General features: G+C 41.8%; 1 protein-coding gene across 3 annotated transcripts; it reads right to left on the minus strand.

Moving 5' to 3' along the window:
* Positions 1 to 982: 982 nt before the first annotated feature.
* Styk1 (serine/threonine/tyrosine kinase 1) lies at positions 983 to 57,180 on the minus strand. 3 transcript variants are annotated; one of them, XM_052175091.1, is made up of 12 exons: positions 56,876 to 57,180; positions 23,783 to 23,825; positions 17,917 to 18,246; positions 14,420 to 14,575; positions 13,953 to 14,087; positions 12,391 to 12,657; positions 11,303 to 11,484; positions 9,555 to 9,638; positions 6,892 to 7,106; positions 4,310 to 4,350; positions 3,618 to 3,714; positions 983 to 2,626 (listed from the first exon to the last, which is right to left on the minus strand). In XM_052175091.1, exons 4-12 carry the CDS (start codon positions 14,481 to 14,483, stop codon positions 2,422 to 2,424), a joined length of 1,290 nt encoding a protein of 429 aa, XP_052031051.1. In that variant the 5' UTR covers positions 14,484 to 14,575; positions 17,917 to 18,246; positions 23,783 to 23,825; positions 56,876 to 57,180; the 3' UTR covers positions 983 to 2,421. The 3 variants fall into 3 exon arrangements, with proteins under 3 accessions (XP_052031051.1, XP_052031049.1, XP_052031050.1); XM_052175089.1 differs by having other exon boundaries at positions 23,783 to 23,945; XM_052175090.1 differs by lacking the exon at positions 17,917 to 18,246 and having other exon boundaries at positions 23,783 to 23,945.
* Positions 57,181 to 62,237: the final 5,057 nt, after the last annotated feature.

The following is a 62,237-nucleotide window of genomic DNA, read 5'->3' on the forward strand; positions in this document are numbered from 1 at the left end:
CTTCCCTGTTCTGGAATTCCCCTATACTCTTGCACTGAGTCTTTCCAGAACCAGGGGCCACTCCTCCATTCTTTTTGGACATCATTTGTTTCTTTGTCTGACACATACTGCACTGTCTGGCACAGCAAGCTTTGACACTCAAGGTTTTTAAAATAATCAAATAAGCCGGACGGTGGTGGTGCATGCCTTTAATCCCAGCACTTGGGAGGCAGAGGCAGGTGGATTTCTGAGTTCGGGGCCAGCCTGGTCTACAGAGTGAGTTCCAGGACAGCCAGGGCTACACAGAGAAACCCTGTCTTGAAAAAAACCAAAATAAAATAAAATAAAATAAAATAAAATAAAAAATAAAATAAATAAAATAAAATAAAATATTCAAATAAGAAAATACTTTGTAAAAGTGGCTCAAATGAACAGCTTGGAGACAACAACAGGATCCCATCCTTCTTCCTTCTCAAGCTCACTTAAATTCTGACTACTCACTGTGGTATCAGCAACCAGAAACATTCCTCCTTTAGCTGACTCATGATGACTACATCAAGATTTCAGTTGATGCTCGAGTATCATTTTCCAGCTGCCAATCATCCTTACCACAATAGCTCTCCTTGTCCTTTCCCGAGGTACCAGGGTGTTCTTGCAAAGTCACAGATGAGTTTGTTAAATAGAATTGCCCTCACTGTGATACTGACAGTATTTTGAAATTATAGGAGACTATTGTCATCAACTCAAGCCCCACACAGACATCTTAGCTCAAGGCCAGTGTAGAGCATTTCCCTGTGTGTGTAACGTCCTCTGTTCAGTTCTCAGTGCTGGAAATAAACAAACTATGGTGACAGTTTAATTACGTGGTACTCATACCATACCAACAACTCTTAGGCATGGTTTGCCCTGTGCTGTCACAGGCTAGGGCTCTCTTTTTACCTACAGTATATGTTATGCTTTAAAAAAAGAAAAAAATGGAGAAAGAAATGTTGAGGTATAAATGGGAAAAAAGAAAAAACTAATATTTATTGAGAACATATTATATTCCATATATTACACAAATACATAGTCTCATTGACCCTCACACCAACGCTGTGAGGTAGATAGTCGGCTCATTTTAGACATAAAGAGTCTATTTTTAGAAAATGTAGGTTCTTTAGTTTTCCTAGTAAATTTACTTCCACTTATTTTCTTTTAGTCTCCCAATTGTAGAGATGTTGGCAGCTATACACCTGAAAAGTCTACTTCTGGTCAATAAATACTATTTAATGAGTTGCTTCACAGTATTTCAATGGATGGTTAAAAATCAGAAGCTACCATCCATTCCTATCTATAAGATTACTTCTCTGTACCTCTTAATGGCAACCTGGGTTACTAAGTTTTATTGCTTGGTTTCCATGCTTCCTGTTTCTCTCTCTCTCTCTCTCTCTCTCTCTCTCTCTCTCTCTCTCTCTCTCACACACACACACACACACACACACACACACACACACACACACACATACACACACACACATACACACACACACACAAACATACACATACACACACACACAAACACACACATACACACACACACACACACACACACATACACATACACACACACATTTCATTTCATTTCATTCCTGGTTCTAACTTTGGTTCTTTAAGCTGATTCTCCTTAGTCTTACAAGAACTATCGAGCAAATGTGATGACCAATGTTCTTAATCATGAAATGACCCCTCTTGTTTCTAATTAAACTTGGTATCATACATGGTCCACCTGTCTTAGAGTTCAATAAAAGGAGACTCTTCTATCTATAATCAAAGAAAAGCTCAGTATTACTTCTTATAGTTCTTCTTCAGTTCTTCATGAAGGGACTAGGACTTTTACATCCCCTCAGCAAAGGAGAGACAAAACCTTTTCCTGAAGGACATATTCCACCTTATACTACTCAACAAAAAGAACCTAGAATTTTCATTCTCATGAATTCCTATATCCAATTCATGGTTAAAAATTAGAAGTTATTCATTCATGGCCTTCGGGTTTTGTGGTTTGTTTTTTGTTTGTTTGTTTACTCTGTAATAGTTTAGATTTAAAAAATAATTTCAGTAGTAAACCAGCCTACAGTGAGTGGGACCATCCAGCCCCATTGCCCCATTCCCTAGCAATCACTGCCGATTTTAAAAGCCTCCTTTGGAATGACACTATCCACCACTTATACTTCAGCCCTTGACACTGGAAAGCAAACTGTGATTAGTGATGATTCTTAGCTCAAGAGGACATGGTGTGTAGAGGTAGAGCTTCATCTAGCAGCATTTCATATTTCTAGGAAAATGTTTAGGGAAAGATATAGGATCCATGTCCTTTGTTCCCTTTGGGGCCCATAGAAAGTTCGTTCCCTCTGTTCTTGAAGGAACTCATCCCACGCACATATAGTCACTTGTCTGGGACCATCTTCAAAGGACACTGTAGCTATAAGAAAGGCTGTCTGTACTGATACCAGCCACATCTGCATACAGTTCAGGGACCACCAGCTCTGGTACTTGCAACACAGCCTTGTCATTAGCAGTTCTAGAGGCAGCTTCTAGGCGCAGGCGCAGCTCCCCAGGTAAGGGACGGCTGTCCTCACTCCAGCGCCAACAACACTTCATGATGTTGTACCTGTGAAAGCAAAGGAGCATAGCTGCACTTCAACAACAATATCAAACCCTTAATTCTTTGATTTTTCTCTCTGGCTCCCACTACATTTCCAGAAAATGGTACTGTACCATTCACTTTGCACCAATTCTCAACATCTTATCAATGTGATTTCTTTTTATAATAGAATGCTGTTGGATGAGGCTCTACCTCTATACACAAGGTACTCTTAAGATAAAAATCATCATTTTCAAACTACAAAATGTCAGTAGAGCCCTGCCTTTTCCACCATGCAGTACAATCTAGTAACAAGGTTAGGAGTGAATTGTCTGTTCCATTCTATGGAATGAGGGGTAGGGCTTTTACTCATCCAATGTTTGACTATCTTCTCATCAAAATGTTTGGTTCTTTAAGGTCTGGAACTTTACCCAAAGGCTCTTCTGAAAGCAAAACATAGGTTCCTAATTGAGTCCTCAGTGATAGCCTCAATAGAGGCTAGACAGATTGTATGTGTTGATGTGTGTATACCTATGTATGCATATATGGCAATTAAACATATATTACATATTTAGCCTGAACTGACCCCCCACAGGCCCATGTTTTAAGTGCTTGTTGAACTAGGGGAAAGGTTTTGAAAGTTATAGCCACCCTAGTTCCAGCCTTTGTTTGATACCTTCTGGTCCACAAGCATGTAAACAATCTGTCTATATGCTCCTATAGCCACAGCTGAGCACCTCTGCTCTGACTTCCCCACCATAATGGAACTGTAAGGCAAAGTCAACCTATCTTCCCTGAAGCAGATTCTGTTGGGTAGTTTGTCACAGCAATTAGAAAAGTGGCTGATGCAGTTGTTGAGCAGAAGTGTTTTTGTTTTACCTCATGCTTCATTTATGTCTGGGCATTAGCACATAAGGATGACTAAAGATACTCTGAGGCACATTTAGAAGGGTGTGGTCAGCAGGGAGCAAGCTATGATTGGGAATTACAGAAACTTAAGCCTTTAAGAACCTCTTACATGGCATGTGTGCAGCTGCTGGGTCTCGTTATGATTTTCTTCCTCTGAAGATATTGTAGGATGCTGGTGGGAGGGACTTCAGGGTATGGTGGTGCCCCTGTCAATATGGAAAACACAAGAGCAGCAGAAGAGGTTCTAAATATGAAATGAAAATAAAACCAATCTCCAATGACCTGAGAAATAGCCTCTAAAACATAACCATGGGGAAACTATGTACAGTAGAGTTGTTCCTGCAGATTGTATGAACATGCAGAAGAGGTGTTTTGGAGAAGAGAGATAATGTTAGGGGATCCTGCATTTTAAGCAAAGTAATAAAATAAGGCAAATCAGGAAATAAGACCTGCCTTCAACTGTTCATAATACAAAGGGAGCTACAGTTGGAGAAAATATTTTTCACATTTATATGATATTGCTATGGGAATTGCCCTCTGGGTTTGAAAATACCCTGTAGAGTTGGTATGGTTTACAGGAAAGAGAGGAAGAAAAGGAGAGTTAAAGAAAGTTAAGGAAGTCTGGGACAGGGAGACAGAAGAAAGGGAATCATCATTTTAGTAGACTTCAGAGGAAGGAGGCTCAGCATGCATGTCAGCCCAGTGCAATTGTCCATCCTGTGCTCGGAACACTTTCTCAAGGGCTACAACACCCACCTTCCAAAAAGCAAACTTGCCAGTTCTCAGGGAGGTCATCCTTACCTAGAGTCACCATCTCATAAAGCAGGATCCCAAAGGACCAACTGTAAAAGAAACAGAGTCGCCCACTTAATTTCTACCTTTATCTTTTCTCAAGAGAGCTTATTTTAACACCAGAGAGGAGAATGAGTCGAAGAGAGCTACATTGCTTAACAGAGTTATGAGAGAATATTTCTGTCTACATCCTTCAAAATCTAATCTCTTCAAGGGCTGCATTTATGTCCCTTCTTCATAATATATGTTTGATCTTGTTATTAGCATATGTGACTGTGCACTCACTAAAACAGAATGCCCTCCTTTATCTTTCTCATCTGTTCCTTCCTTCTGTACACAAACTCTAGTGTTTAGTCAACATGAACCAAATAGATATTCTTAATTTAACCACAGCTTTCTGAGTTTACATGCTTATTCAAAGCTGGGGAAAATATTAATAAAATAAACTTCAGATATGTGGACAGGGAATTTGGCTAATCCCTATGACTTGAGAAGTACATACTTCACTACTAATAGCATCATTAAATAAGTGACATTTTGTAAGTAAAATTTCCAACAGTCTGTTTAAAAAAGTAGGTATCAGTGACATTTCAGTGGAAACATCTTAATTGACTCCTAATGTTGAGGTTTAAATCCCCGACGTCTCCTGTGATATGAATGCCAAGTGGGGTGTTCTTCATCAGTATGTGTGCTTCTTTAAACAACTATGTGCTTCTAACTGTCACTTTCACTTTTTTACAATCCTGGTTATACTAACTAACTGTATATGTGATTATAGTTATGTTATGTGATCACTAAATGCTCTAGATGCTACTTAAATGTTTGTATAGGATATATCTTTGAAAATACATTGAATATTTTAAAATGAATCTATAAGAGTATGTTGCTAAAAAGAAAGTGTGATGGAATCGTATTATACCCCTATAATATGAACACTTGAAAGGCTTCTGAAGAAGGGTCACCAATTTAAGTACAGTCTGGCTGCAAAGGGAGACTATGTCTTGAAAAGAAAAAGATTGAACTGAATGTGGTGGTGCATACTGTTAATTGCAGCACATGGGATGGATGCAGAGGCAGACAGATTCCTGTGAGCTCAGTCAGAGTGTTCTACATATTCCAGGATAGCCAGGGCTATATAGAAAGACCCTGTCTCAACTACCCCCATCCCAAATAAATAAAAATTCAAGCAAATAAAGTATTATAAAATTGTAATGGTGAGTCAACTGTAAAAAAAAAAGAAAAGAAAGAAAGAAAAATGAGGTGGGAATCAGGCAGTGATGGTGCACACTTTTAATTCTAGCATTCAGGAGGCAGAGGCAGGTGAATCTCTATGACTTCAAGGCTAGCCTGATTTACAGAGAAAGTTTTAGGACAGTCAAGGCTGCACAAAAATAATCCTGTCTTGAAAACCAAAAACAAGAGCTGAAGAGATGGCTCAGCAGTTAAGAGTACTGACAGCTCTTCTGAAGGTCCTAGGTTCAAACCCCAGCAACCACATGGTATCTTATAACCATCCATAATGAGATCTGATGGCCTCTTCTGGTGTGTCTAAAGACAGCTACAGTGTACTTACATATGGTAATAAATCTTTGGGTGGGAGAGGGCAGAGGTCCTGAATTCAAATCCCCAGCAACCACATGAAGGCTCACAAGCATCAGTACAGCTACAGTGTACTCATATACATAAAATAAATAAATCTTTTTTTTAAAGAAAAAAGGAAAAAAACAAAAACAAAAACAAAACAAAATGGCAAAATGTAGGGGAAAACAATAAAAGACTCGGATTTTTCACAAATATTTTCCGTTCTCTCATTGCACTAAGAACCATCTCAAAGGGGCATCTAGCCATTAGTCCTCACCATATCTGCTATTTGGAGAAGGAACAAAATTTCTCTTTGGGCATGGTGGCAAACACATGTAACTCCCGCATTTGGGAGGTGAAGGCAGAAGGATCGTAGCTTACATAAAATATAGATTTTTTTTTCACTTCAAATGTCTGATAAATAAACATTTATGCAAAAGTTTTCACTTATTGTGACCTGGAAGTGGAGAGATAGCTCAGTGGTCAAGTGCCCTTACTGTTCCTGTAAAGGTCCTGGGTTCAACTGACAGCACACAAATATTGACTCACAACCTCCTATAACTCTAGTCATGGGGATCTGACACTGTCTTCTGACCAACATGAGCTCTTATACGTATGTGTTCTTCATAAACTCATGCAAGCACATATGCATAATAAGTAAATATTTTTAAAAGAGGTGACTTAAAACATGTAAATATTTTATTTTAAATTCTTCATTTCTTGTCTCTTAAGCAGCCCCATGCCCTAAAGGTTAAAGCAAGGCTACTAAGTCCTCTGATGTGGACTTGAAAAATATATTCATGCTTTTCCTTCCTAATGAAAGCTGTTGATCTAATTCACAAGAACTACTTGGAAAAGCATTTTTTAAAAGGTTGAAGGCAGATGATAAACACTTTTGCTTAAGAGTATGTCTGACTCTTGTGCAGAAATAATTGATTACATGCCTATTCATATTCAGGGGGAAAGCCCAGGCCACAAAGAGAGGAAACGAAAGAGCAGAAATGACATACACATCTCCCCTGATGCTTGCAGGCCTGAGGAGAAGCCGTTCAGGAGCGAGCCACTTGAGAGGGATGGTGCTGGAGCGAGCAGAGGAGATGGCCCCCTGGGCATGAACTTCATAAGCAAGGCCCAGATGACAAAGTTTGGGAGTCAGGTCACTTTGGATCAGGATGTTCCTGGCAGCCACATCCCCATGAAACAGATGCTTCTCTTGCAGGAATTCCTATCAGCATGGGATCAAAAGTAATCAAAGGTCAAAGTTCACATATAAGACAGTCCTAGGTGGCCTTCAAAAGACAAAGGTCTTCTCTGCTCCCAGTATTCTCATTAATCATAGAGATAATTTCCAAAGCAGGGCAAGGAATTGGAGTTTTACACCTTATGTTTATGATAACCAAACAGAGTGAATAATCCAAATGGCACTAATGCAGGGATTTCACTCCAGTGCTAAGGATGGATCCTGGGGCTTCACATATGCCAGGTGAGCACTCTTCTCTATGTTTCACACTCAGGCCTAACACTGCACTCTGAAAGCAAAACCTCAAGTGCTGTGGTCAACCGAACGCCCTACCCTGCCCCTTGATTGTACTTTCCCTTACATGGTACTCAGGTAGATTCTGGAACAGAGAGCAGGATATACAGTAAAGCTGGATGCCATGTCATAAACATATACAAAGGTTCATACCATCTCATTCTGTCCTTACAGCTAGATGAGGTATCTTTAAGGCAAATTCAAAGGAACAAAGAAAGCCATACACTCATCAGTCGATTGTGCCCAGATCTGGTCTCTTAACTCAGGAAGTGGGACAGATCCTTCCCCTCCACTAATAATCCTTAAACCAGGCTACAGATCAAAATGCTCTAAAAACTTATAAAAATAGACTTTCTTATTTTTAGCACAGGTTTACTAAGCCACGATCTAGGGAGCGGGGGAGGGGGGGTTAGTGCTTTGCATTATAAAGGATCAAAGGATTCTGGTGTGGTTAGAAAAGCAGGTGGCTGGTGATATGTGCTCCATCGTCAAAACACAGAACAAGGAAATTTAGAAAGTTAAAGTGATAGTTTCCAATCACTGGTGAAGAAAGAGACCAGGACTAGCAGTTTTCTGTCTCTTGGAAATTTTTAGAACAAAGAAACTAAATATGGTGAGAAAAATTAAGGTATATGTAAAGAAATTATAATATAGTGAGAAGAACTGAAGAATGTACTAAACTTAAGGCCACTGAAGATAGCAACAAAAATCCTGGCTTGTGACAAGTGACAGTGCCTAATGGGGACATCTTATTGTTGAGAACACCCCTGCACTTATGATTCCAGAGGTAAGGTAGACTGGAGCTCACAGTTCAGCAATGCTATGACTACACCCCCAAGAGGCACAAATAACTGTGGTATAAGATGTGTTCTTTCCTCATCCCATGGGAGCTCCAGCCAGAACCATTATTTCCTTTTTACTCTGTCTTTTCCTATTTCCATTTAAATACCTGATAGGCCAGATATCCAACCATTGCCTAGCAAGAGGCCATGTATTCAATTCCCAGTACTATCACTACACACACTAAAAAAATCCCTTTACACCCTGATGCATTTCACATATTGTGGTAGCAAACTACAATAAAGCTTAACATCAAAGTTTCACAGAGCCTTGATCTTTCTGTTTAAAAAATAAATAATCCCTGAGAAATATGTCCAAATAATTTCACAGGCATAGTTATATAAACTTCCTGAATAATTCTGCTAATATTTTTTTCTGAAACCCTGAATTATTAAAACCTCTTTAAGTGGGTTTAAAACTAAAAGATCAGTTACCTCACTTAGTATGATGTTCTCTGGTGAATCATGGTATGCACTCACTAATAAGTGGATATTAACCTAGAAAACTAGAATACCCAAAACATAATCCACACATCAAATGAGGTACAAGAAGAACGGAGGAGTGGCCCCTTGTTCTGAAAAGACTCAGTGAAGCAGTATAGAGCAAAATCAGAACAGGGAAGTGGGAAGGGTTGGGTGGGAAAACAGGGGGAGGGAAGGGGACTGATGGGACTTTCGGGGAGTGGGGGTCCAAAAAAGGGGAAATCATTTGAAATGTAAATAAATATATCAATAAATTAAAAAAAAAACTAAAAGATCAGTTGGCGCTTTCCAGTTCTATTTCTCTTTCGCATGCTCCTTAGTTTTCAAAGTTTATTTAATACATATATTTTGTATCATATCTACTATCACAGCAAGTCTCCCACTCCACACAATCAGAGCTGGTTTGTCTTGTTCTTCGGGTATGAGTTATGCATCTCTGTCCTTCCACCTATTTCTTTCTTCCCTGTATGTCTCCTCCATCTTCTTTCCCTTGTTTCCTGCTTTACATCTACATGGGTTCAATTACCAAATTAGCTTTTAAAATTTAAGCTACTTAAACTTTCACAATCCTTCTAGCTCACTGTACCAATCCTAAATTAGAGGTTTTCTGCTTAGAATGCCTTACAGTGCACGGCATTGCCTAAAGAATTTTATAAATAAGAGGCTGAAAAGCAAACTGTTGATGAACAGTCTTCCTCTAGCTTTGTCTATCTCTAAAATAGAGCCTCCGCTTAGAATTGTCAGTGTCAGAAATGTAGCATAACTACTACACCAATTAGAAAATACCACCATCCATTTCCATTGATGCTGATCTTACCAGGGCCAGAAGGACCTGCTTTCCAATGTGATAAATTTGTTTTTCTGTGAGATCATAGAGCAGGCCATCCACGGTCATCACATCCTAAAGAGGAAAGAAAACTATGTAAAAATGACTTAATCCCAGGTTTTAAATTTTGGTAGAGAATCTCTGAAATGCAGATATCAAAGCTAATGACAACATAAAAATACAGGTGGCAGATGAGTAATCTCTCCAAAGGTTTGAATGGCCAGGGTCTGCGCTCCCTTATTCACAGCACAGGGCAAAGACTTCAGTCAACAGGCACCTTTCCACCCACCTCCAGCTGTGTGAAGATCAGCCTATCTTAGGGTCCAAAGAGCTGGCTCATAAGCAAGTGAGAAACCAGGAGTACTGGTTTCTTCAGATCTTCAGGGAGGAACATGTACACAACTAAGGATATTATTATCATCAGTATTTTGAAGTTTTAATAACTTTTTGTTTTTGAGATTATCATGTAATTACACCACTTGCCCCTTCCCTTCCCTCCCTCTAAACTTTCCAAGAGCTCTCACCTCTTTTCTCTAATTATTGTTGCATGTATGCTTGTGTACAAATATATAAGTCCAACCTTTTCAGTCTGTATCTTACTTAAATGTGTATGTTTTCAAGAGCTGACCATTTGGTATTGGATAACCAATTGATACATTTTTCCCTTATTAAATGTTTTTAAAAGGAAGTATAGAAACTTTTGTTTTATTTTTTAAGATTTTGACATGTAAAATTATATAGCTGACTTTTTCTCTTGTCACCTCTGCCACAGTAGAGTGCTCTTACAGAATGGAAAATACAATTAGTAAGAACAAAATAGCCATTATTACTGAGAATAATGTATAGTTATGTTACTATTATATTAACAGCTGCCATCTTGATTGCTTTTAAGTACCAATTGCTTTTATGTTTTACATATCTAGCATCTCTGACATTTTATTATGATTTATTTATAAAACTCAGGATCAGAATTCATTTTCCAGGCCAGTCATGATGGCACAAGCTTCTAATCCCAGCATTTGGGAGGCAGAGACAGTGAGATATCTGTGAGTTCAGTGCCAGTCTGGTCTACATAGCAACTTTCAGGACAGCTAAGGCTTCATAGAAGAACTCTGTCTCAAATAACAGCAAAAAAAACAAAAACAAAAACAAAAATGAAGCTTGCCAAAGTCACAAAGTTAGGTGGTAGAGGCAAGAAAGAATCTTTAAACATACACTGTCTAACAATATAGTGACCAGCCACAAATGTCTCTGATAACTCAGTGTATAAAATTGCACAAAACAAAATGTTCATCTTCTATGCTAGTCAGATATTTAATAGTCACATGTAACTTTATGCACATTGTAGCTAATAGTGCACAAAACAGATAATGGAATTTTTATTCTTTAGTCAGGGTCTCATGGAACTGAGGCTGGCATCAAAATGGATGTATAGTTGAGAATGACCTTGAACTCAGGATCCTGCTGGGATTGTAGGTATATGCCACCACTCACAGTGTTATCCCATGCTGGGGATCAGACACAGGCTTTGTGTTAGACAAGTATTCTACCAACTGAGCTGCATCCTCTGCCTCCAGCTCTGCGATAATTGTTTCACACTTACATTGCCATAGAATCATTTAAAGGTGATAATTGTTTCACCCTTATAATGGGTGCGGATTTTGACATTTGTGGTTCATTTGACATACGGAACACTAATCAAAGCTCTTCGTTACTAGTGTAGCTTCCCTATGACTCACCCTGCGACAGGTCCAAAGAAAGCTGAGCAGGTTCCCTGGGACCACATCCTCTAGCATCATGTAGAGGGGCAGCCTATCTGTACAGCAGCCTTCCAGCTCTACCAGGTTCTTATGTTTCCCCAGGTACTGATAGAATTGGATTCGCCCTATAAAATCCTGGACCTCCTGGAGTCCAACTGGGTCTGTGAAAAAAACAGAAGAGTGAGGCATCAGGGAAGGGTCAAGTACAACTGATAAGTGGGAGGCAAGGAGCAAAAGTCACATGCGGATGGTGACACTCAAACAGTGGAAGAAGTGTAGTCATAAAGGGGACAGAAGGGAGGACCACCTAGAAGAGAGTGATGCTCAGTCACCCATCCTTTATCAGAAATAAAGAGTCGGGGGTCTTAGAAATGGACAGGTTTTCACCTCCTTGAACAAACAGTGTTCTGTTTATTTTATAACATCACCAACTGGGAGTTTTGATAGATGTGTTTGATTATGTTTAGCCCTTCCTTGTTTTATGTTCTATGTATTCAATGCTAGTTGAGAGAGTGAGACAGAGATGGGGGGAGGAAAGGGAGGGAAACAGACACAATATCAAAAAAGGATATAAAAGCCAAAAATTGGTGAAAGCAGGTGACCAGTGAGTGACATGCAAGCCTGAGAGCTATTCAGTCACAACGGAGAGAACCAACACCTGAAAGCTCACCTCTGACCTCATACTTACACAGCACACACCTGTACTCACACATAAATGCCATACACATACCCAGAAATAACTAATTAAACAATTTTTAAAAGGTATTTTATTTAATAATAAATAATATTTATTTAAAAATTAATAATAAGAGAGTAAAAGAAAATGAAGAAACAATTTCATAATCCTAGGCCAAGTAGCACCTACTATGGAAATGTCTATTTTACAGATTTCAGTAGGCAAGGGTGGGCTACAGATCCAAAGACCCAGGAAGAACAATTCTGCATCATACTTCCCTTATACACAATTTTAAGCATATGTGTTAATGGGCATCTTAATGTTTCCAGTCTCAGATATGGGCTCACAGCAAAGAAGTAAAAGGGGAAGAGAATTTGATATCCTACTTCACCTTCTAAAGCCTTGAGGACAACACTTTTTGGCTTAGTGTGATCACTGGTGGTCATTGTTGCATGATAGAGGGTCCCACATCTACCATTGTGGATCTGCTCCAGAACCTCCAAGAGTTGTTCCCTGGGCGCCTGCAGCTTAGCCAGGGTGGGTGTGACTGCTCGTAGAAAGCCCTCCACTGAGGTCTCCTTAAGAGGCACGAGCACTTTTTCTCTGTGTCCTGCCGCCTCCTGGCTTCGGCCCCTAGATTCAGGTACAGAGGTGGTGCCTAGAAGAAAGAGATAATGTCCATCAACTGTACCCTACCCTGGAGACACCAGAAAATCAGGCTGGACAAACTGGCCAGGAAAATTTCTCTATAACTAATACAAGGACATCTTCTGTTGCTTCTCAATGAATGAATACCAACACTGAGCTGCTACAATGGTCATAATAATTTCATTCCTCGTAGAAAACTAAAGATGAAGCCCTTGAAAGTGGTCATGTTTCTTTTGTATAATCCTTGAGATTACCTTCAGTGTCCCCCATGAGTATAGCACCGAGACAGAGCAGTTCTAAAAAGAAATCCACACCACAAGTACCAAAACATGACAGTTACTACCAGCAGGGATAACATTTAAGTCAGTCATATGGTTTCCAAAATTAAAAGCATGATAGATAGATAGATAGATAGATAGATAGATAGCCATTAATTGCAGTTTTTCTTTCTTCAGGTTGCCCTCAAATGTGTAATCATTTTATATTTTCATGAATTATAGTCAAAAGATCTTCTAAGACTATATCCCCATCCATGGTTATCATTACAATTGGCTAAGAAAGTTTCCTGAGATTTCTAATAATTTGTTAATCAATCAGTCTGTTCAGTAAATACCACCACATATCATATGCATTGTCTGAGTTGAAAATAGAAGCAGTTCAGATCTTCCTAAGATTAGTTTTCAATCCTAGGGCATATAACATTAAGAATGAATGAGACAGTGTGTTAGGAGGGGAAATAGCAAAAGGTGATATGATTTTATCTATAGATGCCAAAAATAGGTCTTTCATATAGGTTAACATTTAATAAAGGACTAGAAGCAATTACAGAGCAAACCATGATGTCACTGTAGCACATGGAACAACATGCATGAGGCACACATGAGAAGGAGACACTTGGCATGTTTAAGGAGAAGCAAGGAAGGCAGTGCAGATGGAGCCATGTGGGATGACTGGACAGATGTGGGAGACAGGGCCGGAGAGGCCAGATCATACAGGGCCATGGAAGACCCTTACTATTTTCTCTTCTGTGGAACACAGCAAGCTAATGGAGGATTTTAAAATATCTGAGCTGAGAAACCATTTAAGACCTTCATGAATTGTTTTGGGTTGTCAAGGGAAAACCAGATAACTATAAAGTTGGGATGAGGTATTGATAAAATCATTGGGCATGAGAAATATTGAGTGACTTGGGTTTATAATTTGTAAAATCTGACTATGGATTGGGCCTATGGAAAACCTGGCTTATGGTTTTCTTAAACTCAATCTTCCCTGAGCCCATGTCTAGCCCTAGAATTTGAGCCTTACCTCGGGGTCCAGAGCTCTGCCTTTGGGATCTCTGTCCTCTAATAAAAAGCCACAGGATGATTGCAAGAAGGATGAGGAAGCCACCAACCAGGAGAGCTGGGAAAATGATTACTTCATACTGCCCCTCTCGGACAACTGTGTAGAACAGAAATAGGAACAGAAATGAGAAGCCTGCCACTGTTTCCCCTACCCAGCATGCTACGGTGCTCATGGTTTCCCTTCATTCCCTCGAATGGAATCCCCAGGAGGGCAACGTTAACCAGACACTAACCGTGTGGTTTAGACCATCAAGGATCACTTTTTGTTATCTCTGATTGGCATATATCCCTCACCCTGTGAAAATGATGCCTTCTACCCCCTTTTCATTTCCACTAGAAATGAAACCAGCCCTCCTCCTCTAGAACCATCCAGAACTCAGTCTCCATGGTTCTGGTGTCAGGTTACAAACACATGTTGTCTGCATTTACCACACTGCTTGTCACTGAGACTGCACTCCAACAGCACCCGGCTCAGGTGACCCTTCTCTCCCATGGCCACAGGGCCAGCCTCCTCTGCTAGGCCGACAGAAGATGCACGGAGCGCAGCTACCGCGGTGCAATATTTCCAGAGTCTTCACTGTTGTTCTAGAAAACAAATAGCAGATAGAGAAAATTTAAATTTACCAATTACTCTCTAGTTGCTAACCACACCGTGTCTTTTCGGAACCATCCACTTCTCTCTGCTCTTTTGTCTAAAATTCAGTCTGAAAAACATTCATTTTCTACCTGATGCATTTTACTTTCTCTCTTATGCAACTTTCCCAGCCTTGGTCCTTTTTTCATTGTTACTGAAAGTATTGGAACAGCATCCTAGACTTGTGTGGCCATGCTGAAGTAGGGACACACTGCACCATCCTGGCTGTTGATAAATATCTACCCCTGCTACAGTCTTGAAGCATGTTGAATTCCTTTCAGCTACATGTCACATTTTTGAACATATAACATTTTATCCCACCTTTATCCAAACCATTGTCTGAATAAATAAATATATATGGCAAATGCTGAGAGATGACTTACGCTTTTGCTTGCCTATACTGTTATACCTGTACCCTCTGAAGAATTGAGTAGACATCATTTATTAATGAAAGCTATTCGGTCCCTCAGCTCTGAAAGCTTATATGGACCTCCTCTATACCATCAGAGGTAGTTCAACAAATAAACATTCTAAATGTGTCTAACTATAGAGTGTCCAAACATTCTAACTAGGTCTAACTATAGAGAGTGTCACTATAAAAAGAGCTGTTGTGGATGGGCCTGGTGCTGTTCTTGTGAACCAATCTCCTAATGAATAAAGGAGCCAATCACTAGGTGAATAGGAGGAACTTTCAGGTTGGATGGATGGAGAGAGGAAGCATGAGGTAGTCCCTTTGGAACTGAGATAGCAGAGGGGTAAGATGTAGCTGCTAAAGTTTCCCCAGTATCATGGCGGATCCACAAAGATGCACCACCTGAGGAATCAGATTTTAATATGGCTTACAAGATTAGATTTTAGTTGTTGCACCCAGAGATTGAGTTACCATTGTTTCTGAACTAAATTTGTGTTGTATTTTCCTTCACCCAGCAGCTCATCTGAGTTCAGGAGAGAAAGGCATGTCTAGGTTTGTCTGAGGTGCTTCACAATGGCCATGGGGGATTTAAAGCACGGGGTTGGCGTGGTAACAACCCACCAGTGGGAACCTAGCAAGCTGGGTGGAGACATTTTGAGAGCTCCAGGTTAGTGAATCTCCATGAATCTTCAGTGCATGGATGGCCAGGGCACAAGGGCAGAGAGTTAGAGGCATAAGCGTGGGAACATGACAGTTCTACCTTTTTTTTTTAATTTTTTTTATTCAATATATTTTTTATTTACATTTCAAATGATTTCCCCTTTTCTAGCCCCCAACTCCCCGAAAGTCCCATAAGCCCCCTTCTCTCCCCCTATCCTCCCACCCACCCCTTCCCACTTTCCCGTTCTGGTTTTGCCCTATACTGCTTCACTGAGTCTTTCCAGAACAAGGGGCCACTCCTCCATTCATAATGTACCTCATTTGATGTGTGAATTATGTTTTGGGTATTCCAGTTTTCTAGGTTAATATCCACTTATTAGTGAGTGCATACCATGATTCATCTTTTGAGTCTGGGTTACCTCGCTTAGTATGATGTTCTCTAGCTCCATTCATTTGCCTAAGAATTTCATGAATTCATTGTTTCTAATGGCTGAATAGTACTCCATTGTATAGATATACCACATTTTTTGCATCCACTATTCTGTTGAGGGATCTACCTTTTTAAGATTTCCCATAACAAAGAGCCACCTTTTGTTTTTCTCCTTTAAATAAAAAGGAAGTATATCTATATGAAAATGTGTTTCAAATAAACCTAGGGTTGGGGAGATGATTCAATATGTAAATTGCTAGATGTGACTGCATGAGAACCTGAGTTTGGATTCCTGGAATTTGTGTATCCCAGCCCTCCTGGATGAGAGTCAGAAAAAAAAGAGCACCTCTAAAGCTTACAAGCCTGCTAGCCTGCTGTGTACTGCAGGAAAAACAACAAACAGCCTGGAACAAGAGGCCTGATACCAGATGATGTCCTCTATACTAGTGTGGTGGCATACAGGCACTCACACACGAAGTTAAAATTGTAATGTAAAATGTTATAGCATAAAAATGTTTCCTGCTCCAGTTACCAATTTTCCAAATAGAATATACAGTGACTAGTTTCTTGTTTACTGTTGGAGATTCTTTTTGTTATTAATATGCTTTGTTCTTTGGAAGTTTTATACAAGTATATAATGCATTCTGGTCCTTTGCCACAACACATGAAACACATGCACACACACACACATTTTCCTTCTGCCTCTTTCTTACAACAATTGTTCCTGTTATGTATTAGTTTGCTACTTCTTTGTTTTTTATTTTTTTCATACCGCACAGGATTTAGCTAGGGCCACCTGTGTGACCCTAAATCACCAGTGGGGTGCATAACTGTATGCTTTGCCTCCCACTCTGCTAAAAATTTGTTAGTTAACAATAGATTAGCAGTACATGGTAGGGCTCAGAAGCCCCTTCTCCCTCCACAGCAGACTTGGGAGGGCCCAACCATGTAGACCTAGTGATACTGCTCACAGCACAGCTGCTGTGACTGAGCAGGTTCCTTAACTACCTTCAACAACTCCATACAACCCACATATCTTTTAAATAACACCTCCAAACTTGCTTCTTTCTCAACAGAAGCAATAGTTCACACTCTTCCATGTGTTTAGCAACTTACCCTGTGCCCTCGCTGAGAGAAACAGACGCTCTGGAGTCAGTGCAGCCTACTGCTTTAATTATGACTAGTCTGAAACCAAATGTAGGGATTTTCTTAACCGTCAGTTAACTGTGCTAGATTACAGACCATCAGGGTTACACTTTGAGTTTCAGTATTGATGCTGAGGATCAAAGTGCTGAGTACTGAAGCACAACTCACTGACAAAAACAAAAAGCAAAAAAACAAACAAACAAACAACAATAAAACCATAAGCAAAGAAATCTGCCAGCTCCAGCCTCACACCTTTTCACTTTCCCCTGCTCATGAGCAGATACTGTGGGTCACAATTAAGCAAGGCAGAAGGGAGACAGTGTGTGTGGGCAGATGGTGAAAAATTGCACACAGGAAAGATAATCATCCGGGCAATCCCAGCACTCAGGAGGCAGAGGCAGGAGGACCTTTGTGAGTTTAAAGCCACCCCAGTCTACATAGTGAGTTCCAGGAAAGTCAGGACTACATAGATAGACCCTTTCTCAAGGAAAAAAAAGCAAAAAGAGTAATGGGTGTGGTGGGAGGAGAGAGAGAGAAAGAGAGAAGAGGGATGGAGATAGAGAGAGAGGGATAGAGAGAAAAGTTTTGTCTGTGAGTTTGCTCACAGCATACAATCTATAAAGACATTGAACAGAAAAGTCTACCTTGTTTAGGTGATGAACCAAAACAGCAGAGAGAAAAGCAATTCAGAAGACTTCCACCTCCGGAGACCATGGGGCAGAAGAAGTCCTGGTGACATCAGGAGAAACAGCACCCAGCAGATGGAGCCAAGGAGAAGGCCCTGAATTTATGTCTGAGCTCAGCTGGGTGCTCAGAGCCTGTTTGAAAATGTCTCAGGGCCCAGGCATTCTTGTTTTCATTTCCTCTTACTTCCTTTTGGGAACGTTATCAGATGTAAGTAATTATTTTTGTTCAGGGAGCAGCCAGTTGAACAAGTTTGGCCCTCTGGTGAGTAGGTGCTAGGAACACAATCTCTGTACACAGTACAAGTGAAAAAAAAAAGTCAGTCGGCAGCCTGCTCAGACTGTGAGCCCCACCCAGAAATCAAACTACACACCCACTAGCACATACTAAAGGGAGTAACCTGAGACTGTGTGCACAGACTCCACGCTGAACTGGCCATAGCCAAACACACCTTCCCTCAGTGACCCAAACCCACTCTCCTTTCCTCGTGCCTCTACCGAACATTCACGTAGGACAACATCAGGCCTTCATGTATTCTTCCTGAGCCAGGCTCTCAGCAGAGCTTCTTGCCCCTGGTAGTTTAAGGAAACTAGGATCATGAACACCCACTAATCAATGGACTTGGACCCTAGAGTGAGGTGGCAAACACACTCGGAAGCTGCATCTGAAATATTCATATGGGCTGGGAGATGAATTGAAGCTAAAGGTACTTCCTTTGCCAGCCTGACAACCTGAGGTCAATCCCCAGGACCCACAGGGTGGAAGTAAATCTCCTATAAGTTGTCCCTTGATTTCCACAGTCACCACTGTGTGTGTGTAGGGGGGAGGGCTGTGCATACACACATAGTAAATAAATGCAAAAAATAAATAAAAGAAAGAAAAGAAAGATAATCGTACTATAAGCCCTTTCCAATGGTTACAGTTTGCCAAAAGGTTTGTGGCATATAACCAAGGAGTTGAGGATTTTTAAAACAAACATGCCAGGCATACTTTCCAGGTATACCCACAGAGCCAAAAAGTATTCAGGAAACCTTGTCACTCAGACCCCTGACTCCCGCCAAGCTTATATATCAGAAGATGTTCACATTGGCTTGTAACAGCAAGAAAACTTCCTATGCCACTTTCCTCCTGAAATTCATAAGCCGTTAGTAAATGGCTTTGTTTATAGCTCTATAGCAAGCTGAGAAAAGGCATGCCTCAATGCTCAAATCTCTGGCATGGTTTTTCCCAAGAATTAAAATCTGGCTTCTCTAGAAGGATCCTATAGCACATATTCGTACTTATAAATATGATAAATATATTAAATTAATTCATAATACCAATAGATAGGTATAATATACCTAAATATTGGAATCCAGAGTCCAATAGCCCATAGGCACTAATAACTCCCTAGATCCTATGTGGCATCTGTACTAGCTGGTTTTGTGTGTCAACTTGACACAGGCTGGAGTTATCACTGAGCAAGGAGCTTCAGTTGGGGAAGTGGTTCCATGAGATCCAGCTGTGGGGCATTTTCTCAATTAGTGATCAAGTGGTGATGGCCCCTTGTGGGTGGTTCCACCTTTGGGCTGGTGCTCTTGGGTTCTATAAGAAAGCAGGCTAAGCAAGCCAGGGGAAGCAAGCCAGTAAGAAACATCCCTCCGTGGCCTCTGCATCAGCTCCTGCTTCCTAACCTGCTTGAGTTCCAGTCCTGACTTCCTTTGATGATGAACAGCTGTGTGGAAGTGTAAGCAGAATAAACCCTTTCCTCCCCAGCTTGCTTCTTGGCTATGATGTTTGTGCAGGAATAGAAACCCTGACTAAGACAGCATCTATCTACCGGTTACCTAAAAAAGAACATTATATGGATTAATAATATAATTGAAATTAAAAATATATTAAAGCCCTATTTATGACAACACTATATTAATTTAGACAATTTTCCTATCTTGTAAAAAAAATGTAGAATGGCTACAGCTCCTCTTACATGGAATGCAGAATAGTTAAGAATGTAAAACATTAACCCACAGTGCCACAGATAAGAAAACGATGCATTGGAATTACAGAGCTCTTGCACTTGGGAAGTTCTTTAGTCTGATCCTCATTTGACAGCTGCAAAATATGTTTGAATATAGCTTGCCTACAGTTTGCATGCATCTGTACCTGCTAAACCTCTCCAGGCAGGATTGCACCTGAAACAACTACACTGCCTCACCAGTGGCTTGTTATTCCATGATTTCTCTCCTCTTGGCTACTGCAGTGTCTTGATTTTCCTATAGAAGATTTACTTTCCCCATTTGAGTTTAGAATCAATCACACAATGACAAAGGAGACACAGTATAGAGAGAATGAGGAGAGTTAAGTCCAGGCCCTAGAGGTCATAATTAATTACAAGAGGACATTACAGAGATTGATAGAAGTTAGTGATAATTACAATCTAACTAAATATCAGTACTAACTCTCAAACTGATACATGCATTCACAACACAGTCACAAACCACAGGGTGGTTCTACACCTGTTTCAATGCATCAGAGGCAGGTCTATTGGCAACAGTAACACAACCATGGTGCCTGACTTTTCTATTCAGTTAACACAATGTTATTCCCCAGACACAACCACCAATCTACCCACAAGTTTCCAGAAGAAACTTTTCCCACCAAAGCACAGCCACATACAGGACTTTGAAATAGAACTTGACCTTAAAAAAGAAAAGCTCTGTGTGTGCTGTGCGTAGTTAGCTGGAACTATATCTGAACCTGTTCCACTGAGGAGTGGGTCTATCTGTTTGCAGCTCATTCCCAGTCCAAGCATGTGCATAACAGCCTTTGTGGATCTGCCAGCAAGGTGGTTTTCAGAGATCCAAGTGACGCAGCTCCCAGGTAATACAACGGGTCAAGGGAGTTATTAGTGGCAATGGATATGGAACAGAAACCTTGACTGCTTTAAATAAGAGGAAACCTTCTCTGGAGGAGGGACCTCAGACCCTGAGTGTCTACTTTCCTTCCAGAATCACTGACCACTACTATTCTCTCCTTTCTCCTCCCAAGCTACCTAACAAGAAAGCTGCCTTGCTACAGTGAACACAATGACTTAGCAGTAAAGGGGAGAACTGCTTAGATCCGGAAGAATCCAGTATAACTTATGTCCGACATCCAGAAAAACAAGCTACCCTTCCTGATTTTAGATCTTTGATACCAAACAAATGCAGCATGCCAATCATTGTGCAAGTCCTTTCCATGCCAAAGAGGAAAAGCAGATCGTGAGGCATTAGCTTATGAGTGATGGAGTCTTTAATTAGCCCCTTGAATAGATGGCAGAGCAAAGTTTCATATCCGGTCTCTTATTTATAAACCCAATATTTTTTAAACTAGTGCATGTATGTGTGCCTGTACACACACACACACACACACATACACACACACATATATATATATATATATATATATATATATATATATATATATATATATATATATAACGTTCCATTGAACAAAAATGCCAAGATGGATGGAAACCACAATGCTAAAATAAAATTTTGCTGATAAATGCACCATTTTTTTGAAAGGAATCTGTAAATGTCATGTTCATGTTCTTACAGGGACACAGATGATGTCTACATATTTGTCCTCTAAGACTCAGTGAAGCAGTATAGAACAAAATCAGAACAGGGAAGTGGGAAGGGTTGGGTGGGAAAACAGGGGGAGGGAAGGGGACTGATGGGACTTTCGGGGAGTGGGGGTCCAGAAAAGGGGAAATCATTTGAAATGTAAATAAATATATCAATAAATGTTAAAAAATCAGATTTTTCCAGTACTCATCAGATACACAACCTTTTTATTTCCTGGCTTTATTTTTCTGAACCCCCCCCTTTCTCTCTCTCTCTTTCTCTCTCTCTTCCTCCCTCCCTCTCTCTCTCTTACACACACACACACACACACACACATTCAATTCTGTTTCTCTCATCTGCTTTTTGAGTTTAAAGACTCACTTCTCAGGAATAGTAATTCTTTAATGTGCCTACTAGCCAAAAAGGGGTCATTATCCAAAAGGATAGAGCAGTAGCTGAGGATTTGAGATCCCAAGGCGTTTCTCTCAGTCCCAGGCTCAGTCTTTCTCTTGGAACAAACCTGTGAGAGACTAGACCAAAAGACAACAGTAGTGCAGACCTAGAAAGGCAGGCTCATGCAGATCCTAGAGTTAAGTATCTCCAACATCTGCTGGTGTGGGAGGTACTTAGGTACTGCTCATCTCTGGAATTGACATTAGGACTATTTGGACTTTCTCCCTATCCATCTTCCAAAGACAGACTTGAGGCAGGAAATGAACTTGGAACCCACAAAAAAAGCCTATTTGACATGAATCTTTTCATACAAAGCATGTTAATCAGCCTTTCAAATGTCTGAAGACCTGTGAAGTAAGGCTGCGGAGAGGAGGCCTAATTTGCAATCTGCTGTCTCAAAACAGCTGACCTTGGAAAGCTACAAAGTACTTTTTACAGCAGATAATCTGCAAAGCATCAAGGAAAGCTCAGACATGACCAACAGTGTCAGAGCTCACAAAGACAGAGTGACGATGATGTGTCATCTGATTTCCTGACAAAGCATTGATTCTTGTCAGATTTTCATTCTGTATTTATGTCCACAGTCTACCATCCACTACTTTGAGACCTTAAAAGCTCAGAAATAATGTATCTGAAATGTTTTCTTACTCATCACTCTTTCTGGGGTTTCTCCCTAACAGCTTCCCAAAGTCCTCAGTTTCCCTCATCTACAATAAGAGCCACCCCAAAGACAGAAAATAAAAGCACACAACTGTTGCCCACCCCAAGCAGCAACCTCAGGTCCATCTTTGTCTTCCTTTCCCCATTGGACCTGCAGTGCTGTTGACGCTTTCCTACAGATGCCTTCCTTGTTCAGCCTATTTTCCACTACCCTGAGACTTCAAGGCTTGGTTCTCATCTTTAATTCCTCCCATTGGGCTTTGCCTGTTAAGTAGGTGCTTCTAGGTCTTTAAAAATCTCCCCCAGCTGGTGGAGATGGCATACACTTTTGATCCCAGAAGGCAAAGGCAGAGGCACGGCCAGACGGGAGATGGATCTGTGTGAGTTTGAGTCCAGGCCAGCTTTATCTATACAATGAGTTCCAGAACATCCAGGGGATACATGCATAACCTCCTTACAGTTTCCTCCATAAACAAGGAGAACTTTTTATTTCTGGCCATTCTTATCATCTGTTCTATACTTCTGGTAGACAGACTCAAGCTAAGGTCAAGAAGACAGACTGGAGGTCCATGCTCACAGAGGGCATACACTACACTCCTATTCTTTCTTGCCCTCCTCCTCCTCCTCTTGCTCCCCCTTCCTTCTTCTTCTTTTTCCTCCTCTTCCTTCTCTTCTTCCTCCTCCTCCTTTTCCTCCTCTTCTGCTCCTTCTCCTATTTTTATTTTCCTCCCCACCTCCCCTCTCTTTCATTCTTTCTGTCCAGGCCCACAATCAGGAAGTCCACTCAGCTGTCTTTACCTCAGTACAGAGTCATGAAGGGTGTGGTCCACTAAGGACTTTGTATACAGAACACAATCCCATGTAAACAACAGCTATCTGGCCAGACTAGAAGTGTATCCCCAGGAGCACGTTACTACCTCCTCCTGAGGAGTTGGGAGCCAAGGCAGAGTGTATTCCCTCCTGAGGCTGGGTCAATCAATGGTGGCTGTGAGCTGTCTACAGTTTGGGAGAGGTGGAGCCATCACTGGCTTGGCTCTGGGATAGCAGAGGTTTGCAGTTTGAGCTCAGGTTTGGTGGGTGATTCCTGAAGCACCTAGAGGCACAACAGCATCTGACCTTGACCGACCTTTTCTTTCTCCTCCAGGAATTAGGAAAACCACTTCTCTCTCCTGTGGGCAGTGGAGCAAAACAGAGCAGCAGGAAATGAGTCAGGGTTAGAAGGGTCAGACTCAGGTGAAAGCAGGTTCTCCTCCTTGCCTCTTCCCTGTAATCATGTGATTCTTTCCAACCTAAAAGGAAAAAAATTAACATTACTAACCACTAAATAGTAAGTCAGAGGTGACCATGAGGAACCAGTTGTTTCCAAATGGGATCAAGGATTACAATTCTAACAGCAAAAATAAAGACAGGAGATGTTAGAGAGACTGAACCTGCAGTACACAGAATCTGTATAAAGGATAAAGGAGAAGGAAAATATAAGTCAAGAATAATGCATAATAATAGTAGTCATATTTGACATTTGGATTTGAGGTGTCCAGTAGACATCTGGGCTGAAGATGAATCAGCAGGTGTTAGTTTTTATTTTGTTGTGTTGGGTTTGTTTTTCTTTGCTTTTGGTTTTATGTATATAGTCTTTTGTCTACATGTATTTTTGTACACTGCTTGTGTGCCTAATGACAACTGAAGCCAGAAGAGGGAATGGCTCTTTTGATACTGGAGTTACAGATGATTATGAGCCACCATGTGTGTGCTAGGAATTGAACACAGGCTCTTTGGAGGACCAGTCAGTGGTCTTAACTGTTGAGCCATCTCTCCAGCCCTAGGAGCTGTTAGATGATATTAAAAGTTTTAGAAGAAGATGGAAAGCTAGAGGGAAAAAATAAAAAGAAGAGAGGAAGAAAAATTGGATTTGTATATGATGTAAGTATCATAAAATTTAGGAAACATAAAGGAAGCAAAGAGAAATATACCTAAAGAGAAATGTACAAAGACCTTAAGAAAGCATGGAAGTGGGGCTGGAAAGATTGCTCAGTGGTTAAGAGCATTGACTGCTCTTCTGAAGGTCCTGAGTTCAAATCCCAGCACTGAGATGGTGACCATCTATAATGAGATCTTCTGGTGTATGTGATGACAGCTACAGTGTACTTAGATATAATAATAAATAAATCTTTAAAAAAAAAAAGAAAGCATGGAAGGATGTAGGAGACTGAGAAATTGTGGGGGCTAAAGGAGGAAGGGAGTCAGCATCAGCATAGAAGACAAGTGGACAACATGGGAAGGTTACAAAGGAACAGTGTACTGGACACAGACTAATGCAATGGGAGGAGAGCACAAAACACTGGAGGTTAGACCAGAGTCGTTGTTTCCAGGAATGAAGCGGTATGAACATGTGAGAAACTGTGCTCAAGCATTGTTCCAGAGATATTTGTGAGATTATGAAATATTTGTGAGATTATGTGTGAAGGACTGGGAGGAGGAGTCAGTGAGAACTTCCAAGGTTGGCCTGTTTAGAGCCTCAGGGCTCCAACAGGTCAGTGGTCCTCACACCTGCCTGCAGCACTGCAATGCATTCTTGGGAGCTTAATGAAAATATTTCCCTGTTGCTCATTCCCCCCCCCCTTCCCAGAGAAGAGGATGTTAAAGGGTCCTCAATTATGACTCCACACAAGGCCTTGTAATGGTGGAAAAGCTTCCCAGGAGATGCTGACAAGCCGCAGGGTCTGAGAACTACTAAAGTTCAGGCAGGGGATTACTTATTTGATCAAAAATAATTTACATCATCACTTCGTTGATAACAAAATAGATTTCAGTTGTAAAAATCAAACATCTTTCTAAGAAGCATATGTTCATGTTATAGGTTATATGAAATTGGTGATGATTACTTCATAAACTTCAGAGATATTTTCCCATAGGAAAAAAATCACACTGAAAAGAGCCAATCAATAACCATGAAAACAGTGACTTTATGATAGTATGAAACTGATATGCTGATGAGTGAATTGCTAAGAATGGAGGGAGTTAGGTATAAATGTTCATTAGGTACCTAAGTTCATTAGGTATAAATGTTTAAAAAATTAGACCAAGAATGACTTTTATATGAATTAGTAGTTTTATTTTTTTATCATAGAGACAGGATCTCACTGTAAAGCCCTGGCTAGACTGAAGCTCATTCTTTAGACCCCACTGGCCATGGACTTCCAGCGAAATACCTGCCTCTGCCTCCTAAGTGCCAAAATTGAGTGTGTGTACCCCCTCACCCAGCTTAATTACTAATTTTTGAAAATACATTTAAGCCAGGCAAGTGGTGGTGGCACATGCCTTTAATCCCAGCACCTGGGAGGCAGAGGCAGTCGGATTTCTGAGTTTGAGACCAGCCTGGTCTACAGAGTGAGTTCCAGGACAGCCAGGGCTATACAGAGAAACCCTGTCTCGAAAAACCAAAATAATAATAATAATAATAATAGTAATAATAATAATAATGAAAATACATTTAAACATATGCCTATAGTCCCACAACATGGGAGGCAGAGGCAAGAGGAGTACTGTGTGTTCAAGGCTGCCCTGATCTACACAGTAAGACCATCTGTCAAAAAACTGAAATAGGATCAGATATAATTTTTTGCCTATTTCAACAAGTTTTCAAAATTGCTCTCCTGATCTACAGTCAGGGTGGAGTCTTGTTTAATGAGTTCTTCCTGGTATTGTTAAGGGCACTCTCTGGCCCAGTCTGGGAGACAGCCAAGTCCACAGAATAAAGTTAATGTATTATCTCTTTCCAGTAACAGAAAGAACTCGAAGACAGGAATCAGATTCCTGGGGTAGAAATATCTCAACACACTGAAAGTTTCATTCTTAATCTTTGCAGCTGAGCTCATCCTTCAAGCTCAATTCAAAGAATGCTTCAGAGAGTCAATGAGAATGTGAGTCTCATTAATGAAAGTGGTTGCAAGTGGCTGCTCTAGGAAGAATTCTTTCTGATAACCGCAATGGAATCGTTTTGTTTTGTTTTGTTTTGTTGTGTATGTATGCATGTGTTCCTGGAAATAGAAACCAGAACCTCATTCACACTATAAATGCATTCTACATCTGAGCCAGAGGTACAGCCTGAAAATAAAAATCGTCACTAACAGGCAGGAGGATCAATGGAACAGGATTGAAGATCCAGAAATGAACCCACACACCTATGGCCACTTGATCCTCGACAAAGAGGCTGAAAACATCCAATGGAAAAAAGATAGCCTTTTCAACAAATGGTGCTGGTTCAACTGGAGGTCAGCATGCAGAAGAATGAGAATTGATCCATCCTTGTCTCCTTGTACTAAGCTCAAATCCAAATGGATCAAGGACCTCCACATAAAGCCAGACACTCTGAAGCTTATAGAAAAGAAACTGGGGAAGACCCTTGAGGACATGGGTACAGGGAGAAAGTTTCTGAACAGAACACCAATAGCGTATGCTCTAAGAGCAAGAATTGACAAATGGGACCTCATAAGGTTACAGAGTTTCTGTAAGGCAAAGGACACCATCAAGAGGACAGATCGGCAACCAACAAATTGGGAAAAGATCTTCACCAATCCTACATCAGATAGAGGGCTAATATCCAATATATATAAAGAACTCAAGAAGTTAGACTCCAGAAAACCGAACAACCCTATTAAAAAATGGGGTACAGAGTTAAACAAAGAATTCTCACCTGAAGAACTTTGGATGGCGGAGAAGCATCTTAAAAAATGCTCAACTTCAATAGTCATTAGGGAAATGCAAATCAAAACAACCCTAAGATTTCATCTTACACCAGTCAGAATGGCTAAGATTAAAAATTCAGGAGACAGCAGGTGTTGGAGAGGGTGCGGAGAAAGAGGAACACTCCTCCACTGCTGGTGGGGTTGCAAATTGGTACAACCACTCTGGAAAGCAGTCTGGCGGTTCCTCCGAAAACTGGGCACCTCACTTCCAGAAGATCCTGCTATACCACTCCTGGGCATATACCCAGAGGATTCCCCACCATGTAATAAGGATACATGCTCTACTATGTTCATAGCAGCCCTATTTATAATTGCCAGATGCTGGAAAGAACCCAGGTATCCCTCAACAGAAGAGTGGATACAAAAAATGTGGTATATCTACACAATGGAGTACTATTCAGCCATTAGAAACAATGAATTCATGAAATTCTTAGGCAAATGGATGGAGCTAGAGAACATCATACTAAGTGAGGTAACCCAGACTCAAAAGGTGAATCATGGTATGCACTCACTAATAAGTGGTTATTAACCTAGAAAACTGGAATACCCAAAACATAATCCACACATCAAATGAGATACAAGAAGAAAGCAGGAGTGGTCCCTGGTTCTGGAAAGACTCAGTGAAACAGTATTTGGCAAAACCAGAACGGGGAACTGGGAAGGGGTGGGAGGGAGGACAGGGGAAGAGAAGGGGGCTTACGGGACTTTCGGGGAGTGGGGGGGGGGCTAGAAAAGGGGAAATCATTTGAAATGTAAATAAATTATATCGAATAAAAAAAATCGTCACTAAACTGGGATCAGCACTCTTGAGTACATACCCAAAAGATGCTCCAGCATGCCACAGGAGCACGTGTTCTGCTATGTTCATAGTGGCCTTATTTGTAATAGTCAGAAGCTAGAAACAACCCAGATATCTCACAACAGAAGAATGGATACAGAAAATGGTCTTCATTTACACAATGGAATACTACTCAGTTATTAAGAACAAGGACATCATGAGTTTTGCAGGCAAATGGATGGAACTAGAAAATATCATCCTGAGTGAGGTAACTCAGACCCAAAAGGACATGCATGGTATGTACTCACTAATAAGTAGATATTAGCAAAAAAAAAAAAAAAAAGTACAGAATACCCAGGATACAATCCATAGAACTCAGGAAGGTTAACAAGCCAAAAGGCCCAAGTGAGTTTGCCTCAATCCCACTTGGGAGGGAGAAGAAAACAATCTTGGCGGTGAGAGGGAAGGAGGGACCCAGGTGGAAGAGAGGACAGGAAGTGGAAAGAGGAATATGATTAGGTATTTGGAGAGGGGAACAGGACTGAAGTTCTGAGGGCCAGCAGAGAGAATGGTAACAGGCAACCTCAGGAGGTAGGAGGGGGAGGGGGGACTCTAGAATGTACCAGAGACCTAGGAACAGGTGAAAGACACTCAGAACTCAAAGGTATGGACCTTGGATGAAATGCCCAACAATGGAGAGAGGGAGCTTGTGGAGTCTGCTTCCAGCGGAAGGACGGGGCATCAAGTGGAGGGATGGGGTTGCCATCTCACAGTCAAAAACTCTGACCCAGAATTGTTCCTGTCTAGGGGAACAGCAGAGGCAAAAATGGAGAGGAACCTGAGGGAGAGGAGGTCCAGTGACAGGACCAGATTGGGATTCAGCTCCGGGGGAGGCACCAGGGCCTCACACTGTTTACTGATGCTATGGTGTGCTTACAGATGGAAGCCTGGAATGGCTGCCCTCTGAGAGCCCCAACAAGTAGCTGAAAAAGTCAGGTGCAGATACTTACACCTGACCAATGGACAGAAGCTGAGGATCCCTGTGGTTGAATTAGGGAAAAGCTGGAAGAAGCTGAGGAGGAAGGTAACCCCATAAGAAGAGCAGCAGTCACAACTTGGCTGCACCCCCAAGATCTCTCAGACACTGAGACACCAACTGGGCAGCAGACACCAGCTGATATGAGCCCCCCAACACATATACAGCAGAGGACTGCCTGGTCTGGCTTCAGTGAGAGAAGATGCACCTATCCCTTGAGACTTGAGGCTCCATGGAGTGGGGAGGTCTGGTGGTATGGGGGGAAGGTATGGGGATATCCTTTTGGAGAAAGGTTGGGGGGTTAGTGAGATATAGAATGGGGGTGGTAGGGGTGGATACTGTAAAGGAAGATTAAAGAATAAAAAAAATTAAATTCTAAAGTGGGGTCAGAGAGTCTGGGGAGCATAGATCAGTTGGAAGAGGGTATCACTGTGCCCCAGGGTTCAATCCCCAGCTCCATATAAACTGGGCATGGTGGCACTGCTTGTAAACCCAGGACTTCAGAGGTAGAGGCAGGAGAATAAGAAATTCCATACCAACCTTAGCTAGATATCTAGTCCAGAACCAGATTAGATTATATAAGACCCTTCCTTTAAATAAATAAATAAATAAATAAATAAATAAATAAATAAATAAGGGCTGGCAAGGGCAGTGGTGGCACACACCTTTAATCCCAGCACTTGGGAGGCAGAGGCAGGCGGATTTCTGAGTTGGAGGCCAGCCTGGTCTACAGAGTGAGTTCCAGGACAGCCAGGGCTACACAGAAAATCTCTGTCTTAGAAAAAAAAAAGGGCTGGCAAGATAGTTTAGCAGATACAGGTGACTTCAATCTCAGAGCCTACTTGGAAGGAGAGAATAGATGCTCCTTCAAGTTGTTCTCTGACCTTCATGCTCAAGTTTCACATGATCAACTGCATCCCCCCCATTAATAGAAAAATGTAAACAATTTTAAAATAAATAGATGATAGGCAGATAAATAGATAGGATAGATAGATAGATAGATAGATAGATAGATAGATAGATAGATAGATATAGATAGATAAGGTTAGATTAGATTAAACTATGCACATAAATGATATTCATTCACCAACAATTTACCAAGTCAAGAAACTTGTTTCTATAGTTACTTCTCAGACAAAGGATTCTGACTTTGTGTTTCTAAATATCACAGAACCTGAAGTTCGTAGATTACTGCTACATATTCACTACCATCCTCTTAGGAAAATAAGCGCCCCTTCAAAGCACAGACCTAAACATGAATCCTGTACCTTCCCTCTTCTTAACTCAGTGGAAAACTTCCCAAATGTTAAGAAAGAACAGTTGGGAAATAATCTAATGAGCAGAAGTGTAAAGCTGTGTGTGCACAGCTGTGGATGTGGGTGTGTCAGGAGAGGTGTTACAGCTGGTTTGTTACCCAAACACCCTCACTGTTGTCTAGCAGCTAGCCCAACAGCTGTTGCCCTCTCTGTTGAATTTATGCACATTACTGATTTGCCTCCTTTTCCTTACAGACTTTCTATAACTGTTTGTTAAAGGCAGATTTATCTTGCTTATCCATCACCCATACGTTGGCTTTAGTTCACTTTCTATTTTTGTGTCAAGTCTCAGAATATAGTAAATTAATCCCATTTCTGAAATCAAATATACTTGTCTCTATAAAATATACATATACACATTCACATACACATACATATACATATAAAGAGTCTCTAGTGCTCTTTGGCTGTTATAGTATCACTCAGTTTACAATGTTATCTAAGTGTTACTGTAAGTTTTAAGAGATATTACTTACATACTGTAAGTTTTAAGAGATAACTTAGCATACATTAACTAGTTTTGTTACTGATTATTATGTGAATAAATATAATCTTTTAATAATTGCTGTTACTATGCATCAAGTTATAAGAGTTTAAAATGGTCTCTCCTTTCACTCTATGCAGCATTAATATAAAAATGTAATATAACAAACAGGACACTTATTTTCCAACATCCAGGTTTAATGTGTCCTTGCAGAAGAGGTCACCAGCATATCCAGCAACATTTTCATCCTCCTTCTTCAAAATTTCTAGTTCCTTTTCTTATTAATATATATGTATATATATATATATGTATATGTATATATATATTCTTTGTTTATATTCCAAATGATTTCCCCTTTCCCAGTTCCCCCCTCCTCCATATGTCCCATAAGCCTTCTTCTCTCCACCCATTCTCCAATCACCTCCCTCCTTTTTCTCTGTCTTGGTACTCCCCTACAATGCTAGATCAAGCCTTTCCAGGATCCTTACATCTTCATGGGAGTCATTTATTATGCTAATTGTGCCTTGGGTATTCAGAGCTTCTGAGCTAATTAATATCCACTTATCAGAGATTGCATTCCATGTGTATTCTTTTGTGATTGGGTTACCTCACTTAGGATGATATTTTCCAGTTCTTAAAACTCATGATTTGGGGTTTGGTTTGGGAATTTTTGTTTGCTGTTATTTTGTGACTGCATTTCTTATAGCCCAGGCTGCCCTCCATTGCACCATAACTGAGAAAAGCCTTGACCTCTTGGTCCTTCTGTCTCCACCTCTGAAGTTTTAGGAGTATACCAGTTTACCATAGCCACTACATCAAGGTTTTAATTCTTCTGTTCTGTTTTGTGAATTGTTTCACAGTTTCTAAGATGAAATATTGGGTACTAATAAAAAGGGTATGATAGGATCCTATGCCATAGCACCCAGAGCTGATCCTGTGCCATTGCTCTCCATACCCAAATACCACTGGGAGAGAGCTGGTCTCCCAGGAGTGCTGACACACCTGTGAGCACAGGTAAGACCACAACTTCTGCTCAAATCCCTGGCCCAAGAGGGATCCACCTAGAGCCATCAGGACACAGGAACCAATGAACAGCCGGGGACAAGATCCTTCCAGTTTCTGTCTGCACCCCAGAACTGACCCTGTGCCATAGCTCTCCATAAATTCTTCCCAGAGAGAACTCATCTCCCAGGAGTACTGACACACGGGCTTGCAAGAGGGACAAGCCACAGTCAGAAACAGCAAGACTAGCTAATACCAGAAATAAGCAGATGGTGAGAAGAAAGGGTAAGAACATAAGCAACAGAAACCAAGGCTACTTGGCATCATCTGAACCCAGTTCTTCAGACACAGTAAACCCTGGATACCCCCAACACACCAGAAAAGCAAGATTTGGATCTAAAATCACTTCTCATGATGATTATAGAGGACTTTATGAAAGACATAAATAACTCCCTTAAAGAAATACAGGAGAAGACAGGTAAACAGCTAGAAGTCCTTATAAAGGAAACACAAAAATCCCATAAAGAATTACAGGAAAACACAATTAAACAGGTGAAGGAAATGAACAAACCCATTGAAGATCTAAAAATGAAACAGAAACAATAAAGAAATCACAAAGGAAGACAACTCTGGAGCTAGAAAACCTAGGAAAGAGATCAGAAGTCATAGATGCAAGCATCATCAATGGAATACAAGAGATAAAAGAGAGAATCTCAGGTGCAGAAGATACCATAGAAAACATTGACACATTAGCCAAAGAAAATGCAAAATGCAAAAATTCCCTAGCCCAAAACATCCAGGAAATACAAGACACAATGAGAAAACCAAATCTAAGGATCATAAGTATAGAGGAGAGTAAAGATTCTCAACTTAAAGAGCAAGTAAATATCTTCAACAAAATTATAGAAGAAAACTTCCCTAACCCAAAGAAAGAGATGCCCAAGAACATACAAGAAGCCTACGAACTCCAAGTAGACTGGACCAGAAAAGAAATTCCTCCTGTCATATAATAATAAGAACATCAAATGTACACAACAAAGAATATTAAAAGCAGTAAGGGGAAAAGGTCAAGTAACATATAAAGACGGACCTATCAGAATTACACTGGACTTCTCAGCAGATACTATGAAAGCTAGAAGATCCTGGGCAGACATCATACAGACCCTAAGAGAACACAAATTCTAGCCCAGGCTACTATAACCATTAAAACTCTCAATTGCCATAGATTGGGAAACCAAAATATTTCATGACAAAACCAAATTTATACAATATCTTTCCATAAATCAATCCAGCCACACAAGGATAATAAATGGAAACTGCCAACACAGGGAGGGAAACAACACACTAAAAAAAGCAAGAAAGTAATCTTCTTTCAACAAATCCAAAAGGAGATAGCCACACAAACATAAAAATAACATCAAATAATTTTGATGAAGCAACAGTCAATATTCTGTGTAATCTGTCTTAACATCGATGGACTCAATTCCCCAATAAAGAGATAATAGACTAACAGGCTAGATATGTAAAGAGGACCCAGTATTTTGATGTACTCAGGAAATGCACCTCAGTATTAAAGACAGAAACTACCTCATAGTAAAAGGCTGGAAAACAATTTTCCAAGCAGGTATTTCAAAGAAACAAGCAGGAGTAGCCACTCTAATACTGAATATTATTAACTTTCAACCAAAAAATATCAAAAAGAATAAGGAAGGACACTGCATCGTCATCAAAGGAAAAAATCTACCAAGATGTTCTCGATTCTGAACATCTATCCACCAAATGCAAGGGCATCCACATTCATAAAAGAAACTTTACTAAAGCTCAAAGCACACATTGCACCTCACACAATAATAGTGGAAGACTTCAACAACTCACTTTCATCAATGGACAAATCATAGAAACAGAAGCTAAACAGAGACACAGTGAAACTAACAGAAGTTATGAACCAAATGGATTTAAAAGATATTTATAGAACATTTCCTCCTAAAACAAGAACACACATGCTATGTACTCCCTGATAAGTGGATTTCAGGCAAAGAGCCTGGAAAACCCACGATACAACTCATGGGACACATGAAGCTCAAGTGGAAAGAAGACCAAAGAGTGGATGCTTCAGTCCTACTTAAGAGGGGGGAACAAAATAATCAAGGGAAGTAGAGGATGGGAGGAACTTGGGAGGAAGAGAAGAAGGTGAGGGGAAAAAGAAGGGAAGAATCAGGTATGGAGGAGATGGGGAGATGTACACAGGGTCAGGAAATGGAACAGATGTGTGTAGCAATGGGGGATAGGGAACTGGGGGTAGCAAAGAGAAAGTGCCAGATGCCAGGAAAGCATGAGCCTCCCAGGACCCCACGGGGATGACATTAGCTGAAAAACCCCACAAAGGGGAAGGAGAACCTATCAAGAGCATATCCAGAGGTTAGGTATGGCCCACCCATCTCCAAAAGTTTTAACCCAGAATTGCTCCTGTCTAAAGGAAATACAGGGACAAAGAGGGGAGCAGAGACTGAAGGAAAGGCCATCCAGAGACTGCCCCACCTGGGGACCCATCCCACGTGCAGACATCAAACCCAGATACTATTGAAGATGCCAAGAAGTGCTTGCTGACAGGAGCCTGATACAGCTGTCTCCTGAGAGACTTTGGGAGATCCTGACCAATACAGATGATGCAGATGTACACAACCAAACATTGGACTGAGCACAGGGACAGCAACAGGGAAGTTAGGGGAAAGACTGAAGGAGCTGAAGGGGACTGCAACCTCATAGGAAGAACAACAATATCAACCAACCAGAACTCCCAAAACTCCCAGGGACTAAACCACCAACCAAAGAGTACGGAAGAGGTACCCATGGCTCCTGCTGGATATGTAGCAGAGGACTGCCTTATCTGACATCACTGGAAGGGTAGCCCCATGGTCCAGTGGAGGCTTGATGTCCCAGGACAGGGGAAAGCTAGGCTGCTGAGGCAGGGGTTGGGGAGAGGAGGGGATAGCACCCTCATAGAGGTAGGGGTAGGGAAGAGGGGATAGGGGACTTGTGGAGGGAAAACTGGGAATGGGGATAACATTTGAAATGTAAATAAATGAAATAACCAATAAACAGTATCACCATAAAAAGTATATATAATAAAAGGGATATAGCAGATTTTAAAGATCCCTTTCTAAACAATAACTCCCAAGTTGAAATCAGTATTTCTGTTTGAATTTTTGAAAAGGCTGTGAAAGAGAAAGAAGGCAAGAAAGTCATTCCTTAGGATGCTTCTAAAATGAATTTTAAAGAGAATAAGACTCTGCTAACAAGACCCAAGTGTAAAGAGTTATTGGCAGTGTTCTAGATAAGTACAGTATAAAAGTCAAATATGTTCAGCCTTCCAGTGATAAACTCTGCTTATCTCTCTTTTTAAAGGAATCCAAAGAAAATTCATTAGGCTGTAACTCACTAGAGAAAATTTTATAGTCGCAGCCAACCATATTTCTAGTACCACACACATATGCTTCCCTAATTCCTGCCTTCCCTTAATGTTCTATGCACATTTATGCAAATGTCATCTCTTTCTGTATTTTCATTCATAATCTATGAAATAATGAATCATAACACTAAGTCCTAATCTATAAAACTATGAATCACATAATCAGAGACATTCTGATGGGAACAAAGGAGATTAAGTTACATGAACAAGCTAGGTGTGAAACTGAGCACCTGTAAATCCTGGCCGACAGGAGGCTGCGGAAGGAGGATCAAGAGTTAGAGGCCAGCAGCTTTTTAACATCAATGACATTTATGAATAAGCCTGTGCTACAGAATAAGACCCTGTCTCACAACAACAAGTGAATGATTAAAGTGCTTTAAAGTCAAGGCTAAAGTATTAAAATCTCCCAGGTAGGATGACCTGATAACTGTCTGTGCTACCCCAGCCACCCACACCTATTCCCTCCCTTTTCCAAGGCACCCGACCTTCAGGAGTTGAAGCTCAGTAGTAAATGATTCCAGCATCTGGTAAAGTATGGCTCTGTTATTTTAAGAAGGTCAAGTTGGTTCAGCAAGTGACTGTGCCATTTGTTGGCTGCATGTTTTCTTCTCTTGCATCAATACTTAGAATTGTTTAACCATAATATTTTACTGATTATTTGGGAATTTCACAGTATGCATCCTTATCACCCTACTTCCTACTACTCCCAGGGATTTTTTAAAAAATCCAATTTGAGAAAAAGCATTTGACAAAATTCAGCATCCTTTCATGCTTAAAGTCTTGGAGAGAACAGGAATTCAAGGCCCGTACCTAAACATAGTAAAAGCAATATACAGCAAACCGGTAGCCAGCATCAAACTAAATGGAGAGAAACTTGAAGCAATCCCACTGAAATCAGGGACCAGACAAGGCTGCCCCCTTTCTCCTTATCTTTTCAATATTGTACTTGAGGTACTAGCTCGGGCAATTCGACAACATAAGGAGGTCAAAGGGATACAAATTGGAAAGGAGGAAGTCAAACTATCATTATTTGCAGATGACATGATAGTCTACCTAAGTGACCCAAAAAACTCCACTAAAGAGCTCCTACAGCTGATAAACAACTTCAGCAAAGTGGCAGGTTATAAAATCAACTCAAGCAAATCAGTGGCCTTCCTATACTCAAAGGATAAGCAGGCTGAGAAAGAAATTAGGGAAATGACCCCCTTCACAATAGCCACAAACAGTATAAAGTATCTTGGGGTGACTCTTACCAAACATGTGAAAGATCTGTATGACAAGAACTTCAAGACTCTGAAGAAGGAAATGGAAGAAGACCTCAAAAAATGGGAAAACCTCCCATGCTCATGGATCGGTAGAATCAATATAGTTAAAATGGCCATTTTGCCTAAAGCACTATACAGATTCAATGCAATACCCATCAAAATCCCAACTCAATTCTTCACAGAGTTAGAAAGAGCAATTATCAAATTCATCTGGAACAACAAAAAACCCAGGATAGCTAAAACTATTCTCAGCAACAAAAGAAAATCTGGGGGGATCAGTATCCCTGACCTCAAGCAATACTACAGAGCAATAGTGTTAAAAACTGCATGGTATTGGTACAGTGACAGGCAGGAGGATCAATGGAACAGGATTGAAGATCCAGAAATGAACCCACACACCTATGGCCACTTGATCCTCGACAAAGAGGCTGAAAACATCCAATGGAAAAAAGATAGCCTTTTCAACAAATGGTGCTGGTTCAACTGGAGGTCAGCATGCAGAAGAATGCGAATTGATCCATCCTTGTCTCCTTGTACTAAGCTCAAATCCAAATGGATCAAGGACCTCCACATAAAGCCAGACACTCTGAAGCTAATAGAAAAGAAACTGGGGAAGACCCTTGAGGACATCGGTACAGGGAGAAAGTTTCTGAACAGAACACCAATAGCGTATGCTCTAAGAGCAAGAATTGACAAATGGGACCTCATAAGGTTACAGAGTTTCTGTAAGGCAAAGGACACCATCAAGAGGACAGATCGGCAACCAACAAATTGGGAAAAGATCTTCACCAATCCTACATCAGATAGAGGGCTAATATCCAATATATATAAAGAACTCAAGAAGTTAGACTCCAGAAAACCGAACAACCCTATTAAAAAATGGGGTACAGAGTTAAACAAAGAATTCTCACCTGAAGAACTTCGGATGGCGGAGAAGCATCTTAAAAAATGCTCAACTTCCTTAGTCATTAGGGAAATGCAAATCAAAACAACCCTAAGATTTCATCTTACACCAGTCAGAATGGCTAAGATTAAAAATTCAGGAGACAGCAGGTGTTGGAGAGGGTGTGGAGAAAGAGGAACACTCCTCCACTGCTGGTGGGGTTGCAAATTGGTACAACCACTCTGGAAAGCAGTCTGGCGGTTCCTCCGAAAACTGGGCACCTCACTTCCAGAAGATCCTGCTATACCACTCCTGGGCATATACCCAGAGGATTCCCCACCATGTAATAAGGATACATGCTCTACTATGTTCATAGCAGCCCTATTTATAATTGCCAGATGCTGGAAAGAACCCAAGTATCCCTCAACAGAAGAGTGGATGCAAAAAATGTGGTATATCTACACAATGGAGTACTATTCAGCCATTAGAAACAATGAATTCATGAAATTCTTAGGCAAATGGATGGAGCTAGAGAACATCATACTAAGTGAGGTAACCCAGACTCAAAAGGTGAATCATGGTATGCACTCACTAATAAGTGGTTATTAACCTAGAAAACTGGAATACCCAAAACATAATCCACACATCAAATGAGATACAAGAAGAAAGCAGGAGTGGTCCCTGGTTCTGGAAAGACTCAGTGAAACAGTATTTGGCAAAACCAGAACGGGGAACTGGGAAGGGGTGGGAGGGAGGACAGGGGAAGAGAAGGGGGCTTACGGGACTTTCGGGGAGTGGGGGGGGGGCTAGAAAAGGGGAAATCATTTGAAATGTAAATAAATTATATCGAATAAAAAAATAACAATAAAAAAAAATCCAAGTTGTGTTGGCCATATAGTCATTGGAGCCTGGTCACACTCCTGGTGATCTTCCCCATAAAGAAAAGTGAGTCTTTCATCAGACCCAGCCCCTCCAATAGCCCTCTGCTGTGGAGAGCTACATTTTATCCTTGTCACATTTTTAAAATTTTATTTTATTAGATATTTGCCTTATTTACATTTCAAATGGTATCCCCTTTCCTCATTACCCCTCCAAAAACCCCTTATCCCATCCCTCCTCCCCCTGCTTACCAACCGCCCTCCCTTTCCTGACCTAGCATTCCCCTACACTGGGGCATCGAACCTTTATGGGACCAATGGCCTCTCCTCTCATTGATGTCTGAAAAGGCCATCCTCTGCTACATATGTAGCTGGAGCCATGGGTCCCTCCATGCTTATCACAATTTTTAAGAGTTCTCTTTGTTGAAGGATGGTTTTGTGCACTGTTATTCAGATGGTGATTAGCACTTTCAAGCATCTCCTTTCTCACCTTTGTCTAATTGTTTTCCATAACCACTGATTGATTAATAAAAAGCTGATCAGAAAATGTCTGGGCAGGAGGGAAAGAGGAGGGGCTTCTGATCCAGGGAGACAGGAGATTTGCCATGAGAGATTCTCCAGGAGAGATTTGCAAGAGAGAGTCACCATTGGGACATGGATGGAGCAGGAGCAGCCAGGGCTAGACTAAAATGACAGGTAATGGGGCACATGGCTAGGTGGTAGGCAGCACAGTGAGGTTAGAATAAATGGGAACCCTGGCCAGCTATGATGCAAGAAGCTGTTTAATAAAATATACCAAATCTCTGTATTATTATTCAAGTGCAATGGAAGGGGTAGAAAAGTCTTGTACTTTTACATTTGGTGTCCAAGTCCAACATGGTAGGCACAGAATCCAAACTTAGAGAGGATTCAGGTATTAGCAAGGTCTCAGGTAGAAGGTGCTAACAAGCACTCTCCTAGGAATAGGTGGCTTCTTTAGAGCCCCTGTTATGCAGTAAGGGCAGTGACAGACTGCCCAGTAATAGTGAAGGCATGTGAGCAGTCACTGCTTGGTGGAGGCACAGCCCAGGAGCTTCAGCTTGTGGGAAATACATCCCAAAGACCACAGCCATGGGAAATGCACTACAATTCTCTCCAGCTTGGCCCCAAGGCTTAGGCTTAGCGTTTTAAGACTCAATGGGGTTGTATTCCATTCTGTGAATATACCACTTTTTTTAAATCCATATTTCAACTGAGAGATACTGAGGTTGTTTCCAGTTTTCTGGCTATTATGAATAAACCTGCTATGAACATAGTTAGTTATAGAATGGTGAAATATATTTTGGGTATATGCCCAAGAGTGGTATAGCTGAGTCTAGAAGCAGAACTATTCCCAATCTTCTGAGAAACTGCCAAATTGATTTCCAGAGTGTTTGTACAAGTCTGCATTTCCACTAGCAGTGGAGGAGTGTTCACAAGGACACCATGAATTTCTCAGGCAAATGGATGGAACTAGAAAGTATCATCTGAGTGATGTAACCCGGACTCAAAAGGACGTGCATGGTGTGTACTCACTTATAAGGAGATATTAGTCATTAAGTACAGGATAATGATGATAGAATCCACAGACCCAAAGAAGCCAAATAACAAGGAGTGACCAAGGGTGGATGGCTGAATCTTTGCAGAAGGGGAAAGAAAATAGAGATTGGAGGTCAATGGAAGGAGGGAACTGAGTTGAAGGCAGAATGGGAAGGGAATTGCTGCAGGGGACAGAGATCATATGTAAGAAGAACAAGGGAGAGAGAATGGAGATCAGTGGGGGTGATGGTGGGGCAATCTTTAGGATGTGCCAGAGATCTGGAATGGGGAAAGGCCCCAGGGGCTTTATGGAGGCAACTCTAGCCCCTCCTCACAGAGGGGAATATGGATCCTGAAGTGGCCACCTCCTATAGCCAGGCAGAACTCCCAGAGGAGGGATAAAGGTAGCCACCCACCCACTAACCCCTTGAACCAAAATGTGTCCTGCCTATAAGAAGTACAGGGACAAAGGTAGAGCAGAGATGGAGGGAATTACCTTCCAATGACTGCCCTGAATTGAGATTCATCCCATGGGCAAGAACTAACCCCTGACACTATTAATGATACTGTTATGCTTGCTGACAGGAACCTGACATAACTGTCTTCTGAGAGGCTTCATCCTGCAGTTAATGGAAACAGATGCAAAGACTCACACCCAAACATTAGATGGAGCTCGTGGAGTCACGTGGAAGAGTTGGGGGAAGACAGGAACTGGAAGAGGACAAGGACTCCGCAGAAAGACGACAGAGTCAATTAACTTGAACTCTTTAGGACTCCCAGAGACTGAACCACCAACCAAAGAGTAAGCACCAGCTGGACCTGAGCCACCCCACCCCGCACATATGTAGCAGATGTACAGCTTTGTTTTCATTTGGGTCCCCCAAAAATGGTGTCCTTGAATCTAGTTCATGCCTGTATGTGGATCCCATTGCCCTAACTGAGCCACTTTGTCCAGCCTTAGAGGAGGAGGAGGCATCTAGTCCTGCAATGACTTGATGTGCTGGAAAGGGGGTAGCAGGGGGACATGATAGCTAGAGTGGGGCTCCCCTTCTCAAAGGAGAAAGATAGGGAGGAATGGGGTGAGGATCTGCGTAATGGGGTACTGGCAGGAGAGGAAAGGCTGATATTGGGTTGTAAAGTGAATAAATAAATAAAAGACTGAGCAGTGCAGAGATAACAGTACTCAGCAGCAGGATTTCTCCCAAGGGGAGGCTGCCAGCTGATGGTCAAAGGCAAACCAAGTCTATGAGCAGTAGGGAGGAAAGAGCCAGAGACCCTGCTTGTAGAGCGTAGAGGCCCTACGCTTGTCTTCTTTAGGCACAGCTCATGCTGCAACCAGTCGGGGTGGGATGGGGGTGGGATCCCCAGTGTTGTGGCAAGAAGCAGAGGACCAGAGACCAGGCTGCACATAAAGCCGGCCGCCGGAACCAGGCGGTTCATGCAGAAGCCCTTCCAGGGGATGTAAGAAGCAGTGGCAGACCTCCAGGCAAGAGTCGAGCATCTGGTGAGACACAGATCCCAGCAGCGAGTGATGCAAATGTGAGATTTGGCAGACTGCAGCTACAGGCACATGGAGATGGTGGAAACGCCTCTTCTTAGTGAGCCGAAGGGCTGGGGGTGGAGCAAACCACAGAATCCAGACAAAAACAGAAGACATCTGAACACAGGGGAACTTCTGATACAGTGAAAATGTTTGAATTGGTGATGAAATGCTAAAGAAAGAACTGGGTATCAAACATCGTAGGCAGATATAAAGAATTTGAAATTGATAAAACGAAAGTACACAAAGAGAGAAAGCAATAAGAGGGAAACAAATGCACATAGAAAATAAAGTCTCTGAAGAAGAGAAAGAAAAATGGGTAGAAATGTTTTAAAGATGTACGGATGCTAAAGAAAGTAAAGAAACTGAACATAGGCAGTCATAGAAGCACTGAATTTAAATATTAAATATAAAGTCTCCAAAGGAAGGAATAAGAAAGAAAAATAAGTAAAGATGTTCTATAAGTGTGCATAAAAGATAAAATCTCTGAAGCAAGGAAAGAACTAAAGAGATTTAAAAAGAAAATATTTTCCAAGTTAAAAAAAAGAAAACACTACAGAAAAAAAGGGCATTTGGAACCCATATGATTTTGTTTTGGCTATCAGCACAATCAAAAAAGAACAGAAGCCTTACCTGCTCAAAGAGCAGAGAATCTTTAGCTGAATTATGTACACTGCACCTTTCATTACATGTGTTAATGCAAAAAAAAATCTATACTACCATTAAAAGTTTATATGTTTGCAGAGTAAAAGAGCCAGACACTGAAGAAGATAAGATAGGTAACCCAGATGGTTCAAGCTCACAAATGGTGTCAATAGCTGTTTCTTTAAGAATGTGCATCAAGAACAATTTCAAGGTGGCTAGCTAAGATGGCCCAGACTCACAGACTGTTCCTGCCAGGACTTCAGCTAAGCCCTGTACTTTCACATCAAACGGAGGGTATAAAAAAGCCCCATGCTTTCTATCTCTTTGATGGCTTCCCATTTAGGTTGTTACTTTTTGGGGGGTGGGGGTTGTCATACAGTGTCTCAGAGCATTTTATGTCTCTGTTTTTCAACTGTGAGGCTGCATTCTTCAATATTATTGCAGAAGAAGCTTTCTTGTCTTTTACAGTTTGCAGGAAGTCATGGACTTCCACATGGTATCTGGTAACAGCAGGGACCACAGACATCAATCTGGCCTCCAGTGTCAGTCTATTCCATGGACATCAGCATGGAACCAGGCAGTAGTACATAAAGACTATGGTCATCGGCATAGGCACCTACACTCACATGTATAGACACACACACACACAGAGAGAGAGAGAGAGTTAAAACTTTAAATCTTCTTGAAAGGTAACTTTAGATTAAACAGGACAAAGATGACCTGTTTCCTGCCTGGCTTCCAGAAGAATGCTTCTCAGAAATATGTGTCGAGTCATTATTTTCATCAAGCAGCAAAACTCATGACATGCTATTCATCATCTCTCCACACACGTTTGGACTTCACAGGACTCAGGTGCAGCTCAATCACAAAAGAATACACATGGAATGCAATCATTGATAAGTGGATATTAATTAGCCCTGAAGCTCTGAATACTGAAGACACAATTAGCATATCCAATGATTCCCATGAAGAAGGAAGAAGAGGGCCCTAATCCTGGAAAGGCTTGATCCAGCATTGTAGGGGAGTACCAGGACAGAGAAAAGGGAGGGGGAAAGATAGGAGAATGGAGGGAGAGAAGAGGACTTATGGGACAAATGGGGGGGTGTGGAACTGGGAAAGGGGAAAGCTTTTAGAATGTAAACAAAGAATATAGAAAATAAATGTAAAAAAAAAAAAAAGAGTAACTCAAACCTGTAATCCCAGCATTTGAGCAGTTGAGTCAGGAGGACTGAAGAGGCTTAGGGGTCAGTCAGGCCTTGATCTATAGCCAGCCTAGACTAGAGTAGGACTCTGACTCTACAACAAAAACAAACAAAAAATACTAGACCAGGAAACTACCTACATCTCTGTATTACACCCCAGGCTCTCGCCCTATCAGGAGAGCAGAGTTCATATAACTGACCTCAGCCCCACCCCGTGGTTCCTTAACTGACACTCAGCCTGACCTCAATTCTGGTTTTCTCTCCCTGTTGCCTAAAGCTATTAACTGTGGTTATGATGCTGAACATGGACGACATACTCATCTATGCACTGCATATAGTGAATCATATAATTCTCACAAATGGGGAGACTGTGGCCCAAAGTCTTTGTTCTTCATTTTTACTCTATACTGTCCTATTTCTTTAAAGCTTTTCTTTCTTTCTTCCAGTTTTCTCTCTCCCAACTATCCTACCTTTGTCTTGCTTCTCTCCTTTCCTTCTTTATTTTTCAAAGTTAGAATTACCTTTAATGTTGCTTTTTAAATTGCATCCTAAAATCCAACATTTCAAATTTTAAAAAATTGTTTTCAGTACATTCACAAAGTTACAAAACTGTCATCACCTATGATTGTAAAATATGTCATTGGGCGAGGAGATGGCTCAGTGGTTAGGAGCACTTGCTCTTTCAGAGGACTCAGGTCTGATTCCTGGTGGCTCACAATTGTTTATAACTGCAGTTCCAGGGGATCAGACACTCTCCTCTGGCCTCCCCGAGCACCAGGCACACATGGTGTATACATTCATATATCTAGGCAAAATACCACACACATGAAAATAATTATTTTTTAAAAGAAAATATTTGGGGTTTTTTTTTTCTTTGTTTTGTTTTGTTTTTGAGACAGGGTTTCTTGGTATAGCCCTGGCTGTCCTGGAACTTACTCTGTAGACCAGGATAGCCTCAAACTCAGAAATCCACCTGCCTCTGCCTCCCAAGTGCTGGGATTAAAGGCGTGTGCCACCACTGCCTGGCAATAAAATATTTTTATAACCTGCTGAAATGAAACTCCTATTCAGCAGCAGTGATTGTGCAGTACACCCGCCCTGTAAGCCAGGGCACTCACTAGCTGTTTTCTGTCTATGTCTATTAGCCCATCCTGGACATTTCATATTAATTGATTAAAGCATTATGTGGCCTTCTGTGTCTGCATTCCTTCACTTACTGTAATGTTTTCTAGACATGAGTCACTGCTTCATCTGTCTTTGAGGATGAATCACTGGATTGTATGAATATAATTTACTGTAAATACCGTTTACCACGGTAATTTCCAGTTTTCACCTCTATAAATGTTACTATGAGCAGTAACATATAAAGTATTTTAAGTCTTTTCAAGTGTTTTGTTGAAGTAAGATTTACTTAACACAAACATAATCATTTTTCCTTTATTTCTTCCTCTTTTTTTGAGAATCCACCTGTCTGTGCCTCTTGACTGTTTTTTGCATTTTGTTTCTTGATTTTGTTATCTGAATGTATATGCATGTGTTCATCTGTACATTTGCCATGGACAATTTAAAGTGCCTGCCTTCACTCTGTGAGTTCCCAGGATCTGAGGTCATCAGGTTTGCACAGCAAGAACCTAGCATCTCACCAGGTCAAGGTCAATTTGAAGTGCATAACTCAATGGCATTTAGTGTGTCTACTTGAACACCTAGCAATTCTATCTAGGGTCAAAACATTGTTATTACCCAAAAGAAAGTTCCATGTTCCTCATATCCTTCAGGACTGAGAAAAGGTATCATTTTAAAGAATTTTAACATTCAAACAGAACATTCACGAAAGCTTCAGGTGGCTGTGTCATATAAATACTTTGTAATTCACAGGGGGGGGGGAACCTACTAAGTGCATTACATCGTCTTAGAAACCCCTGGTGTTTGTCTTACTTGTCTTACTTATCTTCTTCAATCACAAGTATTGAGTCAGGGTCTCTCACTTGATCCCAGAGCTCAGATATTTAGCTAGTCTAGCCAGCCACCTCGCTCTAGTCTCTCCTTCCTAACAGCTTCAGATGGGCCACTACACCTACCTGGCGTTTATGTGGTGATGATCCGAACTGTATTCAAGCCTGTGGGGCAAGGACCTAATTGAGCAGTGGGTTACAACTAAATGATGAACCTTTGGCACAACAAAGGAGACAATCACAGAATCAAGAGATGACTAAGGAAAGATTTATTTCTACAGAATGAGGAAAATTATTTTCTAACTACACATCCAATGAAGATTAATATCTAGGATGCATAAAAACTGCAAAAATTAAACACACACACACACACACACACACCAATCACAACAATAAATGATCCAGTCATAAGTATACTTATGAGCTCAAGTGGCACTTCTTAAAGGAAGAAATATAAATGGGCAATAAATAGCTGTCAATGAAATGCATGTAAAACACTGTGAGTTTCTGTCTCACCCTGAAGGGGGCAGTGATGATGCTATGATCCTGTTTCCCAGCTGGTTCTTTATTTGTCAATAAAACTGGAGTCCAATTGGTGGGCAGAAGGTCCAGGCAGGACTTCTGGGTCTCAGGAGGAAAAGTCAGACACAAGGAAGGAGTAGGGGTTTTTCTGCCATGCTTTAGAGGAATGAGAATGCAGCAGCCATGTGAGGTCTCGGGGCAGGGGCAGCTGGGGCCTGTGGCCACCACTACAGGTGGGTGGTCATGAATGTTTGGCAGGGGCTAGGTGAGACTAGCCACTGACGTTTAGGGCAGGTGGAGAGATGGAGATAATAAATTTGTGAGAGCACGCTCTTCCAGGTGGGAGATATTAGCACCCAGCAACTGTATCAGCAAGGCAAGTTGCAAAGGAGCAAACTCTGTCTCCCTCTGTCTCTCTCTGTCTCTGTGTGTGTGTATGTTTGTGTGTGTGTGTGTGTGTGTGTGTGTTTTATCTAAGAACACAAGGGAAACCAGGTATGGGCTGGTAGCATAACTCACCTCCCAGAGCTAAAGGCAGCTAGGGCAAAAGGGAAGCCACAGGTGGTGGCTGGTAATGTGGCCAATCCAGGAGCAAAGGTTATGGTAGAATAAAACTACATCGCCCTAGTCAGAATCAAGAAAACAAATGTTAATGAGGATATGGGGCAAGAAGAACTTATGCAACTGCTCTGGAAATCAATATGGCAACGTCTCAAAAACCAGAAAAATCAGAGTTGCCACAATGCTATATAGACCAGCTATACTCTTCTTGGGACTAAGGACTCATATAGATGATGCTTACACATCCACATTCATAGTTAGACTATTCACTGTAGCCATGGAATGAACCAGCCTGGATGGTCATCAGTATATAAATGAATAAAGAAAATGCCACAGTGAAAACTGTTGCTTTGTATGTAAACCTAAAAATCAAGAAATAAATTCATACGTGATTTGCTGAGGCAACAGAAGTTCTGTCTCTTGGAGAACCTATGTATAAAGAAGCTGACCCTCAGGGCCTCCTAGAGACTGTCCAGAATGCTAAGTCAAGCACTGTGGTGCGAAATGGGGCCACTGGTCACTCTACCACTGCTGGGCAGATAGAAACAAAAGTTCCGTATATAGTTCTGTCGGTATTTGAACCAAACTCACTTTTGCTGACAGCCTTAGGATGATTCACTTCCTTTCATGGCCAAGGGAGCATCCAAAGCATCCATGTTCCTAACTTCCATCTACATGTTGACTTTTATTAATCCATCCTCCAACAGAACCACTGCTTCCTTCCTGCCCCGAATATGTTTCACAAGATATCTATTGCACTATACATCCATTCTGTTAGGATTTCAGATCTCTTTTGTTTTGTTTTTGTTTTTGACATGCTAAAAATCAAGCCTCAGGCTTTATCCTGACATCCCTACTTGCCCCTGTTTGTTTGTTTGTTTGTTTGTTTGTTTTTGAGACTCATTATGTAGCATGTTCTGTCCTGGAGCTTGCTATGTAGACCAGGCTGATCATGAACTCATAGAGCTCCACCTGTCTTAGACTCCCAGGTGATGGGATTAAAGGCCTTAGCCACTTGGGCCTGGCTCATTCGTTCGTTAATCCTCTCATTAACACAGGGTATAATGCAGCACAGGTATCACAAAGGACACAGAACAGTGATAAGTCAAGCAAGTTCTCCACCACTGAGCTACATCTTCATTCATGCCCACAAAGCCCCCATATCACTGCTAAATCGTTCGTTCATGCATGGTGATATACAAAGTGCATTATCATTGGCTCTATCCAAGCCATCAGATAATTTCCCTATTCTAAGGGATTTATGTCACACTATCTGAATACCTGTAGCCCGCAGCTTATCACCAGTTATGGCCCTGCAGATACCATCTGGGGTTCATTGCCCTCACAGTTGTAGACAATCTACACTCCTGCTTTCACTTTCAAGTGAGGCTACCTCCGTTCCCTACTCCTTACTAATCCAGGGGATTGAAAATCACTTGTTTTCATTTTGGTCCAAGAAAGAGGAACAATTAGTGTGCTGATGAAGGATGGAGTGGACACAGAAAACTGCAAATACTATTTGAGCTATCTAAATTCCTCTTACACAGTCTTACATTGTTGAGGTACTCTTCAAACTTCCCTTCATTCTTGGAGTAGCAAATCAGGTCAGAACCCCTCACTGCTGTTGTACTAACAGTATAATACACACGAAAACTATACTATAAGTGTTAAGTTTTAAAATGTCCTGCTTGGGGCTGGAGAAACAGCTCAGCAGTTAAGAACACTGCCTGCTCTTCTAAAGGATCAAGATTCAATTCCCAGAATCCATGATGCAGCTGACAGTTGCTTTGTTCAGGATCCAACATCCTCACACAGACATACACACAGGTAAACCGCCAATACACAGGGGGGTGGGGGGAGCAGAGATCTAACTTAAAGGCATGTGATGTCTTGATCCTGGATGTATTGTTATGACAACCTGAGTTTGGATTATGTGTTACAGACCAAAGTCTGCCACGGGACAACCAGGATTTTTTTGGTCCAGGAAGGCACAGGTCTGGCTGAGATGCTGCCCTTGACTTTAAAAACTGAGTTTTCCTTTTTCTTTTCCCCTGTTAGAGGTGTTTCATCTTTGTGGAACTTGGATTTGTATTTATCTTTCCAATGCTTGCCTTTCTGGCAACGAGGACAAACTCCTGGAGGAACACTCCTTTTATTGGAGTTCCTCTCATTATTTCCTGGACATTGCCTTTGCACATGTCCTTTTTTCCTACACTTATAATAAGTGAGGCTGGAGGAGTCTCTTTCTCCTCCATGTATTTGTTTAACATTGGCACTGAATTTCTGTCCTTTCATAGCTGCAGCATAGGCTATCCCTTGAACCACTGCTGGTGAGGCACCTTTATATAGTCCTGCACTGTTATCTTAAATACTGAAAGAAATATTTGTTTCTGCTTTGACTCAGATTGCGCCATGTTCTACAAAATTTGATTCCTTGCACTTAACCAGTTAGTCTTTACTGGTGGGACTGTAGCTCCCTGGCAAGAGTCAGCCTGCTACCTTGAGAAAAAAGAAAGAAAGAGAAAGGTTACCTGTCCAATGTCCCTGTTCGGGCGCCAGCTGTTACAGACCGAAGTCTGCCATGGGACAACTAGGATTCTTTTGGTCCAGGAAGGCACAGGTCCGGCTGAGATGACATTCAGTTCAAACCACCTCTGTGTGTGTGTGGTTTGTTCTGTCTGTCATCTCAGCCAGACATGTGCCTTCCTGGACCAAAAGAATCCTAGTTGTCCCATGGCAGACTTCGGTCTATAACAATTATGAGTGTGAAAAGGATGAAACTGAGGTCACATGGGGTCAAGAGGGATAGCCTGAGCTCAAGAGCAAACACAGCAGGGCAAAAAAGCATCAGAAAATCATTGTGCTAACACTGTGTAAATGTACTGAGGACCTCTATGTTCATGCCACGATAGCCATATTCTAACTAAAGAAGCAAAAATACCTGAAACAGAGCTCTACCATTCATTTCTTTAAAAATGTGTGTGTGTGTGTATGTGTGTGTGTCTGTGTGTGTTTTGCATATGTGCATGTGATTGTGCCAAAGTGCGTGTGTGCAAGCTAGTGGGTTATTTCTCTTAGGAACCAAATTCATACAGGCAGGATTTTGGGGTAAGTGTTTGTGCCCCCTAAGCCACTGCACTGCTTCCTGACATCCCTACTTGCCCCTCTGTTTGTTTTTTGTTTGTTTGTTTGTTTGCTTGTTTGTTTTTGAGACTCATTATGTAGCATGTGCTGTCCTGGAGCTTGCTATGTAGACCAGGCTGGTCAGGAACTCATAGAGATCCACCTGTCTCAGACTGCCAGGTGATAGGATTAAAGGCCTTAGCCACTTGGGCCTGGCTTGTCCTCTCATTAACAAAGGGTATAATGCAGCACAGGTATCACAAAGGCCACAGAACTGTGATAAGTTAAACAAGGGCCCTCTGAAGAAATTATTTAAGAAAAGAAAGAGCACAGCATAAGGGGGGGATGGTGTGAAAACATCACCAGGGGATCCATTCTGTACCGTTAATGAGCATGAATTACAACTAATGAAAGAAGGTCCCTTGGAAAACAACCAGAACTACTCAGCCCTTAACTAACACCAAGCTGAGGCTGGCATTGGTTGTTCCAAATCCCCACTTTGCTGGGCAGAGGTGGCACACGCCTTTAATCCCAGCACTTGGGAGGCAGAGGCAGGTGGATTTCTGAGTTTGAGGCCAGCCAAGCCAACCACTCAAGTCTACAGAGTGAGTTCCAGGACAGCCAGGGATACACAGAGAAACCCTGTCTCAAGAAAAAAGAAAAAAAAAACTAAACCAAAACAATAAAACAAAAAACAAAACCAAATCCCCACGTAATGCTTGTCACACTGCAAGTAAAGCCATGTGATGTTTAGTCTTTCTGGGTTAAACTGAGTTTTACGTGGATGAGAATGAAACAGGAGGTCCAAGGTCTTGGAATTCACAGTGTCCATATACTGCAGGGGACCCTACCCAGCAAGGAGAGGAGAGCCAGAGGGGAAGCTCAAGCTGACTGACTAGCAATCAGGCCCTTCTTTATTAACACAAGTTTCACAGAACAAAGACCAGCTAGTGATTATCCAGGTGGTACAGAAGCTATGTTTGATTTTTCATTACTTTTCCAGTCACAATTAGAAAATACAAATGGAACAAAGTCTGCTTATTGTTATTAGCCCTGTAGATCCAATTTAAAGAATTTAAAGAATGTCTCCTCCGAAGCAAACACATTTATGATGTTACACTTGCTTTTAGGATGGCAATGTTTGATGTGTGAGATGCCTGCAGACAAATGGAAAATATCTCAACCGGTCTTTTTATGATCAGCAAATACTAATACCTAACTTCTTTTTCTATATGTTTCATCACCTGTGCTATAAAGTAGGTAAGTTTACTTTAGTCAACCTATCTTATTTACTGAGCTATTTTCCTTCAAAAGTGTACCCTGTATGCTCCCTATCTTTAAACTACATTTTTAAGAGACCTCTAAGCCTATAATAAAATGAGACCTTGAATCTGTAACCTATTCTCCTGACCAGTCGGGGTTTGTCAATCCTCTGTTTACTGGGCATCAATTACACAGTCTGAGTTAGCTCGGGGGCAGACACCCAGAGCAGATTCCTGGATTAATGGCCTCCTTTAGTTCTGTGCTTATCTGTGCTTAATGATCCCCGGGGCATAAAGAAGACTTCCAAACAGTGTCCAAATAAAGTTAATTTTAGGATTTTCCTAAAAAAAGACTCAGGTACAATTTTTCTCAGAAAAAGTCAAAATGATTCACAAGCCAGAAAGTCCCTAATTATGCAACACACAGAGACCAAAACCCAAAAGTTAGAGATAGAAGGACATCGACTCCAGCAATCGGCTCAGCTCTGCTGGAACTGTGTCAAGCAGCTGTGGCAGCTTCATGATACTCGCCATTTCCAGTGGACATGGCTGTGCCAATGTACTGTCATGGTATCTTCTGCTACCAAACCTCAGGATGGACAGACTTCTGAAGCCCACCCCTGCACACAGATAGGATTTTGCCACTTACCCATATCCTGATTGCTAACACTACAAGAATATTCTAGCACTCCGTTCTTTTCTTCTACCAGAACTCAGGGTGGCTCTTACCAAGCTGTCAGGTTCAAGAAACCTTGAAGGAATCAGATATTGAGGCCTGGAGGGAAACTCAAGGAGTGAGAAGCCAGATAGACCCGCCCAGATTCCAACCACGCTGAATTTGTGGAATGTGACTATAAATCAGATGGAAGACTGAATGTTCAAATCAGATTTTTAGGCATCCCTTTAGCCTTTCCCTGCCTTGACTCACAAAGTACACCACTCCTGCTTCTCATACTGACAAATCCTGGCGCTGTGCCCACAACTGATCAGAAGCAGCACTAAGCTTGGGGCCAATATTAACAAAGACTCATTGAGTATTTTAGCAACAGGAACCAGCAAACCTGACCTCAAAAGGACTGATCCTAAGCCCGTGTGTGTGTGTGTGTGTGTGTGTGTGTGTGTGTGTGTGTTGCTTGCACTTAAGCAGATGAGTCCAATGCATCCGCATGCTGCTGTGATCCGACAGTGTACATTTCTATCACTGTCACCAAGGAGACACACTTGTGGTGTCCTTGAGGCTGTTTGAGAAAAGTTAAACTGAGGATAGAAGACCCTCCCTAAATGTGGAAGGCACAGTTTTAAGGACTCCAACCTAGACTGAATATAAAGGAGAAAGTCAAGCCAAGTGTCATGGTGCAGCCTGTAATCCCAGCATCAAGGAATTTGAGGACGGCCTCAGTTATAACGTATAAGTTCAGAGCCAGCCTGAGCCGCTTGAGACAGATGGGAGGGAGCGCATTCCCTCCCATCTGAAAATCCTCCTTTTGTGCCCTCAGAACCACAAGCCCCATGGCCAAGCACTCTCAAGCCATGAACAGAGCTAGTCCTTCTGCCCCTAATTTGCTTTTTGTCAAGTCCTTAGTCCTAGCAACTCAGTTGGTGCTGTGGGAAGGGAACTGTCAGAGGAGGCTGCCTGCCTTGGGTTGATAGAGTGCAGGCACACTCAGGAAAGAGGCTACATTATCCAAAAGTAAGTGTCTCCAGCTATACATTAACCCATCTTCTCATCATTATGCTAGCTAGAGAACTCAAAGAAATTCTTAGAAACTCAAGACTAAAAGGTTCCATTCATTATCCTTAGGCCTTTCTATATCGAGACCCACATTTTCTTTCTAAGGTGAGAAAGTATAACAAAACAATCCAAGACAGAGAGCTGTGTGCTCTTGTCTTGGTCACAGAATAAGAACACTTAAAATAAACACTTAAAATAAAAGCATGGTGGCTCACAGTTGAACTCCAGTGCTTGGAGAGGTGGAGGAAGGAGGGCCAGGAGTTCAAGCTCATCTTTGGCTACACAGTGAATTTTAGAACTGCCAGAGATATGTGACACGCTGTATCAAAACAAGCAACAACTCTGAAAAAAATCCCTGCAACAATAAAAACAACAGTAATAATAATAAACAAAAATAAAATTGATTCAGAATCTGGACTCAAGAGAAGACTCTCAGCAGTCTCAGCACCAGGCAGCTTTACCTTCAGGGAATTCATTTCTTCTCTCATTTTCCCCATTTGGAAACTGTCCAAGGCACGATCCTAGTGGATAGAGAGCATCCCGCACCCATGCCACTATCCCACACTGACTCCAAGTTTCCTATTAGTATCTGCATTCCCACCCACATCCATTCCCTGCAGGGCATCACAATCTGACTCTCTATGCCCTGCCTCAACAAAGACAGATGTAGATACGGGGAGCATGTGGGAATCAAGACCTACTAATCTTGTACTGCAGAGGACGGATCTGAAGTGGCAAAGAGTACAGAAGCGGAGGAAACACCCATGAGTACAAAGATGTAGGTGCAGGGTTATCCTTTCCATGGCTGTATCCCCAGAACCGAGGCTTACTGGACAGGTCAATGTGTCTATAAATGTATCCCTGGGTCTGCAAGTCATTCTCATAAGAATATAGTTACAGAAATTGAGCATGTCAAACTGCAATGACAACTGTGTGTATATAGATATACATATAGATAGATAGATAGATAGATAGATAGATAGATAGATAGAGATAGAGAGATACAGATATAGATATATATAGAAAGAGAATGTGTGTACATGTGTGTGTGCCCATGTTTTGTCTATATGTACATACGTGCACATGCCACAGCTCATTCCATGTTGCTCAGAGTATAGATACCATTTGGGGCTTGGTTCTCTCCTTCCACCTTTGTGTGTGTGTTTGTGTGTGTGTGTGTGTTTCGAGACAGGGTTTCTCTGTGTAGCCCTGGCTGTCCTGGAACTCACTCTGTAGACCAAGCTGGCCTCGAACTAAGAAATCTGCCAGCCTCTGCCTCCCAAGTGCTGGGATTAAAGGCATGCGCCACCATTGCCTGGCATTTTTTTAAAGATTTATTTATTTATTATATGTAAGCACACTGTAGCTGACTTCAGAAAGCCCAGAAGGGGGCATCAGATCTTATTATGGATGGTTGTGAGCCACCATGTGGCTGCTGGGATTTGAACTCAAGACCTTTGGAAGAACAGTCAGTGCTCTTAACCGCTGAGCCATCTCTCCAGCACCTCCTTCTACCTTTAAATGGGCTTTTTGGGTTCATCTTAGGTTGTGAGGCTATGTAACAAGTATCTTACCTACTGATCTATTTATCCATCCCAAAGAGTTACTTTAAATAGTATTGGACAAAAAGTATCATGGCTGCCCAGGGAACTCACATTTTTTTTTTCATTCTATCTTTGGGCAAGTCGATGTTTTCTCTAGAAAAATGATTTAAACTTCCTTGATATACATAGCAAGCAAAACTCTGATCTCTGAGTAAAAGGTGGATACTAACAGTTATCCTGGAAGTTGAGGCATGAAAATAGAAGATTCAAGACCTGACTGGGCCACAGAGTCAGTTCAGGGCCAGGTTGGACAACCAAAATCCTGTTGAAAAGTAGAAAGTGCCGGGCGGTGGTGGCGCATGCCTGTAATCCCAGCCCTCTGGGAAGCAGAGGCAGGTGGATTTCTGAGTTCGAGGCCAGCCTGGTCTACAAAGTGAGTTCCAGGACAGCCAGGGCTATACAGAGAAACCCTGTCTCAGAAAAAAGAATCAAAAACAACAACAACAACAACAACAACAACAAAATCAAAAAAGAAGGAAAGAAAGAAAAAAGAAAAGTAGAAAGTAAAAAGGGGCTGACATAGGGCCGGAGAGATGGCTCAGTGGTTGAGAGCATGTGTTGCTTTTGGAGAGGACTCCAGTTCAGTTCCCAGCACCCGACTCCAGTGTCCCACAACTGCCTGGCACTCCATCTCCAGAAGATCAGTGCCTCTTGGCTGCACTCACGTGAACATACCCACATTATGGTATATGTGTCTATGTATGCAACTAATACAGACACAAACATAATGTAAAAATTAGTAAAAGAAAGGCTGTTGTGTATGGGAGGGAGGGAAGGAGGGAGGGAGGAATGGAGGGAGGGAGGGAGAGAGAGAGAGAGTTAGTTTAATCTCCAAAAAAAAAAAAAAAAGACAGTTTGGGGAGATGATAATCGATTCACTACAAGACTGAGAAAAATTACTCTCTTTTCCCACAATGCCCTAAATCTCTGGAACCTAATAATATCTTGATTTTATTATAGTAAAACCGTAAATGGGAATTAACATTACAGATGGAATTAATCAAATAAAGAAAAACAGAGAGAGTCCGGTGTGTCACAAATATCCTTAATTGGTCAAGAAGGAGGCAAAGCATCAGTGTGAAGGACTGAAGAAAATAGATTCAGGCAGTGTGGGGTATGAAGGTGGCCCAAGAGGCAGGAACTCAGGAATGTGTCAGAAGTTCTAGAAACAAGCAAGACAGGGAACTGACTTTCCTTTAGAGTCTTATGCCATCAGTTTCGTTTTTGTATTGTGTGTGTGTGTGTGTGTGTGTGTGTGTGTGTGTGTGTTGCCATTGGTTAAAGCAGCCACAGCACAGGTGAGATCTCACGGTGTAATAAAACAGAAGTATAGAATCACAGACCTTGCAACTTCAGAGCACGTTGCTGTTGAAACTACAGGGAGAGGTGCAGAAGGTGGGAAGTTGATTCTGCAGGAGACAGCTGAGCAGGTCCCAAGAGGTCCTGACTATCTCTAGCACACTTTTAATGGAGTGTATCTGAACACATATATAAAAGTTTAAACTGTTGTCATGGGTTGAATCATGATCCCCCCCTTCCTCACCTATTTGATACTGTAGCACCTACTACCCCCAAATTTGACATTACTTAGAGACAGAATCTTTTAAAAGATGAGTAGGATTGGCGTTAGCCTAATATGACTGATCTACTTACAAAATAAATGAAAGGCAAAAGCAGACAAACGTAGGTGGGGAGGGGCGTTATAATATAAAGACAGCCATCTACCAACCCCAGAAAAAGGCCCAGAATAAACCTTTCCCATGGGCCTCAGGAGCAACAGTCCCGAAGACATATGTACTTAGCACTTTCTACAACTTAGAGTTTTGGTTGTGCAAACCCTGCTGGGGGGAGGGGCAGCTAGATTATAATTTGCAAGGGCACAAATACTTCGTGATGTCTCAGGAAAAGGATCAGTCTCTAATGGCTGTGAGTGGAGATATTGATGGAGGCAAGATGATAAATCAGGTAGTTTACCAAGTCCAGGGTCCATCCAGATCCACGGCAGTGTGCCAGCAACCCTTGGCTTTTTTTTCTACATCCACTAAAGGCTCTTAGTAAGTAGTGGGGGAAAGGCATGGTCTCATGTACAGAAGAAACTCACATGGGGAAAATCTCTACAGAAGGAAGTAATACAAATGAGAGGAGGGAGGGAGGGGTGAATGATAAGATTAAGGAACTGAGAGGAGAAAAAAATGTTTGGTCCAACGAATGACAACATGCAATTTTGAAATATGAGCTAATACAAATATTATCTCATTTACAGTATCCACAGCCTGGTGCAGTAACTGTAACCTGAATACCTAATTCCCAGACTGAGCGCTCCGAACCCAAGGTACCCGTTACAAACCCCCCAGATAAGTAATGTGTCCTCATTCTTTTTATGTTCTCTAGGTCCTGGCTGCGCCTTCTAAGAGACTCTCATCTTCCTGTTCTCTTTGCCAAAACTGAAGTTTTTGTGTCATAAAAAGCCAGAAGTCAAAAGCCACAAGACAGTTGTTCCAAAGAAATACTGATCAACGAACGCACCTTGGTTCTCATACAGCCAGCGTGGCCATTCCACCTCTAGTTCCCTCTCCATTTTCATTTTTCTCCCCAAACTTCAAACCACCCAGATTCATCCTCTGTGCCTCTCCCTCCCTCTGACCGAAGAAGCCAGCTGGTACCTTGTCCTCCTCCGGTCACTCTGGTTTCAGATGCAGCTGGCCAGTCAGGGGACTGGAAGAGACAGGTGAGGCACAGCAAGGTGTGCCAGTTAGGAAAGGAAAGGCTTTCCAGTCTCAACTTCCCCTAGTGGGGCGTGGCTGCCCGCAGAAGATGAAGTCGGGCCGGGCGCCCCACAGAGGGAAGTCTGCGGGCTCTGAGGTTTCCGGAACTCACCACACAGCCGCCGAGAAACTGTAAAACTTGGACTTGTTGCCAAGAGACGCGCTCATTTTCGATTTCGATTGAGAGGTAAATGAATAGAGCAAGTGTTTTCAGGAAGACTCGGAGTCACGGCGAAGGACAACAGCGCCACCGCCTGGCAGACCCTGTATCAGCCGTTTTCCAGGGAATTTGAAATTGTCAGGAAGACTCCAGGCAAAGGTTCTACCCAAAGACTTTGCCAGGTGCTACAAGACAAAACGAACTACCACGATGACACAGAGAAACCCACGAGTAATAAATGCAAAAGAAAGTCCTAGAAGTACGTCATCAAATATTTAATAAGAAGCTTTAGAAACTCATTATGTTCTGGAGCCTCCTTCCTCCTCCAAATGGTGTGTGGGGAAGTACACTCCTTTGTCTAAACCCTCTTGATGTACAATCGAACCTTAGATGGGAATTATAATTCAAGTGGTAGAGTTGTTCCATCAATAGGGCATTTTCAAAATCTAAAAGATGTTCAATCGCAAGGCACACTGCTTTGAAACTGTTTCAAAGACATTTAACATGAAGCGAGGCAAACGATTCCTTTTACTTTATCTGAAAGCAAGGAAACCCCAGCGACCCTGTAAACCCTAGCCTTGCCCGAAGCTTTTCCTGAGAGGCTTTCCTGGCAGCAAGAGATCACCAGAGAAGCTTGGATGGAGCTGTGGTCAGATCTGGAATCTCTGCAATGGTGCCTGTTACCTCAAACAATTTCCCCAGGTACTGGTAAAATTTAAGCCAGGCGATCGAAACTGCGGGACCCAGATAGGAGATGATAGGCTGGTGGTTTATGAGGTCCCTTACCACAATGAGGATTCTTGGGGTCATAAAGGGAAAATTTTAAAAGGTTAAAAAACAAAAAGGTATTGTATAATCAGGTAAAAACAAGGAAGTAAAATGCGGGCTGTTGCTCTTAGTGAGACCTTGTGTTAACACTGGGTTTGGAGTAACTCAGAGAACGTTGGTCACGAGTAAACGTCAGTATGTGAATTATGTTAGCTTTAAGTTCCGTCAGCTCGGTCATTTGTTAGTTTTCTACTGCTGATTTAACAAATTACACAAATGAAGCTGCTTGGCTAACACGATTATTATCTTACAGTTCTGCACACTGGACGTTCAACAAAGGCCTCCTTGTACTACAATGACTGTAGATATTCCTTTCTGGGCAATCCTGGGAAAGATCTGTTTCCTTGTTTTTCCAACATCCTCGGTTTGGTCCAAACTCCTGCCTGCTGTAGTCATTATCCACAGTGGAGCATCACTGCTGGGCTAGCTTCCAACCCTGTTTGGGCTTTCTCAGAGCTGAGGACTCGCTACCAGCTTATTCCATAACTTTTTCTTCCACCTTCAAAGCTGGCAAGGCAGTAACAGGGGGAGTCCTTCCATGTTTTCAGTCAGACAGATCAAACGTAGGACCTCACATCAACTAGGAAGTCCTTTACCACTAAACCACACCCCCTACCACCACCCTAGCCCTAGTTTTCTTTGGGAGAGGATTGTTGGGTAAAGCCAGAGGTTAGAAAATTGGAAAGGAGGGAAGATTCTCAAAGAGGCTACTTAATGCTGTCAAGACAGACAGCTCAGCAAACAGTACTCAAAATGCTTATTATTTAGTTGAAAATGAACCAGTAAAGCAGTTTGGGGATCTAATCTGACCCTGATTCTGTCAAATAAATGACAGGAATGACAAATAGCTGCGCCTTCCTGGCCCAACATCAAAAAGAGCCTGAGGAGGTGGAGTGTCACGTGATCCTAAGGAGATGAGTTTTCCACCTAGCTTGAATAAAGCGGAGGCTTGCTACAACTCTCCTGAGTGCTTTATCCATTCACCTATCTTGCCTTCTGGCAAGAAGCACTACCTTTCCCCCAGATTCCTGTTCTCATTAAAAGTTTTCTTAACCTTTTACTGGTGTCCATTTCCTGTCTGGGAAAAATGCTTATGGGAGATGTCACTAACCTTAGGCTGCCTGATCCAAAACCCAGATGATTTTCTAGTTCAGGTGACAGTCTCACTGTGGGAGCTCTTGAAATCACTGGTGTATTCTTGTGATCCTCCTGCCTCAGCATCCTGAGTATTAGTATTACAGGAAAGCAAAGCCACACCTAGCATTTATGCCTTTGCCCTTTCCTTCACTGTTCTGAATTTCTAGACAAACAAACAAAACAAAAAATAAACAAACAAAGCATGTCTTAACAAAAACAAGAGATCAAAGTGGTTCATTCGGTGAGCAATGCTTGCTGCCAAGACACATAACAGCAGCTCTGTCTCAACACACACACACACACACACACACACACACACACACAAATAAGAAAATAAATAAATGTAATTAAAATGTTTTTAAATTAAAGTGTCAAAAAAGAATCAAAATCGTTCACGTACCTTATCAGAGCATAGTGGACAAACATGAGAAATGTCAACAATAAGCAAAAGTACGAACACGTGATAAATACATGCAGACTGGGCACCACATTCCTAAATGACCAATGGATCATGGAGGGGAAAAAACAGGATGAAAATGTAAAATTCCTGGAATCAAATGAAACTGAAAGCACAACTTACCTTCAGAACCTTGGGGTGGAAAAGGATTTCTAAGAGAAATGTTTACATCTGTGAATGTTTGCATGAAAAAAAAAATCAGAGAAATCTCAGGTAATTAATTTACTAATGCCCCTAAAATTCTTCTAGAAAATGAGCCAAGCACCAAAGAAGTAAATAACAAGGGAAATAGGGAGTAGGAGTGTGGGTGGGGGAAAGGGTGGGGTGGCACGCACTTGTAATGCCAGCCCTTGGGAGATGGAGGCAGGAGGATCAGAAGTTCAGAGGGTCCCAACCACATCTGAGATGCTATAGGTGGTTAACAGCTTCTGGAAAGCGAGGGACCTTTGTTTCACCAATATAACCATTAGTTAAGGTGCCAGCACTCCTGTAAATAACCCCTCAACACCTTCCTGGGAGCAACCCAAGTGACAATCATTGGGTACCTATCCGCACACACCAAGAGACATAAAGTAATATCAGAATTTATTGGGAAGAAGAAATAAAAGGGAATAAGAGATGGGGTACAATCATAACACATTATGTTCATCTGAAATTGTGAAGGAATAATTTTCTAAAGAAACTAAGCATTTCCAGACAAGTGTCTTTGTGGTTTGCTGCTCCTTGAGCACTGGGGTTGGGGGGCCTGCATACCAAACCCCCTCACTTCTGTGGTCTTGGCTCAGACGTCACTTTTGCAGTAATGCCTTTCCTGACCACCCACACCACCCCATCTGGGTACATTCATCACTTTTACCAGGCTCCCCGTTTTTCGGGATTCACTACTCCCAGACATACCAGCAATTCTTTGTTATTTATCTTCTCTGTTCCCTAACTCTATACCACAGTTTTATCTTGCTCATAGATATATCCCCAGAAAGTAAAATAATGGCACATAATTTTGTGAATTTTTCCCCTTCTGGAGTAAGCATAAAGTGCCGTTGTATGAGGCTTTGAGGCCATTGATTTTCTCTCTCTGATACAGTGTTTCTAACTTAGAAGTAAGTACATCTGTTGTATAACTCACTGAGTTCTTAGCCCACCTCACTATTTTCATATCTCACGTAGTGCACTTTGTACCAGTTTTGACTTCATCATATATCTTTCACCTCATAGTCTTATCAATTTTTCACTTATTCTATTTTCTAGTGTCACATATGTTTGTGCCACACGCACATACCTATATGGTGAAATATATGTGTGTAAATGTGTGGCACGTGTGAATGCCACAAGTTAGATGTCATTTCTATAAACACAGCACTAGAAGATCCTTCACGAAGTAAGAATTATATAATTTATGAAGAAATGAGCATGAGCTCAGATCCTGTGTCCTCGTGGCTGAGCCCTTACTACGGGCTGCAGTGCCTGTTGGTTCTCACCTTCTGGTTCTGACAAGGCAGCATGAATAGGGAGGCTGGCTGTATAAAGCAGAAACAGCATTTCTGAAATAAGGTTCTTCTCTTTGCAGTTTGTGCTTCAGATTGTGGCTGAGGCTGTTAGAATCAGCTTATCTAACCTAGGTTTGGGGGGTTTTGTTGTTGTTTGTTTGTTTGTTTGTTTGTGTGCATTTACACAATTCTCCCAGCCCCATGTTGATGTTGCTGTTGGTACCGAGACCTGCGAGGCCTGTGACGCCATATAGGTGCCAATTAGGACAGTGTAACTATAGGCCTGTTGCCAAGGCAACAGCCACCATATACCCAGAACTCAGTGACCTACCTTTACCTGTAATTGAAGTCATCACCTGTATATAATTGGGTAGCATTTCTCCCCCCCCCCCTCTTTCTTTTCCTTTCTTCTTCCCGCCCGCCCGCTATACCTTTCCCCATCTTAAACAAGCCCCATGTGGAACTGTGTGGCCTGGTGTATCTCATTGCGGCCCACATCTCCACCGCATCCCGCAGCCCATGCAGCGGGCAGACAGGTGACCTGTGCTGCGGTGTTGACTGATGATCTGCGTGGAAAAAAAACAACAGTTGCAAGTAGCACTTACTTATATTTCATTAGCAAAGGGAATGTGTATTCCTTCCCCCCCCCCCCCCCCCCCCCGCCCTGGATTTGGATTTTTGAGACACGGTTTCTTTGTGTCGCCCTGGCTGTCCTGGAACTCACTCTGTAGACCAGTATGGCCTCGGACTCAGAAATCCGCCCGTCTCTGCTTCCCTAGTGCTGGGATTAAAGGCGTGAACCACCACTGCTCAGCTGGAATGTGTATGCTTTAACTGAAGGAAAATGGCTCCCTAGTGGCCCTGTGTACTGGCTGGATAACAACTACAACTGAAACCACAAATTAAAGGAGACAGAGCCACCGGGAAAAACATGCCTGGGGCAAGGCACCCAACCCAACATATTGGCAAGAAAAAAAAATGTCTTCTACTCAGCCACTGGAGTTTAAAGTTGGTAGGATGCTGTCCCTGGTCTGCTTCTCCCTTCTGGGTATCCAGAACATTGCACAGTGAGCTGGACTGCAGGAAGGGAAGTTTAGCAGGGTCGGGTGGGTACAGGCAGGATCTTGGTCAGATGTGAGTGCACGGATAAAGAAAACGCAGACCAGGGAACAGCTTCAGAGAACTGGTTCA

Source organism: Apodemus sylvaticus, chromosome 2 (assembly GCF_947179515.1).
Source record: "Apodemus sylvaticus chromosome 2, mApoSyl1.1, whole genome shotgun sequence".
Classification (NCBI taxonomy): domain Eukaryota; kingdom Metazoa; phylum Chordata; class Mammalia; order Rodentia; family Muridae; genus Apodemus; species Apodemus sylvaticus.

What these genes read in the sequence shown, in the direction of transcription:
- Styk1 (XM_052175091.1), bottom strand. Translation starts at nt 14,483, where the DNA reads ATGGGAGAGAAGGGTCACCTGAGCCGGGTGCTGTTGGAGTGCAGTCTC. An exon ending in GCAGAGCTCTGGACCCCGAG is followed by an intron (nt 12,658 to 13,952) that starts GTAAGGCTCAAA and finishes TCTTTCTTCTAG; the next exon opens with GCACCACCTCTGTACCTGAA. An exon ending in TTATGAGATGGTGACTCTAG is followed by an intron (nt 3,715 to 4,309) that starts GTAAGGATGACC and finishes CCATATTGACAG; the next exon opens with GGGCACCACCATACCCTGAA.